At 39.5% G+C, this 53381-nt stretch overlaps 2 protein-coding genes across 2 annotated transcripts; both read right to left on the bottom strand.

Annotated features, from left to right (window-relative positions):
• Window positions 1-29508: 29508 nt before the first annotated feature.
• On the bottom strand, window positions 29509-31125 carry LOC116420889 (zinc finger protein OZF-like). The gene has a single exon (XM_031949064.1). It carries the CDS (start codon window positions 31081-31083, stop codon window positions 29863-29865), a length of 1221 nt encoding a protein of 406 aa, XP_031804924.1. The 5' UTR covers window positions 31084-31125; the 3' UTR covers window positions 29509-29862.
• A 4644-nt stretch (window positions 31126-35769) lies between these two features.
• Window positions 35770-47843, bottom strand: LOC116420918 (gastrula zinc finger protein XlCGF8.2DB-like). Its single transcript, XM_031949166.1, is given in 3 exon segments — window positions 35770-36740; window positions 45776-45949; window positions 47728-47843. Coding segments are annotated over 3 exon segments (948 nt in total). The 3' UTR covers window positions 35770-36082.
• Between the last annotated feature and the right edge of the window lie 5538 nt (window positions 47844-53381).

Genomic DNA, 53381 nt, shown 5'->3' with positions numbered 1-53381 from the left:
CTCTCTTTCAGGTTGGGACAGTAGGTCTGAAATCAAACGAACAATCCCAAACTGGACATTTCTTTGGAGGAATTATGCCAGAGCAAGTCTTATAAGGGATGAGTATCTTGGACTGTGAGTTGGAAGGTCAAATCTAGGTGTAACAGCTAGTGAGAAATAATAATGAATTTAAGAATGTGTAGAGACTTTCAATGAGAGACATGTCTTACTCAGTACAGGAAAATTCGTAGGGAGAGAAACTTTATGAATGTATTGACTGTGGAAGGCCTTGTGCTGGAAGATAGACCTCATTGACATCAGATGATCCATGCTGTGAAGATCCTAAAGATACTTAATGACTATGGGAAGACTTTCTGCTGACCTAGCTCTTAATTTACATTGAAGAATTCATATTGGAAAATCTTATTAGTGTAATATGTTGTAGGCCCTGTGCTGATCAAGAACATTCAAAATCAAAATTTCATACTGAGACAAACCCATAAATTACCCAGTAAGGTGTGGAAACTTTCTTCTGAGAGACCTGCCTTGACATTAGAATATTCTCACTAGAGATAAACCTTGTTAAGGTGTTCTGCCATAGTACAGTTCCAATTGGGCATCAATCTGGAGAGAAGCCTTATGAATGTAAGCGATGTGGGAAGTCTTTTGCTTGGAAAAAGTAGGATATGAAGTATACCCTAAGGTGCTCATAGTGCAAAAACTGTCCTTAAGAACAGAGAAGGTAAACACCTTAAATGACTTTCAGAAATTGATAGGAGACATCCAATGGATGCGTCCAGTGTGAGGATTGACTACCTATCAGTTATAACCATTATGTGACATTTTAAGGGGAAACAGTACTTTAAACTCACCAAGCCAGCTTGTAGCTCAAGAGACTTTGAGAGAAGTTGAACTGTGTAGTTGAAAGTCACTCAAATATCCTTAGAAATATCAGTTTTTGTTACACAAGAGGCACCCACAGCAGTCCTTCATCAAGCAGACAGTGTGATAGAGGGGGTGAAACTCCGGGCACAACCAGGACAAACTCTCACTCTTTACCCAGTGCTTGTGGCTAGAATTTTATTAAAGGCCATTAAGTGAGCAGTACAAGTATCTGGGATAAAACCTGATAAGATTATACACCTTTTATAGTAAGGCACAAATTAATGTATGCTGTGACAACCATCCCAGAGTGGCATATTTTATTAGCCGCGGCTCCAAATTTTACACATGGGTCTCCATTAACGATAACCAGACTATTATATAATTGATGATGGATTCTAGAAGAAAAGGTTTCTGAAGTTCCTCTTAAAGGACCAACTCTCTTTACAGATGTATCCAAACATAATATTTGTACTATATATTCTCATGACTTAACTATAAAGAGAGTAGTCAGAACTCCTTTTCAGTCCACTCAGCAGTATGAATTGTATGCAGTCATTCAGCTAGCTCTTACTAATTATCTAGGAGATATAAATACAATATCTGATTCAGCTTATTCAGTAGATGTGGTATAGAGAATTGCCACAGCCCAAATACAATTTGTAGCCTCTCATATATATCACCTCTTTAAGGAACTTTAAGAGCAAGTGAGAAAACATCCAGGTAAGATTTATGTCTTGCATGTCCACTCTCATATGGACTTCCAGGTCGCATTTTGGATGGTAATTCAAAGGCAGATAGTCTTCTAACCATGTTGGCCAATACTCCTTTATTTCAGGCGGCTGAATCTCATTTAAATATCATCCAGGCTGCTCAAGCTTTGCACTTACAATTTGGATAACAAGAGAAGGTGGGAATATAGTAAAAACCTGTACAGTTGCTCGCTGTACTCACCACTGCCTCATTGGAAGAAGCAGCTCACGGGTTTGAGACCCATGAAATTTGGCAAATGGACACCACAATATAAATCTTTTGGTCGTCTGTCTTATCCATGTTGTGGTAGACACTTTTCCTGATTACCAAATGAAATACCAACAAAAAAAAACAGCCCAAGTAGTCACCGAATTCCTTATACAAGCATTTTAATCATGGGTGGGAAACAACAATAAAACAGACAATGGACCTGCATATACTTCAAACATTTTGCACATTTTTGTAAGCAAATTTTACGCCATTAGCATATTTTAATCCTCAAGTACGAAATAGGAGAGGAGAAACAGAGACATTAAGACCCTCCTCTAAAAAGAAAGAAAAGGGTTAAGGCACCAAAAGTCTCATTTAAATATTCAAATTTTCGAGCTTTTCTTAAAATTTGGAATAACAAGAGGAAGCTAAACATAGTAAAAACCTTTACAGTTTGCTTTCCTTTCTATGCTCCTCACTGCCTCTGGAAGAATTAGGTTTGGGGCCCAATGAAATTTGGCCAATGGATGGGCCCAAAAATCTTTTGGTGTCTGTCTTTTTATCCATGTTGGTGAACTTTTAGGTTAAAAATAACCCCAGCAAAAAACGATAGTCACTGAATTTTATACAACATTTGCAATCATGGGTGGCCACAACAATAAAACAGACAATGGACCTGCAATCTTCTAAACATTTGCACTTTTACTTTTTTAGCCATTAGCATAACTTTTAGTCCTCAAGTACAGAAAGTAGTTGAGAGGAGAAACAGAGACATGAAGACGCTCCTCCAAAAACAAAAGAAAGGGTTTAGGCAGCCCAAGAATCTCATTCTAAATATAATCAGTCTGCTCAAGCTTTATACTTACAGATAACAAGAGAGGAAAGTAGGAGCATAGTAACAACTTGTACAGCTTGCCTTCCTTTCTATGCTCCTACACTGCCTCCGTGGAAGAACCCTTGTGGTTTGAGACCCAATGAAATTTGGCAAATGGATGTGACCCATTATAAATCTTTTGGTCGTCTGTCTTTTATCCATGTTGTGGTAGACACTTTTTCAGGATTGCAAATGCAATACCAGCAGCAAAAGAAACAGCCCGAGTAGTCACTGAATTCCTTATACAAGCATTTGCAATCATGGGTGTGCCACAAGCAATGAAAACAGACAATCGACCTGTATATGCTTCTAAACATTTTGCACACTTTTGTGCACAGTATAAGATTTTACATGCCATTAGTATACCTTTTAATCCTCTGGGACAGATAGTAGTAGAGAGGAGAAACAGACATTAAGACGCTCCTCCAAAAACAAAAGAAAGGGTTCAGGCAATCCAAGAATCTCATTCTAAATATCAGGCTGCTCAAACTTTACACATACAATTTGGAATAACAAGAGAGGAAGGTAGGAGCATAGTAAAAACCTGTACAGCTTGCTTTCCTTTCTATGTTCCTGCACTGCCTCCATGGAAGAACACTCATGGTTTGAGACCCGATGAAATTTGGCAAATGGATGTGACCCATTATAAATCTTTTTGTTGTCTGTCTTTTATCCATGTTGTGGTAGACACTTTTTCATGCTTGCAAATGAAATACCAGCAGCAAAAGAAACAGCCGGAGTAGTCACTGAATTCCTTATACAAGCATTTGCAATCATGGGTGGGCCACAAGCAATAAAAACAGACAATGGACCTGCATATACTTCTAAACATTTTGCACACTTTTGTGCACAGTATAAGATTTTACATGCCATTAGCATACCTTTTAATCCTCAAGTACAGAAAGTAGTAGAGAGGAGAACCAGAGACATTAAATGTCGCTCCTCCAAAAACAAAAGAAAGGGTGAGCCACAGGCAACCCTAGAGAACTTCTAAATCTAGCTCTTTATACTATCAATTTCTTGATTTTTCACAAAGATTTACTGGCTCTGGCAGGCAGGTTTCATAACCCACCAGAAGGGCAGTGTCCATTGCCAGGGGCTCCACTATCTTTAGATAATTGCCAGGTGATGTCAAGAGACCTAGAAAGTGCTGAATTGAAGGGACCAGACAGGTAAACTGCTTGGGGGAGAGGGTTTGCTTGTATCTCCACAGATGGAGAAGGATTCAGATGGGTGCCAATGAGCCTTATTCACTTTGTCCATCAGAGAGAAATGAAAGGAAAGAGAAGACCCAAGAAACATCGGGTGGTTCCATTGCTAACTGTGCTCACTACTGAATGAGCATGGAAGTTATGGCGTTTGACTCATGGACATCAAAAATTCTAGGACTTCAAAACCCTCATGAATCATTGGATTCTCTGAGCCATAAGACTGTTGCAGGACTTCAAAATCTGCTGGAACCGTTGGATTTCCCCACCACATAAAAAGACTGTTTCAGGACTTCAAAAACTTGCGGGGATCATTGGATCCCCTTCCATGTGAAGCAATGGACAATAGATTGGTTTTGGATTATCTCTTGGCTGCTGAAGAAGGCGTATGTGTGACTGTTGTTTACATACCCTCCTTCTAGGACTTCTGGAAATCTCTTACAACACTCTGTTGATTCATATTATTATATTATATTTATTTATCACTACTTGCATGTGCAATTGATATTTGTTGCACCACATTGAGCCTGCACTTGTTGTTGGTAGTAACATCACTAATAGCCTGTGCATTATTGATATGTTCTTGTGTAATATCTCCCCTGCTGATGGGTTTGTGCATACCTGTTTCTAATAAAACCCTTCAGCCCAGAAAGTGTTAGCAATCCCCACTTCTCTTTGGTGTTTTTCTTCTCCCTGAGATGTCAGGGAGGGTATGATAATCTCCTTTTTAGTGCTTTTACCTCCCTTCCTGAGAAGTCAGGGAGAGCGTGATCCCCTCGTTTTGGTTCTCACCTCCCTGAGAATTCAGGGATGGTGTGGCTACCTGTGTCCTAAAACAAAAGAAAGCAGGAGATGTAGAGGACTGAAACTCCTGAGTGGATGCACTGAGGTCAGGAAAGCCAAGCACTTGAGGCTAACTACCAAGTGGATAATACTCTACAGGCATATGTTTGGAAAATGGTTCTTCCCACTATCCATTGCTGGCTCAATGATTGGTGTATACAGAGAATTATAGGAGGGACTGGGGGGAGGGGTGGAGTAAGATGAGCAAGAGTCACTTTGGCTGTGGGGGAGGAAAAAGGAAGGTTGCAGAGATCCTGTTTCTAATTCCTTCACTTCTACCCCTAAAAACCAAGAATAAAGACTAAGGACTTTTGCTTATCCTGACTCTGTCTGATTCTAAGGTATCCAGGGTGCTAACACAGTCAGCACAATAAACCTTAATAATGCACACAGTGTAGGAAAACTTTCTTTCACTCTGGGAAGCCACCTTCAAGGCTCAGCCCAGGCTCTTCCTCCTTCTATGCATGTGGCTTGAGCTTATTCGGATCCTCTGGGTGTTAGTACTTTCTCCAAAATGACGGATTTTCCCACTTTTCATTTGGGTCAGTAGTTCTTGTCCCCTTTCTCCCCCAGGGGGATGGGGGTGTCTTGCAGACAGCTTCAGGGTCTCCCCAGTGCTCAGCCATGTGCCCGACCCTCAGGCCAGACCAGCATTCACAAATGCTTACAGAGTGAACGCTTGAACAAACAACGCAGGGCTGGCCATCTGATTCAGACTTGGGGTGCTTGGTAAGTACCGGACTGGGGCATGTTGGAGTTTGAACCTTGAGAACCACTTCTAGCAGTTCCGGGGCAGCCACATGGTTCTTCTCTAGGACGGTCCTGGAATATGCACAAACATGTCTGATGTTGCAGGAATTGTTAACATTGGGAGATGTGGCTGTCACCTCCAAGGAGACCTCCAGTCTCCAAGGAGACCCCGGTCCCCTTCTCAGCAGGATCTGTGCAGGGATGTGATATGGGACAACCATTGGAACCTGGCCTGCCTGGATAAGCACAGATTCCCCTTATCTCCCGATCTTCAAGGACTGTGCTTTCTTCCTTGGTATGAATTATGGGCTTTCCTGAGTGTTTTTATTTCTTGTTTTGCCTGACAGTTATGAATCTTTATGGCCCTGTCGTTAGGGAAAAGACCTTTGTTTTGTACCTCTCTAAAGTGATTGTTTCTATGCTCCTGAGGTTGTACCTTCTTCACTCTCTGTTCCCTCAGAGATAACCTTTAATTATTATTATATTATTGTATTGTTGTAGGATGTAATAATATAATAATTATTAAAAATAGTAATCTAACCCTAGTATAGTTCTCTGAAGACATGAAAGGTTTCTATCCTGTTTAGCAGGATGTGTGTCAAATTAATTAATTTTCTTACCTGAGTACAACTCCAGTCTGTGACCCATTTCTCCATAGTTCCAAAGACTAGGAAGAGAGCATCTTATGGTCATACTCTTTGGAACTTCCTTCTTCACTTTTCCCAAGATGGAGAAGGGACATAGTAGATGGTTTAATAAATGTTTATTGCATTATATTAAAATTGAGATGGTTCCCTGAACCCACCTTTTTTCTGTTTCCAACAAACAGGACTTGTAATTTCCAAACCAGATATGGTATACCAATAGGAACAAGGTGTTGGAATCTTTACAAAGTGTTAAGCCATTGGAGTTGATTTAATCTTAGAAAGAGTTATTTTGGGCCAGAACTTGAACTAGGTACTAAGTACAACTGATGGAAATAATGCTTGTGTTCACACCTCTAGAGAGCTCATAAATACCTAAGTACTCAATGGAGTTCACAGTTTGGGAGATTCAGGGTCTAGAAAGGGATATCTCAATTCACACCTTCCTTAGGGCCAGAAAGCATGCTGGGAGATATCCCACAATCCCACTCTCGGAGTAGTAGCATAAATAGAGCATTCTGGGAGATACAGGAGGGTAATTGCTTCAGTTGGAGATTGAGAAGCCACGAGTCGGAGCTGGCTGGAGGCTTAAGAAAGCAGAGGCAGAAGCCAAGGAAAAAGCTGCAAGATCTCTTGAAGCCGGGCAGAGAGATAGGCCTCAACTAACCGGGCTAATTTGTAAGGAGAAATAAACACTTGCATTTTTACCAGCTGGGTGCAATTTTGGAGTAATTATTTATTTCAACTGACACTAAGGCTGCCTCCAAGAAAACCTTCACAACAAGGAATAAAACTTTGGATGCCAAAGGGAGATGTCTGAAGAAGCACCTGTCCATGTAAATGAGTGAAAACCAGATGGGGAAAAGGTACAGCATACAACATCATGAGTGGTCTTTAATAGGAATCACTTATAAAATGTGGATTCAGGAAACTGCCCTTGTATCCCTTCCCAGGAATGTGGGGAAGAGCTGCTTTTCTCTGGCACCAGATCCTTCCCATTCATCCTTCCCTTGTTATCCTGTTATATATTCATAATTCATAATTTATACTAACAGGAGTCCTTGTCAAATTTCTCTTTGCATTATTCTATAAAGCCTTTCCATGTTTTTTTTATGAGTATGTTTATAGAGCTAGCCTCCCCCCCAAATACTTATATACTAAGTAGTGCAATTGAGTCAGAGCATAATTATTTTGTCACTTTTACTGCATATTGCCAGACTGCTTGCTATTCAGTTTCTAGCATTCTGCCATAAATGAAGGACTGTACCTGTTTCTTCAACTCTGACAACATTAATTTTTTTTATTTTAATGATCTCTGCTGTATATTGGCATTGATCCTCAGCGTTGTTCCAATTCATGTCTCTAGTTACTTAATTTATTAGTAAGGTTTGAGTGATTTTTTATTAGTAAGGTTTGAGTGATTTTTCAATTGACTTTTAAATTTCTGTTTCTTTTTCCATTTGGATTTTTCTCTTTATATTCTTGGACCAGAGAGAAACTTTATGAATGTAATGACTATGAGAAGACTTTCTGCCTGACTACAGCTCTTAATTTGCATTGAAGAATTCATATTGGAGGAAAATCTTATTAGTGTAATGAATGTTGTAAGGCCTTGTGCCTGATCAAAGAACATACTCAAAATGAAAATTCATACTTGAGACAAACCTAAGTGTAATGAGTGTGGAGAGCTTTCCTTCACAAGAGAGACCTCACTTGACATTAGAATATTCTCACTAGAGATAAACCTTGGCAAGGTGTTCCGCCATAGTACAGTTCTGATCAGGCATCAATCTGGAGAGAAGCCTTACGAATGTAAGCAATGTGGGAAGTCTTTTGCTTGGAAAAAGTAGGATATGAAGTAAACCCTAAGGTGCTCACAGTGCAAAAACTGTCCTTAAGAACAGAGAAGGTAAACACCTTAAATGACTTTCAGAAATTGATAGGAGATATCCAATGGATGCGTCCAGTGTTAGGATTGACTACCTATCAGTTACAACCATTATGTGACATTTTAAGGGGAGACAGTGCTTTAAACTCACCACACCAGCTTACAAAATAAGTTCCAGAGGCTTTGACAGAAGTTGAACTGGCTTTATCCAGTGTGGTTGAAAGTCGCTCAAATATCCTTAGAAATATCAGTTTTTGATACACAAGAGGCACCCACAGCAGTCCTTCATCAAGCAGACAGTGTGATAGAGTGGGTGAACCTCCCGGCACAACCAGAACAAACTCTTACTCTTTACCCAGTGCTTGTGGCTAGAATTTTATTAAAGGCCATTAAGCGAGCAGTACAAGTATCTGGGATAAGACCTGACAAGATATACACCTTTTATACTAATGCACAAATTAATGTATGCTGTGAAACCATCCCAGAGTGGCAAATTTTATTAGCCACGGCTCCAAATTTTACACATGGGTCTCCATTAAAGATAACCAGACTATTACATAATTGACGATGGATTCTAGAAGAAAAGGTTTCTGAAGTTCCTCTTAAAGGACCAACTCTCTTTACAGATGTATCCAAACATAATATTTGTACTATATATTCTCATGACTTAACTATAAAGAGAGTAGTCAGAACTCCTTTTCAGTCCACTCAGCAGAATGAATTGTATGCAATCATTCTAGCTAGCTCTTACTTATTATCCAGGAGATATAAATATAATATCTGATTCAGCCTATTCAGTAGGTGTGGTACAAAGAATTGCCACAGTCCAAATACAATTTGTAGCCTGTAATATATACATCAGCGCTTTAAGGAACTTCAAGAGCAAATGAGAAGGCATCCAGGTAAGATTTATATCTTGCATGTCCACTCTCATAGGGGACTTCCAGGTCGTATTTGAGATGGTAATTCAAAGGCAGATAGCCTTCTAACCATGTTGGCCAATACTCCTTTATTTCAGGCAGCCCAAGAATCTCATTCTAAATATCATCAGGCTGCTCAAGCTTTACACTTACAATTTGGAATAACAAGAGAGGAAGCTAGGAGCATAGTAAAAACCTGCTCAGCTTGCCTTTATATGATCCTACACTGCCTCCAGGGAAGAACCCTCGTGGTTTGAGACCCAATGAAATTTGGCAAATGGATGTGACCCATTATAAATCTTTTGGTCGTCTGTCTTTTATCCATGTTGTGGTAGACACTTTTTCAGGATTGTAAAAGCAATACCAGCAGCAACAGAGACAGCCCAAGTCATCAGTGAATTCCTTATACAAGCATTTGCAATCACGGGTGTGCCACAAGCAATAAAAACAGACAATGGGCCTGCATATACTTCTAAACATTTTGCACACTTTTGTGCACAGTATAAGATTTTACACGCCATTAGCATAGTTTTTAATCCTCAAGTATAGAAAGTAGTAGAGAGGAGAAACAGAAACATTAAGACACTCCTCCAAAAAGAAAAGAAAGGGGGAGCCACAGGCAACCCTAGAGAACTTCTAAATCTAGCTCTTTATACTATTAATCTCTTGATTTTTGACAAAGATTTACTGGCTCTGGCAGGCAAATTTTATAACCCATTGGAAGGACAGTGTCCCATGGAAGAGGCTCAAGTATTGTTAGATAATTGCCAGATGATGTGGAGAGACCCAGAAAGTGGTGAATGGAAGGGACCAGATAGGTATACTGCTTGGGGGAGAGGGTTTGCTTGTATCTCCACAGATGAAGGATTCAGATGGGTGCCAATGAGCCTTATTCGCTTTGTCCATCAGAGAGAAATGAAAGGAAGGAGAAGACCCAAGAAACATAGGGTGGTTCCATTGCTGACTGTGCTCACCACTGAATGAGCATGGCAATTTTGGTGTTTGACTCATGGACATCAAAAATTGTAGGACTTCAAAACCCTCAGGAATCATAAGACTGTTGCAGGACTTCAAAAACTTGTGGGGTTCATTGGATCCCCTGACATGTGAAGCAATGGACAATAGATTGGTTTTGGACTATCTCTTGGCTGCTGAAGAAGGTGTATGTGTGACTGTTGTTTACATACCATCCTTCTAGGACTTCTGGAAATCTTTTACAACACTCTGTTGATTCATATTGTTTATTATATCACTACTTGCATGTACAATTGATATTCGTTGCACCACATTGAGCCTGCACTGGTTGTGGGAGAGTTATCACTAATAGCCTGTGAATTACTGATATGTGCTTGTGTAATACCTCCCATGCTTATGGGTTTGTGCATATCTGTTTCTAATAAAACCCTTCAGCCCAGAAACCTGTTAGCAATCCCCACTTCCCTTTGGTGTTTTTCATCTCCCTTCCTGAGATGTCAGGGAGAGTATGATGATCTCCTTTTCAGTGCTTTTACCTCCATTCCTGAGAAGTCAGGGGGAGTGTGATCACCTCACTTTGGGGTTCTCACCTCCCTGAGAAGTCAGGAATGGTGTGACTACCTGTGTTTTAAAACAAAAGAAAGCAGGAGATGTATAGGGCTGAAACTCTTGAGTTGATGCACTGAGGTCAAGACAGCCGACCACTTGAGGCTAACTATAAATTGGACAATATTCTATGGGCATATGCTTGGAAAATGGCCCTTCTCACTATCCTGTGCTAGCTCGATTATTGGTGTATACAGAGAATTGTAGGAATGACTAGGGGGTGGAGTAAGATGAGCAAGAGTCACTTTGGCTGTAAACCAGGAAAAAGGAAGTTTTCAGAGATCCTGCTTCCAACCCCTTCACTTCTACCCCTAAAAAAAGAATAAAGACTAAGGACTTTTGCTTATCCTGACTTTGGCTGATTCTAAGATATTCAGGGTGCTAACGTGGTCATCACAATAAACCTTAACAATGCACACAGTGTAGGAAAACCTTTCAGATTAAGGAACTTGTTTTATCCCAGAGAATTTACACCCGAGAGAAACCTTATGCATGCACACAGATTGTGGGAAGGCCTTATTTGAGAAAACAAACAAAAGACTTCTGCAACACCAATGGATTCATAGTGGAGAAAATCCTTATATATAGGTAGAATGTAGAATGTCCTTCCTGTGAAAGATGCATCTTCTTGTACATCACAGAGTTCATACTGGAGAGAAACCTCATCAGTTTAGTGAATGTGGAAAGGCTTTCTGCTTGAAGACAGCTCTTAAACTGTAAATCAAAGAGTTCACAGGAGAAAAACGTTATGAATTAATCAGGGAAATCCTTCATTCAGAGGACCCATCTTACTACAGAGAGTTCACAATGGAGAGGAGCTTTATTTATAAATGTGAAAAGTCACTTCACAGGAGCCCACATGTTACCAAACACCAGAAAGTTCATGCAATAGTTTTACAAATAATGAATAGGGTGGGGAAAGCTTTCCCTTAGGAGTATAGTTTTTATGTTTATACTAAAATGTTCATATTGGAGAGAAATCTTTTGAATGTGTAATGAATGTGGGAATTTGACATCTTCTAATACTAATAAAGTCTTCCAAAGATCATGAATTTCAGGAGGGTTTTAAGCATTGCACATGCTTAGCTACAATTAGTAAAACTCACAATAAAATGAAAACTCAGAAACCAATCCCAAATTTTCCTTAGTGGTTGCTCCATAGTGCTATTGTTTACTCAAGTCTTCAAGCACCTCTCTTCCCTACTTTGCATGCTTATTTCAGGTGCAAGTTATTCTCTTAACAATCTTGACAAATTCCCAAGTACTTCAACGATTTTGGTGAATCCCAAAAGTGCTTCCTCAATTTCTCTATAAATTCAGAATCACCATCTGTTCTCTTTCCCCTTTTTATCATATAGGAAGATGTTTTAACACTCAAAGTAGCAAGGGATCTCAGGAGTCACTATCTTTTTAAGGTTGAGGACATAGGTCCAAAAACTTATGTCTACTATTTTCAAAGACAAAAAAAAAAAAAAAAAATTCATGGCATTATAGGATGAAGGTTCAAATTCTTGTGTGTGTTTGTGTGTGTTGCAAGGCAATCAGGGTTAAGTGTCTTGCCTATGGTCATACAACTAGGAAGTGTCAAGTGTCTGAATGTGAATTTGAACTCATGTCCTCTTGACTCTGTGGTTGGTGATCTATCTACTATACCTCATAACTGCCCCAATTTTTTTAAAGGCAGTATAGGTGTCATTTATTCAAAAGAACATTTTAAAACCAAATTGTCAAAAGCTTCACAGAGTCTTGGAAGCCATTATCACAACTTTCTAAAAAGTCTCTTGACAAGCAGTGTCATTGTCCTATGACTGAAAATATTGAAGTACCCCTGAGCCAGCATCCCAGTGAGCAGACATGGCTGGTCTGCTTTCCCTCTAGTCAGAAATCAGTGAGTGGAACTTGAGGGCAAAGGAGGCCTGAGGCCCATCCCTTGATAGTTATGCCAGTTAAAGAATATTTTGATCAATCTTTGAGGTAGATGGTTTTTACATCGACTTTTCCAAGGTTACACAATAAGTGATGAGTCAGAGTTAAACCTTAGCTCCTCAAGTTTACTGTGATCAAATTTACTGTGACATGGTACTGGGAGGCAGCATGGAATAGTGGATAAGAATAAGAACTGACATTGATGGAGCCTGAAGAATTGAAAAAGCAATTCATAGCCTCACAACAACCCTGTGACGTCAGTCCAATAAGGATTATTGATTTACAAATGAAGCATGAATGGATTTTAGAACACGGGTGGTCGTGCCATCCCTGACTCCTCAGGTAGGTCAGAGCCCCCAAGTGGACGTGATTATACCCTCCCTGACTTCTCAGGAAGGGAGGTGAAAGTACTAAAAAGTAGTAGATGATCACGTCTGCCCTGACATCTCAGGAAAGGAGATGAAAAACACCAAAGAGAAGTGGGGGTTGGTAGCAGGGTTTCTGGGCTGAAGGGTCTTATTATGCACAAACCCATCAGCTTGGGAGCTATTACACAAGCACATAGCAGTAACGCAGAGGCTATTAGTGATGACCCTCCCCTCAGTCAGTGCATGCTCAATTTGGTGTAACAAACATGAATTGTACATGCAAGTAGCAGAATAGCAAACAATACTAATCAACATGGTATTGTAAAGATTGCCAAAAGTTACACATACGCCTTCTTCAGCAGCCAAAAGATAGTCCAAAACCAATCTACTGTCCATTGCTTCACATTTCAGGGAATCTAATGATCCCCCTAAGTTTTTGAAGTCCTGCAAAAGTCTTTTTATGTGTTAGGGAATTCAATGATTCCAGCAGATTTTGAAGTCCTGTAAAGTCTTATCATTTCTCAGATAATCCAATGATTCCTGAGGGTTTTCAAGTCTTATGTCTCAGAGAATCCAATGATTCCTGAGGGTTTTCAAGTCCTACAACAATCTTATGTCCCAGAAAATCCAATGATTCCTGAGGGTTTTCAAGTCCTACAACAATCTTAACATGTCTCAGAGAATCCAGTGATCCCTGAGGGTTTTGAAGTCCAACAATTTTCGATGTCCATGGGTCAAATGCCATAACTGACATGCTCTTTCAAGGGTGAGCCCAATCAGCAACAGAACCACCCGATATTTCTTGGGTCTTCTCTTTCTTTTCAAGGATCTGCTCCGTCTCTCTGTGATGGATAAGGTGAATACGGCTCGTTGGTACCCATCTGATTCCTTCTCCACCTGTAGAGATACAAGCAAATCCTCTCCCCCCAGCATTTAGCCTATCTGGTCCCTTCCATTCACCACTTTCTGGGTCTCTCCACATCACCCGGCGATTATCTAAAGATAGTGGAGCTGCTCGCACTGGACACTGCCTTTCGATAGGTTATAAAACCTGTCTGCCAGAGCCAGTGCATCTTTGTCAAAAATCAAGAAGTTAATAGTATAAAGAGTTAGATTTAGAAGTTCTCTAGGGTTACCTGTGGCTCCCCCTTTCTTTGGTTTTTGGAGGAGGGTCTTAATGTCTCTGTTGCTCCTCTCTACTATTGCCTGTCCTTGAGGATTAAAAGGTATGCTAGTCGTGTTTAGAATCTTACACTGTGCACAAAAGTGTGCAAAATGTTTGGAAGTATATGCAGGACCATTGTCTGTTTTTATTGTTTGTGGCACACCCATAAACAGCTTGGGCTGTTTCTTTTCCTGCTGGTATTGCAAAAGTGAATCCTGAAAAGGTGTCTACCACAATGTGGATAAAAGACAGACAACCAAAAGATTTATAATGGGTCACATCCATTTACCAGAATTCATTGGGTCTCAAACCACATGGATTCTTCCCTGGAGGCAGTGTAGTAGCGTGGAAAGGAAGGCAAGCTGTACAGGCTTTTACTATGCTCCTACCTTCCTCTCTTGTTATTCCAAATTGTAAACGTAAAGCTCAAGCAGTCTGATGATATTTAGAATGAGATGCCTAGGCTTCTTGGAATAAAGGAGTATTGACCAACATAGTTAGAAGGCTATCTGCCTTTGAATTACCATCAAAAATGGGACCTGAAAGTCCACTATGAGAGTGAACATGCAAGATATAAATCTTACCTGGATGCTTTCTCAGTTGCTCTTGAAGTTTATTAAAGAGCTGATATATATTAGAGGCTATAAATTGTATTTGGGCTGTGGCAGTTCTTTGTACCACACCTACTGAATAGACTGAATCAGATATTATATGTATATGTCCTGGATAATAAGCAAGAGCTAGCTAGAATGATTGCATACAATTCATTCTGCTGAGTGGATTTAAATGGAGTTCTGACTACTCTCTTTATAGTTAAGTCACAAGAGTATACACCACAAATATTACGTTTGGATGCATCTGTAAAGAGAATTTGTCCTTTAAGAGGAACTTTAGAAATCTTTTCTTCAAGAATCCATCGTAAATTATGTAATAGTTTGGTTATATTTAATGGAAACCTGTGTGTAAAATTTGGAGCCATGGCTAATAAAGTAAGAGCTAGCTAGAATGATTGCATACAAAATTATTGAATCATTTTCAAATCTTCTCAGCCCTTTATAAATTTGTTCAGTTAATTCGTAAATTAAATATAAAAAAATATGTTCATGTTATGTCTTGCATCCAATTCCCTCTCCATTGAGACTGCTACTCATTCAGCCCCTAATTATGTCTTGTAATATACTGTAGAAATCTCCTTATTGAACTCATGGCTTCCTGTTTTCCCCAACTTTCATCCCATTCCCCTAATCCATTTTTCACACTCTTATTTAAAAACATTCAGATAGCTGCCTATTTCTCAATATCCAAAGAAACATCCTGAATAATCTGGGTCCCAGAAAATTGATTACCTTAACATATTAAGCCTATCAGTTTGCTTCCTGTTTACTCTTCCAGGTTTATTGCATATTATTTGTGTCTTCCCTAATTAGATTGGAAGCTCTTTGAGGACAGATATTGTCTTTTTCCTTTTTTTTGACTCCACTCCACTTGTATCTCCAGTGCTTAGCACAATACCTGACATGCTTTTCTTGTTTTTTCAGTCATGTAACACTTTTGAGGAGTGCATAGATTGTAGCACACCAGGTCCTTCTAGCTTTGACCACCTTTTGAAGACTATACAAACTCATATTTGTTGCTTCTGTGACACTAAATATCCTTCTTCTTTTCTGCCATTTCGATTCTCCTTTTTCCTTGTAATGATCAGTAGCATCTATTTAAAACCATCAGCAAGAACATATATAATGGGACTAAACTAATTCCCAATAAGATCAGGAGTGAAACAAGGCTGCCCACTATCACCATTACTATTCAATATTGTATTAGAAATATTGGTGGGCAATAAGAGAAGAAAAAGAGATAAAAGACATTAGAGTAGGTCATAAGGAAACCAAATTTTCACTCTTTGCAGATGATGTGATGGTATATTTAGAAAACCCTAGAGAATCAACTAAAAAAACTACTAGAAACAATTCCCAACTTTAGCAAAGTTGCAGAATACAAAATAAATCCACATAAAGCATTCAGCATTTTTATATATTACCAACAAAGTCCCACAACAAAAGATACAAAAAGAAATTCCATTCAAAATAACTTTTGATAATCAAATAATATATTTTGGAATCTATCTGCCAAAGGAAAAGTCAGGGATTGTACGAACATAGCTACAAACCAAATTCCACACAAATAAAGTCAGACCTAATCAGTTGGAAAAAATATCATGTGTTCATGGGTAGGCCAAGTGAATAGAATAAAAATGACAATACTACCTAAATTAATCTCCTTATTTAGTGCCATTCCAATCAAACTCCCAAGAAATTATTTTATTGATTTAGAAAAAATAACAACAAAATTCATCTGGCAGAACAAAGGTCAATTATTTCAAGGGAATTAATGAAAAATAATGCTAATGGCCCTCTTTGTAGTGGCTAGAAACTGGAAACTGAGTGGATGCCCATCAGTTGGAGAATGGCTGAATAAATTGTGGTATATGAATGTTATGGAATATTATTGTTCTGTAAGAAATGACCAACAGGATGGTTTCAGAAAGGTCTGAGAGAACTTACACGAACTGATGCTGAGGAAACGAAGCAGGACCAGGAGATCATTATATACTTTAACAACAATACTATATGATGATCAGTTCTGATGGACCTGGCCATCCTCAGCAATGAGATCAACCAAATCATTTCCAATGGAGCAGTAATAACTGAACAGCTACGCCCAGAGAAAGAACTCTGGTGATGACTAAAACCATTACATTGAATTCCCAATCCCTATATTTGCCCACCTGCATTTTTGATTTCCTTCACAAGCTAATTGTACAATATTTCAGAGTCTGATTCTTTTGTACAGCAAAATAACAGTTTGGTCATGTATCCTATTGTGTATCTAATTTATATTTTATATATTTAACATCTACTGGTCATCCTGCCATCTGGGGAGGGTGGGGAGTAAGAGGTGAAAATTGGAACAAGAGGTTTGGCAATTGTTAATGCTGTAAAGTTACTCATACATATAACCTGTAAATAAAAGGCTATTAAATAAAATAAATAAATAAATAAATAAAAAAGAAAAACAATGCTAATGAAGGTGGCTTACCTGTGCCCGATTTAAAACTATATTATGAAGCAACCATAATCAAAACATTTGGTACTGGCTAAGAAATAGAGTAGTTGATCAGTGGAATAGGTTAGGATCACAGGACAAAATAGTCAATAACTATTGCAATCCAGTGTCTGACAAATGCAAAGACCCCAGCTTTTGGGATAAGAACTCACTTTTTGATAAAAACTTTGATAAAAACTGCTGGGAAATTTGGAATCTAGTATGGAAGAAATTAGGTCTTAAACCACACCTTACATAGCATACCAAGATAAGATCTAAATGGGTTCATGATTTAGACATAAGGAGTGATATTATAAGCAAATTAGAAAACCATAGGATAGTTTACCTCTCAGATCTGTGAAGGAAGGAATTTGTGTCTAAAGAAGAATGGGAACTCACAACTGAACACTAGATAGATAATTTTGATTATATTAAGTTAAAAATTTTCTGTACAAAAAAAAAAAAAACTAATGCAGAAGGGATTAGAAGAGAAGCAATAAATTGGGAAATCATTTTTAGATTTAAGGGTTCTGATAAAGGCCTTATTTCTAAAATATATAGGGAATTGGCTCAAATTTATAAGAATTCAAGCCATTCTCCAATTAATAAATGGTCAAAAGATATGAACAATTTTCAGATGAGGAAATTAAAACTATTCCTAATTATATGAGAAAATGCTCTAAATCACTATTGATCAGAGAAATGCAAATTAAGACAACTCTGAGAGACGACTACACACCTCTCAGATTGGCTAAGATGACAGGAAAAGACAAAGACAAATGTTAGAAGGGATGTGGAAAAACTGGCGGATTTCTAATACATTATTGGTGGAGTTGTGAACTGATACAGCCATTTTGGAGAGCAATTTGGAACTATGTTCAAAAAGTTATCAATTTCTGTTATGCCTATATCCCAAAGAGATCTTAAAGGAAGGAAAGTGACTCACATGTCCAAACATGTTTGTGGCAGCCCTTATCATAGGGGCAAGAATCTGGAAACTGAGTAGATAGAGGCCCATCAGTTGCGGAATGGCTGAATAAGTTATGGTATATGAATCTTATGGAATATTATTTTCTGTAAGAAATGATCAGCAGGATGATTTCCGGGAGGCCTAGAGAGACTTACATGGACTGATGCTAAGTGAAATGGGCAGAACCAGGAGATCATTGTACACTGTAATGGGCCAGAACTCTGAAACCAGGATACTTACAAGGTGTTAACTGAATGGAGTCAATAAAATAAGACAATGGTTATCTAGTTTTGCATGGTGATAAATAGTTCTCTAGTTCAGTATGATTGAATTAATCTTACAACAAAAAATGGTTCCCTAGTGATGTAATGATTGACTTATACTCAGTATGATGAATGGACTTAATTGTAATAGAGTACTTAAGAGGCCAGAGGCAGACCTAGAGGGGGACTGAAACAGACTCAGAGAAGACAGAGCTCAAGCTCTCAGAGCCAAGGGGAGACATTCATTCCATCTCACACCATCATGGTGGCTCTCTTCCTTTGCTTCTCCACTGAAACCAAGGTTCTGAGGGACTGGCACAGGCTTGGGGAAGATAGAGGACTGGAGGCTGGAGCACAAGCTCCAGGACTCAGGAAGACTTCAAAACAGAGGCCTTTGTGGTGGTCCTCCTTCTTCCCCCACAGAAACCAAGACACATTTCAGAGAACCTCCACAAAGCTGGCCTGGGCCCCAGGCAAGCATACAAGACATTGAAAGAGATAATAAAGAATTTGGACTTTATCTCTGGCTATTGTCATGGTGATTATTCTGCTGAAATGAAGGCTGGTCCAGAGGCCTCCAGAAAACTAACCAGAACATTACAGTACAAAGCAAAATGAAAATTATACAATGATCAATTCTGATGAAAGTGACTCTTTCCAACAATGTGATGACTGATGCCAGTCCCAATGATCTTGTGATGAAGAGAGCCATTTACAGCCAGAAAGAGGATTGTGGGAACTGAGCATGGACCACAGCATAACATTCTCACTTCTTTTGTTGTTCGCTTCCTTTTTGTTTTCTTGTTCATTCACTTTATTTTTTTATTTGATTTGTCCAAAATGATAGAGCTTTACCAGACAGTAGATGTCCTCACGGGAGCACATGTGACTGGAGAATAATGGAGCAGAAGTCCTAGAAGCAAACCTTTGTCTGAAAATGACTCAAGGTTTAAAAAGACTATTACAAGGTCACACACACACCTCAAGTCTGTCCTCCCCTGCACCATTCTATCCTTTGTCCTGTGCACATACACTCCCTTATGGGACCGATGAGCAACAAGCTGGCTTGTTGCCTTCCAGCTGTCGGATCCCTGAGGTTTGGTTAAAGCGGGGTGGGTGGGCTGGGGGTAAGGAGTGATGGAATATTCATGACTTCTTTCTCTGCTTCTAAAGATTGGGACTATGAATATTTCTATCTGAAAAACCCAGCCCAAAGATCTCTACCCCTTTTGTCCTCTGACACAACCCCCAACATGATGCAACTTCTTATCACCAAACACTTGGACTATTGTAAGAGTTGTTGAAAAAGAATGCTTCCTTTAGAATCAAACAATACTACAAATAACTACAGCCATGAAATTAAAAGATGTTTGCTCATTGGAAGGAAAGTTATAGTTATACTTTGATGTTTGAAAAGCCATGGCTTTGATAATATAGAACTTTGTTGTCAAGATGAAATTCATATTTTTAATAATCTGTCCAGATTTGTCATAACTTTCCTTGCCACTACAAAAAGGGCTGCTACAAATATTTTGCACAAATGAATTCTTTTTCTTTTTATATGATCTTTTTGGGGATTGAAGCCCAGGAGAAGTACTGCTGAATCAAAGGTTTTGCACGGTTTGATATCCCTTTGGGCATAGTTTCACATTGTTCTCCAGAATGGTTGGATCAGTTCACAACTCCATCAACAATGTATTAGTGTCCCAAATTTACCACATGCCCTTCAACATTCATCATTATTTTTTCCTGTCATCTTAGCCAATCTGAGAGGCATGTAATGATACCTTAGAGTTGTCTTAATTTGCATTTTTCTGATCAGTAGTGATTTAGAGCATTTATTCAGGACTAAAAATGGTTTTAATTTCTTCATCTGAAAATAATCTGTTCCTATCTTTTGACAATTTATCAATCAGAGAATGGCTTGTATTCTTATAAATTTGAGTCAATTTTCTATATATTTTAGAAATGATTCTTTTATTAGAATCCTTGGATGTATTTTTTTTTTTTTTTTTTTGCTGTTTCCTTTTTAATTTTGTCTGTTTTTTTGTTTGTTTGTTTTGTTTTTTATTTAATAGCCTTTTATTTACAGGTTATATGTATGGGTAACTTTACAGCATTGACAATTGCCAAACCTCTTGTTCCAATTTTTCCCCCTCTTTCCCCCCACCCCTCCCCCAGATGGCAGGATGACCAGTAGATGTTAAATATATTAAAATATAAATTAGATACACAATAAGTATACATGTCCAAACCATTATTTTGCTGTACAAAAAGAATCGGACTCTGAAATATTGTATAATTAGCCTGTGAAGGAAATCCAAAATGCAGGTGGGCAAAAATATAGGAATTGGGAATTCAATGTAATGGTTTTTAGTCATCTCCCAGAGTTCTTTTGCTGGGCGTAACTGGTTCAATTTATTACTGCTCCATTGGAAATGATTTGGTTGATCTCATTGCTGAGGATGGCCAAGTCCATCAGAATTGGTCATCATATAGTATTGTTGTTGAAGTATATAATGATCTCCTGGTCCTGCTCATTTCACTCAGCATCAGTAAGTCTCTCCAGGCCTTTCTGAAGTTATCCTGTTGGTCATTTCTTACAGAACAATAATATTCCATAACATTCATATACCACAGTTTATTCAGCCATTCTCCAACTGATGGGCATCCACTCAGTTTCCAGTTTCTAGCCACTACAAAGAGGGCTGCCACAAACATTCGTGCACATACAGGTCCCTTTCCCTTCTTTATGATCTCTTTGGGATATAAGCCCTTGTCTGTTTTTTTTTTTTTTTTTTACAAAAACTTTTGAACTTAATATAACCAAAATGATATATTTTGCATTCTATTATGTGCTCTAGTTCTTCTTTGGCCACAAATTTCTTCCTTGTCCAAAAATCTAAGAGGTAGACACTCCTTTGTTCTTCTAATTTCCTTATAGTATCACTCTTTATCTCTGAATCATGAACCCATTTTGATCTTATCTTGGTATAGGTTGTTAGTATAGATCAATTCTTCTTTCCTGCCATACTATTTTTCAATTTTTCTAGCAATTTTTGGCAAAGAGTGAATTCTTATCCCAGAAGCTGATTTCTTTGAATTTATGAAACATTAGGTTATTATAATCATTGACTATTGTGTCTTGTGAACCAAACCTATTCAACTGATTTACTACCCTATTTCTATTTTTTAATCTTTAAACTTTTCTGTCTTTATTTCTTCCTCTATGTTTCTTTTTAAAAATTTAAACAGAAACAATTTTTCAACATTGACCCTTGCAAATACTTCTGTTTCAACTTTTCCCTTTCTTCCTTCTACTCCTTTTCCTAGATGGAGCAATCTCAAACATGTTAAACATTACTACTCTATTTCTAAGCCAGTAGCAAATGGTATTCATGATGGCTGCTTTACAATATAGTTTTAGGTATGGTACAGCTGGGTCACCTTCATTTGCAATTTTTTCTTTAAATTCCAAGAGGAATTACTTTTCACATTCTAAAGAGTGATGGACCCAATATTTGGAGACATGAACTCTGTGTTGATGGATTCATACTCTTTGCGAAAACTCTAAGAGGATAAGGAAAGTATTGGATCAGCCAGGAGGAAATGGCCTAGATTTTCAATGGACAGTTCCTCCATCTGCATAGGTCAAGTGCTCATACTTCTTTGTTCCCCCTACTGGAAATGTTGTAATAAACAACTCACACAATTATTTTTAATAAAGTGATATTAACTGAGGTGATATCACACACACAGAAGTTGAAAATATTTCACTCTCTAGAATCTTTCCCCCTCTATAACTGCCTACAAAAGATAGAATGGACTCCACCTGAACATACTGCATCCAATGTGTCTATGGAATAATTTTGGTTCTAAAAGATGTATGGTTTACAAGATTAGGATGGATGTGGTCCTGTAACCAGCAGGTGACGCTGAGAGACTGTACCTTTGTAGGCAGTGGGTACATGAATAGCTGGTGATCTCAGCTGTGATCAGCCCACCCCGGTGTGTCTATGGCTATCCTAACCCCTGGGATCACTCAAATGTGACATCTCACCTGGACTAGGCCAAGGTATCTCAAGACCTTGTCCCTACCAACAGAAAGACACCCTTGTCCCAAAAAAGGCCTAGAGTTTCGACTTAGGGGTGGTTAAGGAAGCACAGGATCAGGCACAGAATTGTACCAAGACCCCTCACCTTCTCTCAGATCCCCTCACAGGATATCAGGGAAATGGTAAGAGGGAGCTAAAAAAAATCAGGCTCTGTGTGCTCTTTAGAGAGCAGAGTTCTTGGGACTCCCTGAACCATAGCCTGGTCTCTTATCTGACTCTCACTGCTCACTGTCTGCTCAGGTCAGGACTAGTCACAAGAACCCCTTTTTTGCTTCCACCTTTCCCTTGCTTCCTCTGTGGATCTCAAAGCAGTTTGTAAACATCCTCCATGTGCAGGGCTTATAATCAATTTCATTTCTCCAGGTTCTCTCTTCCAGGTTTCTTCTCTTCTTAAATGTGTTGACTCAACTTCCCTCAGTCTCTGTATGTCTTGAAACCACAGCCTGGTTCACCTGTCCCACAAGCAGTGGGTACACATATTTTAATGCTGATTGGTACCAGCAGAGGCCAGGAAAGGTGCCCCAGTATATCAAGTCAAAAATGATGGAAATGAAATCAGCTAAGTGTGATTGGATCCTGATGACTTTTCTGGCTCTAAATGTGGGGACAAAGAATATTTGTCCATCTGCAACTATTACAAAAGTCAATAGTCACTTTCTGAGTTGTTGAAAAAGAATATTGGCCCACAAGTAGATTTTATGGGGAAAATTTAACCCCCGGCACATGACAGGAATTTATGGCAGGGCATGGCTGTCTGAGACTGCTCCTCTGCACTTATAAATGCAAATGTGGAAAAGCATTTACAGCAAGGGGAGGTCTTACCATACATCAGAGAATCCACACTGGAAACGAACATTATGAATGTAACCAGTGTGGAAAAGTTTTTAAACAAAGTGTAAGCCTTACTGCAAGGATCTGAGAATCCATACTGGAGAGAAACCTTATAAATGCAACCAGTATTGAAAGAGTTTTTAATAAAAATCTGATTTATTTTTGCCAGATCTCTGATGAAATGTAAAGGCATTAAAATAAGGAGGAATATGAATTAGGGAGAGGACATTGGGAGATGATGTGCTGCTGATCCTTTCCATACTTAGCCTTCTCTTTCTGTAACCCTATAAGGTGGGTAAGGAGGAAAAAATAAACATTGCCTAGGGAGAGCAGAGAGCTTCTGATGCATATTGTATCCTTCTTTTTTTCCACCAGGTCATGTACTTGAAAGGCATCCTGATGGAATAGTATTTGGAGTCAAATGACATGGGTTGAAATTCAGGTTCTGTACTTCTGTTGGCCTTGGGGAAGTCATTTAACTTTAATCATGCATTCAGGTTAGGGTTCAGGTCTCTTCTAGCTCTAAAGCATATGAGAAGGCAAAGAGGAGCTTGAAGATGAACCCTACTATTCATTTCACGTATTGCTGGTCCTCAGCTTCAGATTAGGGCTAGTAATTCAAGTGACTTCACTAAGCTTTATGGGTATGACTGGCAGTTTAGAGCCTCTGCAAGATGAGGAATTCTCCACCTAAATCTTTCTTGAATTAGGAAATGTACACATCAGTCTTAAATAAATGACTCTGTGCAGCAGTGAAATATATTTTTTGCCTAAATTAATATGGCAAGAAACCTGTTTCCTTAAAAAGAATGAAAAGTTTCAACTCTGAAGTTTAAACTTATATCCATCAAATTAGTAGAGATGAGCCCAAAAGTTGGAAGCAGTGTTGGAGAACTGTAGAATTAAAGGCACAGCAATACAATGTATGTAGCTATCAATTGGTCCAATTGTTCTGAAAAGCCATTTGGTATTAGGATTCATTAAAAGATTATCAAATGTTCATACTTACTGACACAGTGATCCTGCCTTAAGGCAAAAAGTCTAAGGAAGTGAGGGAAAGGTTCTAATCACACTAAAGTATTCCTTGCAGTGACTTTTTTATTTTAGTTTGTTCTTTTGATAGCTATTGTGTCCTGCTTTCTAGAGTCCCCAAGTTGGAGTGACAAAATTGTGCTTTCTAGAGCTCCCATGCTGGGGTGTTGTGTGCTTTCTAGAGCATCTTAGTGGAGGAGTGATGAGGCGAGACTCATGTGAATGGTTAAAATATGGAGTCTGTTTATTCCAAGGTCTTCTCCCTTTGTATACCCTAATGCGCATGTGCTAAGTATATACTGTGCACATGGGACCACATGAACAACTTGCTATTGCATGTAGTTTGCTACCTGATATCACTCTTTGCCACCTGATAGCACTCTGCTTCAATCACAACAAAGGTTGTCACCACTCCTTCTCAGGAAGGCCCAGAGCCCTTAGGGGAGATGGGGAGCAGATCCAGACACTGTCAGCAGGTTCCCTCTGGCTGAAGGATCTTATACCTTATCCAGAGTTCTCCCACTATCTGTAGCCCACTACAGATAGCCAAAACATATGTAGGTGTTAAAATTTAAAAAAAAAAAAAAATAGATGCTCTTTAGATGGAGAATGTTTAAACAAATTGTGATAATAAACATTTTGGAGTATTTTGCCAAGAGACTGAGTGGACAGGAAGAATCCAGAGAAACATAGGGATATGTAAATAAATGGAGAGCAAAACCATGAGAAACTATATATATATATATATATATATATATATATATATATATATTTTTTTTTTTTTTTTCCAAACTGTATCCCTGGATAATTTTTCAACATTGACCCTTACAAAACCTTGTGTTCTAAATTTTCCCCTCCTTCCAATGTACCCCCTCCCCAGATGGCAGGTGATCTAATACATGTTAAACATGATAAAATATATGTTAAAATGTATAGGACTGCTTGCCATCTGGAGGAGGGGGTGGAGGGAGGGAGGGGTAAAAGTCGGAACAGAAATGAGTCCAAGAGACAATGTAAAAAATTACCCAGGCATGGGTTCTGTCAATAAAAAGGTATAATTATTTAATATATATATATATATATGTTAAATTCAATATATGTATACATATTGATATAATAATCTTGCACAAGAAACAGATCAAAAAGGAAAAAACAAGAGAAAGAAAACAAAATGCAAGCAAATAATAACAAAAGAGTGAAAATGCTATATTGTGATCCACACTCACTTCTCACAGTCCTCTCTCTGGATGTAGATGGCTCCATGAGAAATGCATTGATTTCTCAAATACTCAGAAAGCTTGATCAGTGACCTTTTCAATTGAAATTCCAACAATGTAATTGAATGTCTGTATCCATTCTGTAATTCTTGCCTAGATTTCCCATAAATTCCCAGAGGATCCATCCAATATGATGGAGTCCTTTACTTTCTTCTACTATCTGAAGGGCACTTGCTCTTGTTCTTCCTTACATATGACCAGTTCATCTTGTCCTACAATGTCTTCATGTGAAGTTTGAGCATTGTCAATTATCCCAACAGAGAACACCAAGAAATTTCAGAAAATGCTTTGATCAGCCATCATGACTGTCTTGACAAATGGAGAGAGGCAAATGCCAAAAATGATACCAGGTAGGTAATAAATTAGCTTGTAAAATCTTTTAATCTTATGATCTATTTGTGTTGAAAAAAGGAAAACACAACTCTGGGATCCTCCAATCTGTCCTTTTCTGTAATGGGCTGAAGCTCGAGTTGATGCATTGAGATCCCAAGCACGTGAGACTAAATAGTAATTGGACCATGCTCTATTAATATATATGCTTGGAGAAAGAATGGCCCCGCCCACTCTTTGTGCAAGTCCTGATGTGTTGTATAGGAAATGAAGATTTTGGTGAGTGGAGGCAGAGGGGTGGAGAGAAGGGTGGAGAGAGACTGCTGGCTGGCTTCTGGTCTGGCTGGTTTCTTGACTCAGCTGCACACATTGCGATCGTGAACCCCCCCTTCACCTCTGATCCTTCTTCACCTCTACTGAGAATAAAGATTGAAGATTTTCCCTTAACCTGAATTCCTGACTTCAACTGATTTTAAAATAAACGGTCATCACACTTTTCTATAGGTTTACATATTAGGCAGAAATGGGGGCCATCACCAGTTGTCTTGGTCTATCTTTGCCACTGGCCTCAGATTACTCTGAAGTGAGGCTGACTTTGCACAAGTCTGTCCCCAGGTGGGAGCCCCACCTGGCTGTGTCCAATAAGAAATCCAAGCTACGTCAAACTCCTGAGATTAAATTTCTGCTCTAACATTGTCCATGCCCCATGCACGCCATCTTTGTTGAACTCCATGGTTAGCCCATCACTGCATTCTATCTCCTGGTGTCTTTCTCACCACCCCACCCCCATCCCTGGTGGAGTCTTTCTTCTCATCTGCCACCATACGTTGTGAGGGTTCTTCTCCTTGGAGCTAATTGCCCCCTTTAGGGGTTAAACCCCTCTATGTATTCAGCCTGCCAATCAGTGGAGTACTCCTGCTTCATAACAGACTTGGGTCCTGACCTTTAGTGGATTCTGCCAAATTCCTTTCCTTGGCATATTTGAGGTGTGAGAAGTGAGGGGTGAAAGATACCTGCAGAGGGCTGAAACTCTGAGTTGATGCACTGAGGTCCGGACAACTGAGCACTTAAGGCTAATTACCAATTGGACAATACTCTATAAGCATATACTTGTAAAATGGCCCTTCCCACTATCCTGTGCTGGCTCTATAATTGGTGTATACAGAGAATTGTAAGAGGGACTAGAGGGTGGAGTAAGACTAGCCAGGGTCACTCTCTGGACAGATGAAGAAGGAAGATCATAGAGATTCTGCTTCCATCCAATTCAATCCTACCTCTAAAGACCAAGAATAAAGACTAAGGACTTTTGCTTATCCTGACTCTGGCTGATTCTAAGGTATCCAGAGTCCTGAGGCAGTCACCACATTTGGTGCCCAATGTGTGGACCAAGGATCCTAATGTCATTGAAGAAGTCTCTGGTGACCAGGAAATAGGGTATTTTAATAGCCAAATAGGGGACTTACTTTGGTAAGGGTTAAACTAGTAACCTTTTTTAGCTGAAATGGGGCAGATATTGGGAAAATATTTCCCTCCCCAGCCCAAGTCCCCAGCCCCATACCCACCCCCGCACTGAGGGGGTGCTATAGAAAGCATCCTTAAGTTGATCAAGGGACAAGGCTTAATTATAACTTGGTTGCAGATCACTAGATTCTTGCATACATTAGAATGCATGTCCCCTTGGTTCTTAAAGGAAGAAGAGATTGGGCTAGATAGTTGGAAGCTGATAGAAGAGCAACTAGGTGAACACTACGATGGTAAAAGTCCTCATTCAATTTCCAAGGAAATATTCTATATATACACAACATAATACAATTGGCCTTAAAGAATCCTGCAAGTTATAGAAAAAAGAAAAATTCTAAGAACAGCCAGATGAGGAAGTGTGAGGAAAATGAGGAAGACAATGAACAGACTAATGGCTATATCACCGGAGGGCATGGGGAGTTAAGTGAGGATGAAGGGTGTGGTGATTGTTATTCTCACAAGGCAGCTTCAACCCCGACTAAACTGGAACTGGTTCTTAACACACACCCATCAACTCCACCTTCCAGGAGGAAGGGAGGAGGAGTAGTGGGAAGGACAGTGACACCACCAGCACCTGCCCTCTAGAAATCACTTCCTCCTATGACTAGGTTGCAAAAGGCAGTACTTAAAGCCACAGAAGAAGGGCGTAATTTAGGTGATTTGAAACTGGAAATGTAACCTGTGATTCAACAGTTTAACTCTTCAGGTCAAGAAAGTAGAAGATACACTCCTTTTGATATAGAAATCCTCAAAGACCTGAAAAAGTTGCACTCTTTATGGAGCTACATCAACTTATGTTAAGATGTTATTACAGAATTTGGCATATGAAGTCTTAATCCCTAGGGACTGGAAATCTATAGCGAGGGTATGCCTAGAACCTGGACAAAACTACTTGTGGCTTTCTGAATATAGTGAGCTCTGTAGGATACAAGCCCAACAAAATAGTCATCGTGGAGTTAATTCTCCAATCACCTATGACCAACTAACAGGGGTAGGTTCTTATGCAGAAATTTCAGTACAGATTAATTACCTCTTAGCAGTATATGAACAAATTGCTTCTGCTGCTATCAAAGCATGGGGTTCCCTCCCCAATGAAAATAACAAGGGTGAAGCCTTCACAAAAATAACACAAGGGCCAAATGAACTCTTTGCTGATTTTGTGGGACATTTGCAGACAGCTGTCATATGAACTAATAGTGAAAATGCAGTAATAGTCATTATGATAAGACAACTTGCTAAAGAAAATGCTAATAAAATTTGTAGAATTATACTAGGACTTCTCAAGAATGCTCCTTTAGAGGAGATCATAAGATGCTGTGCCACAGTGGCCACAAATGCCTTTTATAGCCAGGCTATGATGCAGACTCCCCAGGATCCGAACATGGAAGACAGGGTCCCCTTTGGCAAGGGACTTCCAGAGAGACTCATCAATGCTTTAAATGTGGTAAAGTAGGGCATCTGAAAGCTCAATGTTGCCATAAAGACAGAGTGAGAAAACAGGGTGGGAGAACAAGACCCAATGGCCTGTGTCCAAAATGCAACAGAGGCTTCCAGTGGACATCAGAATGTAGATTGGTTCAGGAAAACGGGATGAGGGGAGTAGCTCCAGGGCCCAAGACAAAAAATACTTGGGGCATGATGGCAGCTGATGTTACACCCAAAAAGTTTTTTTTAAAGGCAATTAAATATATATATGTATATATATATATATATATATATATATATATATGTGTGTGTGTGTGTGTGTGTGTGTGTGTGTGTGTGTGTGTGTGTGATAAATGCTAATCCCTTCCTTCACAGATGATAATATAAGTTAAATAATAATCAATTCAGACAGCACCGAAAAAGGTAGTTTTAAATGGAAACTGAAATAGTGAAATGTTAAATATGTCAGTCAAGGGACAGACTGTAGAAACAGGAACAGCTTCAAAGACAATCGTAAAAGTGAGTCAATATTCCAAGATTTCTGGCATACAGCTAAAGCAGGCACCAAAAGGATAAATTATTGCTCAAAAACCATATACTAATATAAAAAATAATAGAATATCATTTATTAAATACATCAATACATTCGATACATCAACTACATTTTTGAAATACAATACATTAGAAACTAGACTAAAGAAGTTATAAAAACCAAATCAAATTCTGAGGGAAGATCATGGTACTCCATCCCCTCTTCTTTACAAGTATGGTGGACTCAGTGTGAAACAATACATTAAATGTCAGATTTTTTATGTATTGCATTTGGAGGGGATGAAAAAGGCCCAGGTTGAGAAGTGCCAGTGGCATATTAACCAAAAAGAGCCACAATGAATTATTTTAGGAAGAATAGGTTTTTCTCCTACTGAGTTGTCAGAATCATATGAATTCTCTGGTGACAGTGAGGGCAGGTGGTTCCTGTCTGAAATCTCTCTATTTCAACAAATTCTATTTCTCTTTAGTATGAATTTTCTGATGAGTAATAAGGCTAGACCCCCTAGTAAAGCCTTTCCCACATACATTACATATAAAGGTTTTCTCTCCAGGGTGAGTTCTCTGATGTACAGTAAGGGCTCCTCGACAGCTGAAGGCTTTTCCACATTCATTACATACAAAAGGTTTCTCTCCAGTGTGAGTCCTCTGATGTACAATAAGAGCTCCTCGATGGATGAAGGCTTTTCCACACTCATTACATACCAAGGGTTTGTCTCCAGTATGAATTTTCTGATGAGTAATAAGGATAGACCTTCTACTAAAGCCTTTCCCACACTCATTACATACAGAGAGTTTATCTCCAGTGTGAACTCTCTGATGAATAGTGAGATTGTTCTTCTCCCTATAACTTTTCCCACATTCATTACATACAAAAGGTTTCTCTCCAGCGTGAGTTCTCTGATGTACAGTAAGGCCGTCTCGACGGCTGAAGGCTTTTCCACATTCATTACATACAAAGGGTTTGTCTCCAGTATGAATTTTCTGATGAGTAATAAGAATAGACCTTCTACTAAAGCCTTTCCCACACTCATTACATACAAAGGGTTTCTCTCCAGTGTGAGTTCTCTGATGTACAATAAGGCCTTCTTTATGGGTGAAGGCTTTCCCACACTCATTACATATAAAGGGTTTCTCTCCAGTGTGAATTCTCTGATGTACAGTAAGATTTCCTCGACGGCTGAAGGCTTTTCCGCATTCATTACATAGAAAGGGTTTTTCTCCTGTATGAATTCTCTGATGAACGGTGAGATCGTTTCTCTGACTAAAACCTTTCCCACATTCCTTACACACAAAGGGTTTCTCTCCAGTGTGGGTTCTCTGATGTACAGTAAGTAAATCTTGATGGGACCCACTGGAGTCTCTGCTCTTGGGACTCAAGGCTGCTTCTTGCTTCTCCAACACAGAGATCAGATCCAGACTAGAAACAGGAATCCCCACGGAGTGCAGGTCCTGGTAGTTGTCCAGCATCACGTTCCTGTGCAGGGCCCTCTGGGCAGGCTCCAAGACCCTCCACTCCTCACAGGTGAAGTCCACAGCCACATCCTGGAAGGTCACTGGTTCCTGAATGGGGGACATGGGAAAACCAGAAGTCACACTCTCCTTGGGCTCCATCTGCTGCCTGGGGATGGGCAGAGTCTTCACAGGTCTTGGGGACTTCTCCACTGAGCTCAACATTCCTGTCAGTTGAGCTGCTGAGAATAGGGCTTAATGTACAGAGCCTCACTTCTAGGACCTCACTTGGGTGCCAAATACAGGGTGCTTTCTAGAGCCCCCAAATTCGGGTGACAAAATATACTACGCTTTCTAGAGGCCTACGTCAGATGCTAAAGTGTAGTGTCCTGGCTAGCTCTCTGGAGGATCTTGGGACCAGCCTTGGTCTTAGTAGAGGAGTGAAGGAGGCAGGAGAGCCATCACGGTGGTCCAAGATGAAGTGTCTCTTTCCAGTCTTCCCAGCCCTTAAATACCTCAGCATGATTACATCAGCCCAGCACAGTGAGCAAGTGTTAACTCTGGTAGCAGGATATCCCACAGCACACTGTGTTAACACCTGTGGTAAGTATAAGCACCTGCTGTTGATGTGTAAATAGAACACAGGTGGTCACTCCCTCATTGACTTGTCAGGGAAGGTGAGAACACCAGAGGGAGGTGGGAAGCCAAAGCAGACCTTGTCAGCAGGTTCCCTCTGGGCTTACCCAGAGTTCCCCCACTACCTGAGGCCCTCCGCAAATGAACACAAATATAAGTGCCAGAGCTACCAGCAACTGCCAACTACCTGACCTCCCACTGGGGCCGCTGAGCCCGGGAGGAACAGCATCCCCGGGCCCGGCTCCTTGCAGCCCAAACCTCCCCAGTGGGGGCAGGGCAGCGGCCTGTGGGGAGGGGTCAGCCACAGCCACTGAAGCCCCGGGACAATGGGGAGTCCCACGACATGGCTCAGCCCCATCCCCTAAGAGAGGCTGACGGCACCTTGGCCTCTGGCCCTTCCACCTGCTGGGACCCCGAGGTGCGCGGTCTCCCCCTTTTCACCAAGCCCAGCAGTGACCCTAGAAGAGGCTGCGCCAAAGATTCCTGCAGGAGGGAAGACGGGCTGGGCCCGGCCAGTAGAGGCTTCCGGGCTGTACAGAGGAGGCAGAAGTGACCAGAGAAGGATTGGGGGCGGGGGGCCCGAGACAGGAGACAAAAGCTGCAGCAACAAAGGACGCGACGGGGGGAGGGGAGAGAGGGCAAGGGGAGGAGGCAGCGGGGGTCCCGCCGCCATGGGGGAGGGGCGGCTGAAAGGGGCCGTGGCAAGGTCTAAGGAGGGAGGGGGGCTGCGGGACCTGGGGGGGGGTCGGGGCTGCAACACACGCACAGACTCCTAACAAGCGCTTGTACTGGCGCAGACTCAGGAGCTTCTACACGCGCCCTGTGTACACACGCGCCTGGGAGAAACCACGGCCACACACAGGGTTGAGGGCTCCGGCTCAGCAGCGCGCACGCGCCTGCGCACTGTCAGGACTGGAGCCAGGGGACCCTCCTTGTGACCGAGGCCAACAGCGGGAGCCGAGGCCACACGTGCGCAGTGACACAGACCGCCGGGGAAGGTTTCCTGCAGCCCCACAGTCCCGCGCTCAGCTCCGTCATTGTCCTTAAGGGCGAGCTTGAAGCCACCTCGTACATTCTCTTCCGCCTGCGCCTGGGGCATTATAGTGTTTAATAAAGGTTCCTTGGCTCGATCGCCCGGAGCTTGGGAGCTTCTCGGGTCGGACAGAACCCGCCTCTGGCTCCCTGCCGCTCACCTCCGCCTGCGGTTCCGGGGAGATCCTGGGAGGCCCCGGAAGCTGTGCTGCCCTTTAAATAAGGCCGGGACTGGGGATGCGGGAAGCCCTGACTGCCTTACGGTCTCGGAACAGCACAAAGGCCGAGTCTGGTTGCCCAAGTTATAGGTGAAACCTTGTTATAAATTTATGTTTAAGACATTGAGTTCTGGGGCCTCTCCCTTCTTCCTGTGCGCGTCAGACAGCATTTAATATAAAAGCTGGAGAAATATCTAGAAGCAAAGCAAAGTCGAAGGGAGGAGGCACCGTAGGGGGCGGCGTCAACCCTTTTTATCCCTAACGCAAATCCCCCCTCCCGCCACTGACCCTCATCCTCATTGGCTGAGCATCTTCCATTCTAAACTCGGCACCTACCCAAGAAACTGAACGTGACCAATAAGTACATAGTTGCCCATATCTGACCTAAACACAAACTGATGTCATAGGAGGATAACAAGGGGACTTAAGTGTGCCCTTAGGGGATAGCAGGGAGGGGACTTGAGGATGCCCTTGCCTTACTGCTTAAAGTCCTTCCAGACTACTCCAGCTTTGCAGCCTTACTCGATTTTCACAACTGTCTTGAAAGATCTCACCTCATCTCGTTCACTTCCCTCCCCAGATCACACCCTCATAGTGAAAGGCCTATATGAAATTACATAAATTTGTTACATAAAAGTCATTTTCTAAAAGAAAAAAAAAAAACATATTCCTTCTCCACCCCCACAAAAAAACAGAAAAACATTTTAAAAATCCCAAAATTAAAAAGTCAACCAGTGTAGACTATCTTATTATCTAATGCTTCAACCTGTAGTTAGACACAGTTTATTCCTCTGAGTATGGATGGTACTTTTTCCACATAAGTGCTCCAGGTTACTCCGCTGAGAACAGTCAATGACACCTGATTCACCAAACATCGCTGTTATTCTGTACAAAGGACATTTCACTTTACATGATCCAATGAATACTTTTCCAAATTTCTGAAAACATCGTGCTCATCCTTCTCATAGACAAATAATATTCTGTCATAATGGCATGACACAATTCATTCGGCCACTTCCCAATTTATGGACATCTCTTTAATTTGAAATTATTTAGATTCATTTTCCTTAAAAAAAAAAAAAAAGTGAGGATATTGTGGAGTATTGTTATTGTAAAGTTAAAGGTATGGTGACTATATAGACCTTTGAATATAATTCCCGATTGTTTTACAGGATGGTTGAACCTGTTTACAATTGGATCAACAATGCATTAATGTCTCATTTTTCCATCTTTCCTCCAACAGCTATCCTCTTTCCTTTCTGGAACATTAGCCATTTTAATAGGTTTGAGGTTGGACCTCATGATTGTCTTAATTTGCATTTCCTCAATCAGTTATGAGTCAGAGTGTGTGCTGTGTGTGTTTTCAATATGGCTATAAATGGCCTCATTACTTCATATGAAAATTTCATGTCGTGTGATGATTTATCAATTGGGGCATGGCTCTATTTTTTTTTTTTTTTTATAAATTTGACTCAGTTCTCTATATAGTTGAGAAATGAGGCCTGCATCTGAGAAGCGTGCTTCTCTTTATACAATTACTAGCTGTATTTCTTTCTAATTATTTTATTCTCTCTTTCCTTTTACCCTGTCACTCATCAGAATTGCTTCTACCTACTCCCCCACTAAGCTCTCCTTTCTCTTATTCTCCTCTCTTCTCACATCACCATCCCCTCCTGCTGTCCTACATGGTATTATAGATTTGACACCCAGTTGAATATGTATGTTATTTCCTCACTGAGGCAATTCTGATGGGAGAAAGGTTCACTCATGGCCTCTGGTCTCCCCCTCATTTACTCCAAGGAAATATCTTTTTCTTTGCTTATTTTATAGCAGACAATTTATGTTATTTCTTCCTTTTCCTTTCTCCCAGTGTTTTCATCTCTCATCTTAATTTTGTTTTGTAAATGTTGAAACTTTTTATTCAACACACATCTACATATACTTCTTCTAACTGCCTTAATGAAAGAGGGGGAGAGAAGGAAGGAGAAAGTAGGGAGGGAAGGAAGAAGAAAGGCAGAGTAGGATTCAATCTGTATTCAGACATAATCACTTCTTTTTGTAGGTGTGGATAGGATTTTTCATCGTAAGTTCTTGAAGGTACTGATGGATCGTTGTACTGTTGAAAACAGCAAAATCATTTACAGCTGGTCATCACAGAACATTGCTATTACTTGTGCACAGTATATAGAAGGTATTTATTAAACACCAAAGGTGGTTTATAAATATATTATTCTCCAAATTGGATCCTCCAAATTGGTAAGTACTTCTTTTCTGGAAAGCATTATAATCATTCCCATTTTAAAATTTAGTAAACTGAGGTATACAGGGAAAAAGTGAGTTATATAGGGCCACATAGGTATTATAAGTTGTTAGTTTTTAATTCAGGTCTTCCTGACTCAGGCTCAGAATTCTATCTAGACTCTTACTTATATGTCCTTGAGAGTAGCTGTAGAAGCAAGGCTTACATAGACAACAAGCTTCATTTTTCTTCTACAAATGTCAGGAGTTCTCATTTAAAAATGTGTATTTCACTCTCTTGTCACTATCTTAGGTTCCCTCTGCAGTCTGCAGTGACAGTTGTCAGACTGGATTCAGGAAGTCCCCTTTGGAGGGGAAGGTTCCCTGTTACTTCAACTGCTCTCCATGCCCAGGACGGGAGATTTCCAGTTAGATGGGTAAGTTTCTGCAGGGAACTCCCTTCTCATGATAAATGTGAAGTTAAATAATAATCAATTCAGACAGCACTGCAAAAATTAGTTTTAAATGGAAACTGAAATAGTGAAATATTAAATATGTCAGTCAAGGGACAGACTGTAGAAACAGGAATAGCTTCAAAGACAATCGTAAAAGTGAGTCAATATTCCAAAATTTCTGGCATACAGCTAAAGCAGGCACCAAAAGGACAAATTATTGCTCAAAAACTATGTACTAATAACATGTAAAAAAGCATAGAATATCATTTATTAAATACATCAATACATTAGATACATCAATACATTCAATACATCAATTACATTTTGAAATACAATACATTAGAAATCAGACTAAAGAAGTTATAAAAACCAAATCAAATTCTGAGGGAAGACCATGGTACTTCATCCCCTCTTCTTTACAAGTATGTTGAACTCAATGTGAAACAACCCAGACAATGTCCGTTTTTTCATGTGTTGGATTAGGAGGGGATGAAAAAGGCTCAGGTTGAGAAGTGCAGGTGGCATGTTAACCAAAAAGAGCCACGAAGAACTATTTTAGGAAGAATAGATTTTTCTCCTACTGAGTTGCCAGAATCATATGAATTCTATGGTGACAGTGAAGGGTAGTTCCTCTCTGAAATCTCTCTACTTCACCAAATTCTGTTTCTCTCCAGTATGAATTTTCTGATGAGTAATAAGGCTAGACCTCCTACTAAAGCCTTTCCCACACTCATTACATACAAAGGGTTTCTCTCCAGTATGAACTCTCTGATGAATAGTGAGATTGTTCTTCTGCCTATAACCTTTCCCACATTGCTTACATACAAAGGGTTTCTCTCCAGTATGAACTCTCTGATGAATAGTGAGATTGTTCCTCTGACTAAAATCTTTCCCACATTGCTTACATACAAATGGTTTCTCTCCAGTGTGAGTTCTCTGATGTACAGTAAGGCATTCTGGATGGCTGAAGGCTTTTCTGCACTCATTACACACAAAGGGTTTGTCTCCCGTGTGAACTCTCTGATGAATAGTGAGATTGTTCTTATACTTATATCCTTTTCCACATTGCTTACATACAAAGGGTTTCTCTCCAGTGTGAATTCTCTGATGATCAGTAAGGTATTGTTTCTGGCTGAACGCTTTTCCACATTCCTCACATTCAAAGGGTTTTTCTCCTGTATGAATTCTCTGATGAATGGTGAGATTGTTTCTCTGACTAAAACCTTTCCCACATTCCTTACACACAAAGGGTTTCTCTCCAGGGTGAGTTCTCTGATGTACAGTAAGTAAATCTTGATGGGACCTACTGGAGTCTCTGCTCTTGGGACTTGAGGCTGCTTCTTGCTTCTCCAACACAGAGATCAGATCCAGTCTAGAAACAGGAATCCCCACCAAGAGCAGGTTCTGGTAGTTCTCCAGCATCACGTACCTGTGCAGGGCCCTCTGGGCAGGCTCCAGGATGCTCCACTCCTCCCAGGTGAAGTCCACGGCCACGTCCCAGAAGGTGACCAGTTCCTGAATGGGGGACATGGGAAAGCCAGAAGTCACACTCTCCTTGGGCTCCATCTGCTGCCTGGGGATGGGCAGAGTCTTCACAGGTCTTGGGGACTTCTCCACTGAGCTCAACAATCCTCTCAGCTGAGCTGCTGAGAATAGGGCTTAATCTACAGAGTCTTACTTCTAGGGCCTCACTTGGGCGCCAAATATAGTATGCTTTCTAGAGCCCCCAAATTGGGGTGACAAAATATACTATGTAGAGGACTACGTTGGGTGCCAAAATGTAATATCAGAATTGGTTCTCTGAAAGATCTTTGGACCAGCCTTGGTCTTAGTGGAGAAGTGAAGGAGGCAGGAGAGCCACCAGGATGGTCCAAGATGAAGTGTCTCTTTCCAGTCTTAGCCCTTAAACATATCAGCATGATTACATCATCCCAGCATACTGGGCAAGTGCTAACTATGATAGCAGTATATCCCACAGAACAGTGTGTTAACACATGTGTTAAGTATAAGGACCCAGCTGTTGATGTGTAAATAGAACACAAGTAGTCACGCCCTCCTTGACAGCTCAGGAAAGGTGACAACACCAAAGGAAGGTGGGAAGCTAAACCAGACCTTGTCAGCAGATTCCCTCTGGGCTTGCCCAGAGTTCCCCCACTACCTGAGGTCCTCTACCAATGAACACAAATATAAATAGATGAAATGTCTGTTGGCATCCAGCTTAGGGCTGGCTCCAGCACTTGCAACCATCCACCTTGGATTAATTAAGTTTGAAGACCCCAAGTGTTTTGAGGGAACAAATTCTTCTCTCTTTTTTAAAATAACTTTTTGTTGATAGTACATATGCATAGGTAATTTTTTACATTATCCCTTGCACTCACTTCTGTTCTGGCTTTTCCCTTCCCTCCCTCCACCCCCTCCCCTAGATGGCAGTCTTATACATGTTAAATATGTTATAGTATATCCTAGATACAATATATGTCTGTAGAACCAAACAGTTCTCTTGTTGCACATGAAGAACTGGATTCAGAAGGTAAAAACAACTTGGGAAGAAAAACAAAAATGCAAACAGTTCACACTCATTTCCCAGTGTTCCTTCTCTGGGTGTAGCAGATTCTGTCCATCATTGATCAATTGGAACTGAATTAGATCTTCTCCTTGTTGAAGATATCCATTTCTATCAGAGTACATCTTCATACAGTATTGTTGTTGAAGTGTATAATGATCTCCTGGTTCTGCTCATTTCACTCAGCATCAGTTCATGTAAGTCTCTCCAGGCCTTAACCCATATTACAGAACAATAATATTCCAGAACATTCAGATACCAAAATTTGTTCATCTATTCTCCAATAGATGGGCAGCCATTCAGTTTCCAGTTTCTTGCCAGTATGGAAAGAGCTCCACAAATATTTTTGCAAATGTAGTCCCTTTCCTTCCTTTAAGATCTCTTTGGGATATAAACACAGTAGTAACACTGCTGGGTCAAAAGATATGCACAATTTGATAACTTTTTGAGCAGAGTTCCAAATTGCTCTCCAGAATGGTTGGATCTGTTCACAGTTCCACTAACAATGTATCAGTATCCCAGTTTTCCCACATCCCCTCCAACATTTGTCATTTTCTCTTCCTGTCATCTTAGCCAATCTAACAGGTGTCTAGTGGTCTCTCAGAATTGTCTTAGTTTGCATTTCTCTGATCAACAGTGATTTGGAGCGTCTTTTCATAAGACTAGAAATATTTCAATTTCTTAATCTGATAATCTGTTCATATCCTTGACCAATCGGAGAATGGCTTGATTTGTTATAAATTTGAGTCAATTCTCTATATATTTTGGAAATGAGGTCTTTATCAGAACTTTGAATGTAAAAATGTTCTCCCAATTTATTACTTCCCTTGTAATCTTGACTGCATTAGTTTTGTTTGTACAAAAGCTTTACTTAATATAATCAAAATTATCTATTTTATGATCAAGAATGATCTCTAGTTCTTCTTTGGTATCAATTCCTTCCCCCTCCACAAGTCTGAGAGGTAAACTATCCTATGTTCTTCTAATTTATTTATAATATTATTCTTTATGCCTAAATCACAAACCCATTTTGACCTTATCTTGGTATACGGTTTTAAGGGTGGGTCAATACCTAGGACATGGATATATTGGAATGTGTCCAGTCGCCTGAAGAACAGAAGGTTTACTTGGAAAATAAATTTTCATTGCCTAAAATATATGAGATTCAATTTCACTTTTTGTCCTTCCAACAGTTTATTTGATGTATTTATTCAAGAATTGACTAATTTGATCTCCTTGCTGTCCAAGGGATTTCTTTTTTTTTTTTTTTTTTTTTTAAAGGAAATATATATGTTTGAATCTTTAGAAAGTGTTAAGTCATTGGAGTTGATTTAATCTTAGAAAGAGTTATTTTGGGCCAGAAGTTGAACTAGGTACTAAGTACAACTGATGGAAACAATGCTTGCGTTCACACCTTTAGAGAGCTCATAAGTATCTAAGAACTCAATGGAGTTCACATGTTTGGGAGATTTCAGAGAGCATGCTGGGAGATATCCCACAATCCCACTATCAGAGAAGTAGCATAAATACATTTCCAGGGGGCAGTTCAAGAGAGTTCTGGGAAACTTCCACTGGGGTTGGAGACAGAGCACTCTGGGAGATACAGAAGCCTACTCGCCTCAGTTGGAGATTGAGAAGCCATGAGTCGGAGCTGGCTGGAGGCTGAAGAAAGCAGAGGCAGAAGCCAAGAGCAAAGCTGCAAGAGCTCAAGCAGGGAGTTAGGCCTCAACTAACCGGGCTATTTTGGAAGGGGAAATAAACGTTTGCATTTTTACTAGCTGGCTGGATTTTGGAGTAATTATTTATTTCAACTGAGACTAAGACTGCCTCCAGGAAAACCTTCATATACATATACATTTATATATATATATATATATATATATATATATATATATATATATATATATATATGTATATGTCAGAAGAAATGCTAATCCCTTACTTCACAGATGATAATATAAGTTAAATAATAATCAAGGAGAGCAAGGAGCAGAGGAAACAGAAGGTAAGGGAGGGGAGGAGCATGTAGCTGAGGTTCTGATTATTGGCTTTGACTATGGGTGTGTTTTGGAACTTCACAAAGACCCAGTGCACTGGGGTGTCAATAATGACAAAGAAATAGCCACAAAGGTCAATGCCCTCCCCCAAGTTTCTTTCACATCCAGGAAGGTCACAATCTTGGGGAGGCAGCCATCTCTCTGCTCATTTGGATATTCATCCTCTGTACACTTTTTACACTGCTCAGCATCTGAAGGAAACAAATGAGGGTTTAAGGTGGAGATCCCTATAATTATCCTCATTCTTAGAGCTGCAAATTTTTTCTGCCTCCATAGGATACTAAATTCTGTCCCTTTTTTACTGAGCGACACTGGTAAGTAACATGGTGTACAAGGCTAAAAAAATTTCTAGAATTCTAGAATTCAGAAAAATTCTGTTCTTGCCTTTTGTCACTGCTTGGGCTTGAACCATGTGGATTCACTGTCTTTCCTTTACTTAACTTCCTCTTAATCTAAGTTCTTTCATTTAATTTTATCTTATTACTTCTCAAGCTTATTACTTAGTACAAGAAAATTTCACAGAGGATTCCTTTAGTATCAAATACCAAGATTACTTCTTTGAGTGATGTTGTTACACAACACCTTTTCCTGTCATCTTAGCCAATCTGACAGGTGTTTAGTGGTCTCTCAGAATTGTCTTAGTTTGCATTTCTCTGATCAATAGTGATTGGGAGCACCTTTTCATAAGCCTAGAAATAGTTTCAATTTCTTAATCTGATAATTGTCTGTTCATATCCTTGACCATTTATCAATTTGACTATGGGTGTGTCTTGGAACTTCACAAAGACCCAGCACACTAGAGGTGTCAATAATGGCAAAGAAATAGCCAATAGTGTTGTTACACAACAACTCTATTTAAAAATTTATCTGCATTAACCCTTCCTGATTCTGTCCAGCTCCTAGTTTACACCTTTTTAGGAGCAATTTCTTTGGTACATACATAGTGTAACTTGTTTTCTCCTCCATTGGAATGGAAACTCCCTGAATGTAGGAATCACTTCCTTTTTATGTTGCTGTCTCCATTATTTATCTTAAAAAGGCCAAGGCTTCCCATATCACCCAGTTTCATCTCCAGTCCTCCTTGTCATAGGCTGCTTAATAGGTCATTCTGTTTGTCTCACTGCTTCTCCCCCTCTTCCTTCTCCCTCCACCCATGAAGGGTTAATTGAGGGAGTGAGGTCAGGGGATTGAGAATGATCTAATGTCTCCTGCTGTGAATTCTTATCTGATTCTGCATTCTTTTCACCTAGTTTAGTTCACACCTCCCCCTCCTGCTCTTTCTTCCTTTTCCTTTTCCTTATTCTTTTTTTTTTTTTTTTTTTTTTTTTTTATTATTTAATAGCCTTTTATTTACAGGTTATATGTATGGGTAACTTTACAGCATTAACAATTGCCAAACCTCTTGTTCCAATTTTTTACCTCTTACCCTCCATCTCCTCCCCCAGATGGCAGGATGACCAGTAGATGTTAAATATATTAAAATATAAATTAGATACACAATAAGTATACATGGCCAAACCGTTATTTTGCTGTACAAAAAGAATCAGACTCTGAAACATTGTACAATTAGCTTGTGAAGGAAATCAAAAATGCAGGTGGGCATAAATATAGGGATTGGGAATTCAATGTAATGGTTTTTAGTCATCTCCCAGAGTTCTTTCTCTGGGTGTAGCTGGTTCAGTTCATTACTGCTCCATTGGAAATGATTTGGTTGATCTCCTTGCTGAGGATGGCCAGGTCCATCAGAACTGGTCATCATATAGTATTGTTGTTGAAGTATATAATGATCTCCTGGTCCTGCTCATTTCACTCAGGATCATTTCGTGTAAGTCTCTCCTTTTCCTTATTCTAACACTTATATAATTGCTTAAAGCCAGTTGTATTAAATTATATGTATTATGTCTTTGGAAATTGAGTCTGGATTGAAATTGTAGTATTGTAGTAGTCCCCTAGTTTCTCTCCTACTAATTTCCACTTGTCTGGATCCAATTCTGGAACCAAGGAGAGGTGTACTGTACAGTTTCTAAAAGTTCAGTGATCTGCTCCCAAATTATAATCAAATTTGCTGATAATTTATTGGAAAGAATGGATAACACATTGGAAGACACAGCCAGGAGCCTAAAGATCTTTACAAGTTAGAATAATGGGCAAAATGTTACAACATGAAATGTAATAGGAATAAAATGACTTGAAAATACTAACTGCGTAATTATTATATGGGAGAGTTATGGCTTGAGAATTGTCAAAAAAAATCTATTTTAGTCGATCACAAACTCAATATGAATCAACAGTATAAGAAAGCAACTGCCAATAGCTAATATGATCTTAGAGTCATTAACAGAAGCACAAAATCCAGAATTAGGATTATGATGATCATGTATACTGGATGCTATATTTTTTAAAATTAATTACTTTTCCATAAAAAATATGATTTCATTTCCATTAAGAAAGAAAAATGATCACTTTTGTAAAGATGGAGAATCAAACAAAATAAATTCAAATATTACTCGTGGACAAAAAAAAAGTATCAATTAGCACTCTGAATCTGTCAGTTCTTTGTTTACAAAGGTCAGGAGTATGTTTCATCATTAGTCTTCTGTAATGATGGTTAGTCATTGAATTGATCATAGCTCCCAAATCTTCCTTTCTTTTAAATTTTTGGAAAAAAATTATTTTTTATTATTGGGATAAAACAAGCATTACTGGAACATAGTATATAAAATATGATGGCAAAGATTATCTTTATAATAAAGCGGTCCTCCTGCCTCTCCCACAGAAACCAAGAAACATTCAAGAGGACCTCAAGAAGCTGGCAGAGGCAGAGAAGACAAAGGACTGGTGGCAAGAGCTCAAGCTCTTGGAACCAAGGAAAGAGGCCCCTAAGAAAGCTAATCAGGCCCCAGGAATGGAGACAAGACTTGGAAAGAGACAGTAAAGGATTTGGACCTTAATCCGTGGCTGCATGTGTGGTGATTCAGTAATCACTGAAATGAAGGCTGCCTCCAGAGACCCCAAAAAAACATCAAGAAAGAACATTACAGATTCCTCATAATGTAAAATTTCCTAATAATAAAAGCAAATGTCAAAGTGGAATGAATTATGTCAGGAAGCAATGCTGTGGCACTTGAATGAATTGGAACAATGTCACAATTTGTTTGATTGGCTCAGACAATAAAATCTCTCACAGGCAAGGGGAGACATTCATTCCATCTCACACCTTCACAACTTCTTCCATCATTCAAGAGCTTTTAATAGGCAACATGCCCCATTTTCTTCAATCACTTGATTTACATGATTTGGCATTGAATTTACAAGATTTGATACATTTACTTTAAATCATCATCAAGAAGAAAGAATACATTAGATTACAAATATACTTTTGATGGGTACTTCATTTTTTCTCAAGGTAGCATGGGTTATTCCGTATAAGTTTTCACTGACATTAATTTAGATAAGGCCCCAGGTTAATGATGCATGTTTATCTCTACCTCTTAGATACATTTATTAAGCTTGTGTTAAATGGTATGATGCAATGTTGCATTGTGATATTTCATTCCCATTTAGGAATTTCTGTAATTTTGAAACATTTTTATTTCTTGCTATAGAAATGTATTTAATCAGGATTCAGCCTTCCCATTGATGGGTGGCAAGACTTTCAAGCCCATTGGAAGTCAACAATTCCCCCCAAAAAACATTTTTGGTCGATGTTTTATAGTCTGAAGAAGCTGAGATTTTACAGGTTTATCTGGCTTTCTTTTGACAATGATGTTAATATGGTCTTGGATGAAGTCGGGCAATATCATCACTAAAAATTTCCTTTGCACCCTAATCTTTGTGTTCTTTTGTTTGTCACAAGGCAATGATTAGCAGTTGTTTTTTTAACAGTCAAAAAGAGATATTTCTACTCTCCTAGAAGAGATTCCTAGTGTCTTTTCTCCTAAGCTCTTAATTCCATATCAGTTGCCACTGCATATCTCCAACTGGATGCCCCATAGACACCTCAAAGTGAACATGTCCAAAATGTAGCACATTATCTCCTCACTCCCTCAGGTTCATTCATTCTCCAAACTTAAGTTTTCTGCAAACTTTTTTATAGGCACAACTGTTCTTATAGTCTGCTGAGTTCAAAAGTATTGAATCATTTTCAAATCTTCTTAGCTCTTCATAAATTTATTGTTAATTGGTAAATTAAATATAAAAACATGTTCATGCTATGTCTTGCATCCAATTCCCTCTCTCCATTCAGATTGCCACTCATTCAGCCCCCTAATTATGTCTTCCTTGTAATATACTGTAGAAATCTCCTTATTGAACTCATGGCTTCCTGTTTTCCCCAACTTTTATCCCATTCCCCTAATCCATTTTTTCACACTCTTATTTAAAAACATTCAGATAGCTGCCTATTTCTCAAACTCTGATGAAACATCCTGAACAATCTGGGTCCCAGAAAATTGATGAAGAAATAGACTTATCTTAACATTTTAAGCCTATCAGTTTGCTTCCTGTTTACCCTTCCAGGTTTATTGCATATTATTTGTTTCTTCCCTAATTAGATTGGAAGCTCCTTGTGGACAGATATTGTCTTTTTTCCTTTTTTTTGACTCCACTCCACTTGTATCCCCCGTGCTTAGCACAGTACCTGATAGGCTTTACTTGTTTGTTCAGTCATGCAACACTCTTGATGACTGCATGGAGTGTAGCACACCAGGTCCTTCTAGCTTTGACCACCTTTTGAAGACTATACAAACTCATATTTGTTGCTTCTGTGACACTAAATGTCCATCTTCTCTTCTGCCATTCCTATTCTCCTTTTCCCTTCAATCTCTCCCAGTATCAGTTCTTTTCCCATAAGTCCTTTCTTTTCACTGGCTAAAATATATGAGATTCAATTTCACTTTTTGTCCTTCCAATGAGTAGTTTGAAGTATTTATTCAAGAATTGAGTGGGATTTGATGTCCTTGCTGTCCAAGCTATTTCCTTTTTTTAAAAAAGAAAATTAAATATATATGCATATGATAAATGCTAATCCCTTCCTTCACAGATGATAATATAAGTTAAATAATAATCAATTCAGACAGCACCGCAAAAGTTAGTTTTAAATAGAAACTGAAATAGTGAAATTTTAAATATGTCAGCCAAGGGACAGATTGCAGAAACAGCTTCAAAGACAATGGTAAAAGTGAGTCAATATTCCAAAATTTCTGGCATGCAGCTAAAGCAGGCACCAAAGGGATAAATTATTGCTCAAAAGCCACATATTAATAAAATACAAAAAATGAATAGAATATCATTTATTAAATACATCAATATATTAGATACATCAATTGCATTTTTGAAATATATTAATACATTAGAAATTAGACTAAAGAAATTATAAAAACCAAATCAAATTCTGAGGGAAGACGATGTTACTTCATCCCCTCTTCTTTACAAGTATGGTGGACTCAATGTGAAACAATACATACAATGCTAGTTTTTTCATGTGTTGGATTAGGAAGGGATGGAAAAGGCCCAGGTTGAGAAGTGCAGGTGGCATGTTAACCAAAAAGAGCCACAATGAATTATTTTAGGAAGAATAGATTTTTCTCCTACCAAGGTGCCAGAATCATATGAATTCTCCGGTGACCATGAAGGGGTGGTTCCTTTCTGAAATCTCGCTATTTCAACAAATTCTGCTTCTCTTTAGTATGAATTTTCTGATGAGTAATACGGCTAAACCTCCTACTAAAGCCTTTCCCACATTCATCACATAGAAAAGGTTTCTATCTGGGGTGAGTTCTCTGATGTACAATAAGGTTTCCTCGAAAGCTGAAGGCTTTTCCACATTCATTACATTGAAAGGGTCTCTCTCCAGTATGAACTCTCTGTTGAACAGTGAGATCAATCCTCTGACTAAAACCTTTCCCACGAAAATTGGAAACTAATATGGCAGAAACTAGGCATTGATCCACACTTAACACCATACACCAAGATAAGGTCAAAATGGGTTCATGACCTAGGCATGAAGAATGAAATTATTAATAAATTAGAGGAACACAGGATAGTTTACCTCGCAGACCTGTAGAAGTGGAAGGAATTTATGACCAAAGAAGAACTAGAGATCATTACTGATCACAAAATAGAAAATTTCGACTATATCAAACTGAAAAGTTTTTGTACAAACAAAACTAATGCAGACAAGATTAGAAGGGAAGCAATAAACTGGGAAAATATTTTTACAGTCAAAGGTTCTGATAAAGGCCTCATTTCCAAAATATATAATTAACTCTAATTTATAAAAAATCAAGCCATTCTCCAATTGAAAAATGGTCAAAGGATATGAACACTTTTCAGATGAAGAAATTGAAACTATTTCTAGTCATATGAAAAGATGCTCCAAGTCATTATTAATCAGAGAAATGCAAATTAAGACAACTCTAAGATACCACTACACACCTGTTAGATTGGCTAAGATGACAGGAAAAAATAATGATGATTGTTGGAGGGGATGCGGGAAAACTGGGACATTGATGCATTGTTGGTGGAGTTGTGAACGAATCCAACCATTCTGGAGAGTAGTTTGGAACTATGCTCAAAAAGTTATCAAACTGTGCATACCCTTTGATCCAGCAGTGTTACTACTGGGCTTATATCCCAAAGAGATCATAAAGAAGGGAAAGGGACCTGTATGTGCACAAATGTTTGTGGCAGCCCTGTTTGTAGTGGCTAAAAACTGGAAACTGAGTGGCTGCCCATCAGTTGGAGAATGGCTGAATAAATTGTGGTATATGAATATTATGGAATATTATTGTTCTGTAAGAAATGACCAACAGGATGATTTCAGAAAGGCCTGGAGAGCCTTACACGAACTGATGCTGAGTGAAACAAGCAGGACCAGGAGATCATTATATACTTCAACAACAATACTAGATGATGACCAGTTCTGATGGACCTGGCCATGCTCAGCAACGAAATCAACCAAATCATTTCTAATGGAGCAGTAATGAACTGAACCAGCTACCCCCAGAGAAAGAACTCTGGGTGATGACTAAAAACCATTACATTGAATTCCCAATCCCTATATTTATGCACACATGCATTTTTGATTTCCTTCACAAGCCAATTGTACAATAATTCAGAGTCTGATTCTTTTTGTACAGCAAAATAACGTTTCGGTCATGTATACTTATTGTGTATCTAATTTATATTTTAATGTACTTCACATCTACTGATCATCCTGCCATCTGGGGGAGGGGGTGGGGGGTAAGAGGTGAAAAATTGGAACAAGAGGTTTGGCAATTGTTAATGCTGTAAAGTTACCCATGTATATAACCTGTAAATAAAAGACTATTAAATAAAAAAAAATAAAAAAATAAAAATAAAAATAAAACCTTTCCCACATTCCTTACACACAAATGGTTTCTCCCCAGTGTGGGTTCTCTGATGTACATTAAGGTTTCCTCGAAGGCTGAAGGCTTTTCCACATTCCTTACATAGAATGTGTTTTTCTTCAGTATGACCTCTCTGATGATCAATGATCAATAACAACAAGCTCCCAGGGAGCCGGCAAGTCAAACCCCTGCCCTGAGCCTGGGCCACAAGTCATCTCACCAGTATCCCTTGAGGAGTGGGGGGGGGGGGTCTCAAAGCACTGCCAGGGCTACCAGCAACTGCCAACTACCTGACCTCACACTGGGGCCACTGAGCTTGGGAGGAACAGCATCCCCAGGGCCTCTGGCTCTTGCAGCCCAAACCTCCCCAGTGGGGGCAGGGCAGTGGCCTGTGGGGAGGGGTCAGCCACAGCCATTGAAGCCCCGGGACAATGGGGAGTCCCAGGACATGGCTCAGCCCCATCCCCTAAGAGAGGCTGACGGCACCTTGGCCTCTGGCCCTTCCACCTGCTGGGACCCCGAGGTGCGCGGTCTCCCCCTTTTCACCAAGCCCAGCAGTGACCCTAGAAGAGGCTGCGCCAAAGATTCCTGCAGGAGGAAAGACGGGCTGGGCCCGGCCAGTAGAGGCTTCCGGGCTGTACAGAGGAGGCAGAAGTGACCAGAGAAGGATTGGGGGCGGGGGGCCTGAGAGAGGAGCAACAACAGGACGGACGGAGGGGTGGGAGGGGGAAGGGGGGAGGGAGGGGAGAGAGGGCAAGGGGAGGAGGCAGCGGGGGTCCCGCCGCAATGGGGGAGGGGGGCACACCTACTCCAGGGATGGAAGGACCTTGGAGCTCCCTGCTGTGGCCTGTCTGGGTTGGACAAATTCATCCCAAATTATAACTGCAGAGAGCAGGCCAAGTCTGTGGCTGTCCTTGGAGGAACAACATCATCTCTCTCAATCCAGATGGGAAATTTACTTGACCTCTACCATTTTCCACAGGTGAATGATATTAACCTTTTCTGTTTCCCTATCTACAAACTAGTAGTGGTAGCAGCAGCAGAAATAGTAGAAGCAGCAACAATCTCATCAACAGATCATATGAATTGGTATCAGTCCAATTATTAAGTACCTGGATAACACTTCTGATTCCTATTGGTAAGTAGATGTTACATTTTAAATTGTGTCTGACTATAGTTAGTGAAGGCTTATGTATAGAGCCAAGTTATGTGAGATGTAAAGAATCACAAAAATCTGATGTGGTGTTAAAATATTCTATTTCCATTGCTCTCTATGTGCTGTAGAACAATAGAGATGTAGCAGATCACTTATGAAGAGTTTAGCAGGTGTTTTAACTCTATTATTTAAAATTATCTTTATTTCCTAAAACATTTAACAGTGAATTTGTCAATATTTAACATTTTATTTTTTCCATTTGCATGCTAAAATTAAATTTCTTTTTAAAGTTTTGGGTTCCACCTTCTAGTTTTCCATCTTTCTTTATGCTGCTACTCCTTGACTTGATAAGCATTTAGATATTATTTATATATGTGCAATCATGTAAAAATTTCCATTTTAGTTATTTTGTTAAAAAAAAAACTCAAAGAAAGAAACAAAGAAAATGAAAATAGCATTCTTCAATTAGTAGTCAGACAATATCGGTTTTTTTCTGAGATAGTGGATACTATGGTTCATCATTAGTCCTTGCAGAGTGTCATAGATCATTGTATTGCTAAGAACTGCTATATCCCTCATTGTACAATGTTGCTCTTCATGGTGTACAATGTTCCCCAGATTCCATTCACTTCCCTTTGAATCATTGTATCTAAATCTTCCCCGGTTTTTTGCTCTCTTGTTTCATCCTGTCCCTCCTCAAAAGTGTTTGCTTCTAACCACCTTCTGGCCCACAATGCACTTTCTACAATCACCCTTCCCTCTTGTCATAACACAAAACCCTCCTACTTTCCTGCAGGGAAGAAGGGAGAGATATCTATACCCAACTGAGTATGCACGTTACTTCCTCTTTGAGCTAATTCTGATGAGACTGAGGTGCACTCATGCCCCCTGGTCTCCTCCTCCTTCCCTAGAATTTAATAGCTATTTTTGGCAAACAATTTATGCTATTCCATCTCTCCATTTCCTTTTCCTTTCTACTCTCTGACATCTTGGTTCCATATCCCAAAATAGAGTTCTCTATATGAAAGAATTTCCTAAAAATGATAGCAAAGGAAGAATCTAGGAAAAAATTTGATAATTAGCTGATTAGAAAGAAGAATTGAAGATGGAATTTTGGTAGCAAAACATTGAGTCATACTTAGTTTCACTTGTCAGACCAAGAAAGGGAAAAGCATGGTGAGACAATCAACCAATAAACATTTATTAAGAGCTTATTATATGCAAGACACTGAGCCAAATGATTGGAAGCCAAAAGAAGCAATAGAAAATCTCTACATTAAGAAGCTCACAATTCACTGGGGAAGACAACAAGAAAACTAATATGTACAAATTATATATATATAAACTTTAAAAAATAGGAATAAAATTGTTTTAGAAAAGCTGACAAAGAGATGGCACAGTAAGTGAAATACAGAGCCTAGAGTCAGGAAGACTTGAATTCAAATTCAAGGTCAGAATTTATTTAACTGGATGACACTGGACATGTCACAGTTGACATCATCTCTAAATTGGGGTAGAGGAGGAAATGGCAACAGAGCAAAATATCTTTGCCAAGAAAACCCCAAATGTAGTCACAAAGATTCTGATTGATTGATTCAAGCAGGGAATAAGTGGTAACTTTTAAAGCATTCATCTATATCTATATCTATATGTATTTATCTATCTATATATAAGCATTTATTATTTATATAGGAGGATTATTGAGGTATTGATTAGAAAAGAATGTCACTGAGGGACAAAATTTCCATAGACATCTTAGGGAAAATTACATATACATACATACATACATATATATATACATACATATATACATACATTTATATATATGGAAATGCCCATAATATGTTCAGTTTTAGTTTCTCTCACACTTTCTCTATTCAGTTTCTTCAAGAGTACATTCACCTGGATTTAAACAGTCAATCCTACTGTGTAGGGGGAACACACAAACACACAGAAATGGTTGTGTCTCAGGCTTGTCTTTAGACATTAATTTTCCTTATTGGGTTTGAGTCCAAAGCAACAAGGATCATCCTTAACTATTTATACAAATGTCAATGTCACAGAAAGTTGAGTGATAAAATGTCCCCCCTTTTTAGTTTTTGAACACTGTTAAGTGAAGACCTGTTCTTGGGAATAATGATGTATAATCAGTCAGTAAACACGTATTTATTAGGTGCCTATGGAGTGCAAGGCACTGGACTAAGTACTTGGGATACAAATAGAAATATTTTTTTGCTTTTGAAGAATAATGTAACAAGGCAGCACCAAAAAAGAGAGGACAAATAAGCTGTGTGGTGGATCAATAGGAAATAATTAACCAAAGGAAGCCACTACAACTAAGATAAAGTTGGAAAGGTTTTTTCTAATAAGGTGAAACTTTAGTGATTTGAAAAAAGTCACAGAAGCCTGAACATATAGATGAGGAGGTGGAGAATTCTAGAAATGAAGAACAGCCAGAGAAAATGTCTGTTAGAGTCATGAGATGGATTATCTTGTCCATGAAACAGTAAGAAGGCCAACATCTCTGCACTGAATAACAAGTGGAAATTAGTGCTGTACAGTACAAGGAAGAGGGACTAATATACAGCATGCTTTGAATGACACATACCTGTTTTTGGTTTTTTGTTGTGTCCTGGAAATGTCCACTAAAGTTTTTAAAGGACAGAAGTGACTTGGTCTAGCCTAAAGTTCAATAGGATCACTGTCAGGGCATAAAGAAGAATGGAGCAGAATGAGGAGACACTTGTGATAAAGAGATGCATTGAGAGACTATTTCAATAGTCCAGGTGGGAAGTCATGAGGATGTACCAGCAGCAGAGGAGAGAAGGGAAACCCACTGGAGAGAGGTTGCAAAAAGGAAATCAACAGATGTTGTGGATAGATAAGATAAAGGGGGTGAGATTCAGGGAGGAGTTGAGGGTCAAACTGAAACTGAATTTGCACACACACACACACACTTCCAAGGTTCTAGTCCTATCATTCTCAATAGAAAGTCAGATTTTACTCCACCTGCAAATAAGACCACAAGATTCTATAAGATCACAAAAGAGGCACAGTAGCTTAAATAAGACTGTTCTTCCTTCAGGTCCTCTTGGTGATGAGCATTTCTCTTCCCTTCCAGCTGCACTCCTACCTGAAGAACACCCAGTTTAAGAACAGAGCTGGTGACCAGGTGCTTGTGGATGAGAATAGACGCCCTGAGGCTCAATATACCATTATGAACTATGTGTTCTTTCCTAATAAAACTGACTTCTTTCTGTATGTGGGGCCTTTATCCCAGAGTCTCCACTTAGACAACATTTTATGATTTGTGCAGATGCCACAGTGTGGGACAACTGGGGTTCAAAGGTCAGGCACATTTTACATGTTATCTTTCTACTTCTAATAACAGGAAGAATCATTGCCCTATTTGGTTTACTCTGTATTACTTATAGGGGTTGCCAGGTGGCAAAGAAACTAGAGTACTAAGCCTGATTCTGATTCACTTTTCACCAATTCACAGAAGTTTCTCATTTTCCCTAAAACCATCCCCATTATCATTTCTTATAACACAATATTGTTTCATAACATATATGTATATACACATATATTATACACATAGAAACCTTGATGCATATACAGATGCACATACAAATATGCATAACCTTATCCAACAATTCTTCTATTTATTTTCTTACTCTTTTTTTATTTTCCCTCCTGTCTCTTCTAGCCTCTTCTCTCTTCCTTCACTCTCCTTTTTTAGTTCAGACTGTCTCATACATGATTTTTCTTTTTATAGCTTTTTTTCTGTATTATCTCCCTTTCCCCTTTCTCCTCTTCTCTCCCCAAACTCATCTCTCTCTCTGTCTCTTTTCTTTTCTTTTTCCTCTTTACCCACACCCAACTGTTTTCATCAACTCCCCTTTTTCCTGTCTTTCTGTAACACAGAATATGATCTCTCTCTACTTTCCCCCCCAAATATCTATTCTTCCCCACCACATCTATCTCTGTCTTGGTCCTTGACTATTCTTGACAGTTACATAGACACTGTTCTTTCTCTATATCTTAGACCAGCCCTTGGTTCTACTTGATTATATTCTGTTTCTTCCCAGATTCTCATATGTTTCTCTCCTGTTGTCCACAGATCATCAAAGTCACAGGCTTTCATGAATTCCTGGAAACTCCTTACCTGAGTCCCTTCCTTCCAAGTTCAAGATTGGCCTTTTGCTGACTCTCTCCTGATAGGAGTCCTAGGGTTCCCCAGCCTGGGAGTCTATTAGCCCTCAGTTCTCCTTCCTAGGGAAACCCTTTCTTTGCTTCTCGGGGGACAGACAGAGGCCAGATGGGGTCAGAGCAAACTGAAGTAGCAGGATGCTGGGGCATTTAATAAATGTTTATTGATTGATGAGTACTTGAAGTAGATGGTGTGTGAATATAGTAAAAGTATTAAGTATGAGGGATGTGAAGATAGGAATGGCAAGATCCGGCAGCTGAGAGAAATGATTCACAACCAGAATTTGGGGGGATTCAAGTTTCCCCTTTTTTCTTTTTATCCTAATTTTAAGACACCAGTTTCTGAAGGGTAGTTAATTTTTTTTCTTTATCTAATTCTCATCCAAGTGGGCCAGACCATGGTCTTGCAATGCTCTGCTGATCCCCCTGCTCACTATCTGTACAAGTGAGGCTCCCCAGGGCTGCTCCCTGTAGTTCAGTTCCCACCGTGTCCCAGTCCAGCCTAGTCCTGCCCTGAGCTCATCTTGAGGTTGCTCCAGCCTCCCTTGGGGCAGAGAGAACCTGTCTCTGACCAATGTCCTATTTC

Source organism: Sarcophilus harrisii, chromosome 1 (assembly GCF_902635505.1).
Source record: "Sarcophilus harrisii chromosome 1, mSarHar1.11, whole genome shotgun sequence".
NCBI classification, from domain to species: Eukaryota; Metazoa; Chordata; class Mammalia; order Dasyuromorphia; family Dasyuridae; genus Sarcophilus; species Sarcophilus harrisii.
This window is presented reverse-complemented; position numbering and strand designations above follow the sequence as displayed.

Bases quoted from the DNA above. Each gene is read 5' to 3' on its own strand.
- LOC116420889 (XM_031949064.1), bottom strand. From the start codon at position 31,083: ATGTTGAGCTCAGTGGAGAAGTCCCCAAGACCTGTGAAGACTCTGCCC.